At 41.5% G+C, this 56779-nt stretch overlaps 1 protein-coding gene and 1 pseudogene across 1 annotated transcript; one reads left to right on the top strand and one right to left on the bottom strand.

Annotated features, from left to right (window-relative positions):
* The first annotated feature begins 4520 nt into the window (after positions 1–4520).
* Positions 4521–5439, top strand: LOC120107181 (small heat shock protein, chloroplastic-like). Its single transcript, XM_039120352.1, has 2 exons — positions 4521–4935; positions 5019–5439. The coding sequence occupies exons 1-2, from the start codon at positions 4674–4676 to the stop codon at positions 5435–5437; spliced, it is 681 nt and encodes a 226-aa protein (XP_038976280.1). The 5' UTR covers positions 4521–4673; the 3' UTR covers positions 5438–5439.
* Positions 5440–26778: 21339 nt separating this feature from the next.
* LOC103721895 lies at positions 26779–49194 on the bottom strand (annotated as a pseudogene).
* Between the last annotated feature and the right edge of the window lie 7585 nt (positions 49195–56779).

Below are 56779 nucleotides of genomic sequence, written 5' to 3'. Positions count from 1 at the left end.
TGAGATCGCATGAAAGCTATGATCTAGCCTCTCTGAATCAAAGAAACTTTTATTTTTTTTTCTCACTCCATTAAAGGTGTTAGGATCCAAACAAATGGCTGCGCCATATTGCAACGAAAATAAGGTTTTGCTGGCTAATTGAAACTTTCTAAATATTTGGGGTCTAAATATAATTGGCCCAAATTTGAAGAGATATCTATGTAATTTTTCTAGTATTTAAATTTGCAGAAACAAAATACATGAAATTATGTCCTTTGGATGTTTGAAGCAGGTTTATTTTGGTCAATACATTTTTGACACCATAACTACTAGTGTAAATCAAAATTACAAAGGATTTCATTGCAAGCCCATGTTTTGCCGATCGGCTGCTTTTGGAATGATGTTATTAATCACAATAATTATCACAATTTCAACTCCGGAAACATAGTATAATGTTAGAAATGTATACACCACATCTAGTGGGCTCATCAAAGGTGGGCCTTGGAAAGTTGCTAATGGATCTGCAAAGAGAATATCTCTTATGGACCTAATGCAAAAAAAAACCCTTAGGTCAAGGATTATTATATATAGATTAAAAGCCAAGGTAAAGATCAATTACCAAGGTATGGACCGGAGAATAAAAGATGCAGATCAAGCTTCAAAGTGCATGCCGAGTTTTATCCCAAATTACAGATCGAGAATTAAAATACAGATAAAGTGCCATAGATGCAGATCCATCATAAGTGCACAGACCTATATATATGGCCAGTCCCAAGGAAACATACAAAACGCAAATCAAAATGGTGGAAGTCTTCATCCTAAGATGAGATGTTTAGTGGAATAAAACTAAAGGAGAATAGCTAACTAGCTATTATTACTACTCAAAACGTGGGAGGAGTTGGAGTACTACCTAGAACATAGTAGCGGAGAAAATGATAATTTTATGTACAATGGATAATGTGGCACAAATTAAGTAACGAGCACAAGAGAGTTGAAGAATGATAGTTGTCCTAGCAGTTAAAGGAGGTACTAGTAAGTATCAGAAAGTAACAGAAATGAGGGGACACTCTCTTTTGGCGCTACAAAAACTAGATCTCATATCTTTATTTTTTATCTTAATAATACTTTATCCCCTATCAAGTTTTGTCTTTTTTTTTTTTTAATTCTTCAACATAATTTCTATCATCAGCCCACCTTCTAGGGTAGCATCTTAGTAATAAAAGTTCTTGATGTTTCAAGGCGGTAAAACCTACATTATTTCATAATCACTTACCAAACCTCTATCTTGTCCAATAGCTAATTGGGCATGCCCGTGCATTCATCTAGCCAACCTTATAGATGTCTTCCTTGTTCCCATTTTCAAGAGAAATAAGTCTTGGCATGCCCAGTGGGACACGGGTAACTACTCGGATGCTGCTTAAGAAAATGAATGATGTGCTGCTATTCGATTTTACTCAAGCATTGTTGCTGATGAACAGGAGACACCACAAGAGAGCTATTGAGACTGGGCTTTTTAGATAGTTCACTCTGCTTCGGGCCGGCTTTTGAGTTGAAACTCCACTCCTCGGCTTAAGAGCTTTAATAGCTCCTCTTCGGAGGTTTCTGGCTTTTTTCTAGGTTTTGAAGTGAGGAACCCTCGCGTTAGGCTTTCAAGTTTTCCTGTTCGAGAGCATAGCTAACAGGCTTCCCAAGGACAAGTAACTACTTTTAGTGGGCAAGCTAGTTCTAAACCATCAAGAGGTCATGGTCCTAAAAATTAGATACCCATGTGGTATCTTTTTAGAAGCAATCACCAGCTAAGTAGCTATGGTGTAGAGGCCATTTGTTGATTAACTAGAGAGAAGACTTCCTCAACTGCCATCGCAAAATAAGTGAAGTTGGTGAATGTGTTGGCAAATCAATATTAGCCATTATAAAGCCCTCAGTCTACCATTCAATTGTAAGTTTGACAGGTCAAAGCCTATATGCAGTTTCTAAACAAATTAATCTGAGCTTACAAGTATGGGGGTATAAGGATATTGGAGAGGCCAATCCTCTAGAAGTATATGAACTATGATAAAGGTGAGGTCGAGTTTTGAATTGGGGAGTCCTCAGAGTAGGGTCAAGATGATCAAGAGATTGACCCACCAACAAATGGAAATGAGCAGGGTCAAATCAAACAACTACCTATAGACCCCTCAGCTAATTAATGTCAGTCTAAACATGGAATCCAGGATGACTTTGAATACGGGAAGCCAAGGTCGATTGGACAAAGAAACCAGACCGCTCTTCGAGCATCGGTCAAACCTTGAATAATGTGGGAAATGGGGGAGCAAACTTTCACTCTATAGGTGGGATTTATGCCCCAGAATCCATGAATTGGACGGCAAGCACCACACAGAGTCTTGCCAAACCTTTGAGGCCAATCTCAGGCTAAGCATAAACTTATAACCTGCATTGGAATCTGCTGCATCAGTAAGCCCTAAATTTGCATGTCTAGCATCCCACTCAGAATTTGATTAACCCACTTGATTGAGATAAATTCCATGAAACTTGACTCAGCTGACTGAGCTAATAAGAGATTCGTTAGGTTTTGCCTATTAATCAATAACAAGGCCAATCTACAAGAATTCTTATCTAGAATGGTCTAATCAAATCTATGAGCTATCTAGGGGACACAGTCCTCGAATTTTCAAGATTTTCTGGAGACGATAACTTGTCTACCATGGACCACTTAGGTCAATTTTAAGTTCAATGTTGAGAAGCTGAGAATAATGACAATCTTAATCTCGAACTTGTCTACGGAACCAAACACGAGGTGTCAGTAACTAATTTGACCAGGTTGACTCAACAACATAGAGAATCTTGAAAAGTATATGGCCGAGTTTGCATGAGCTAGGAATAGTTGTTACGCGTCACTTAGGAGCCTAGTATGTCAAGATTATCTAGAATTGTTTGAATCTTAAGCTAAGAAAAAAATTTGTTGAACAAGAGCTTTCTGATTTTTCCAACTTACTATACAAGCTGCAAACTATGAAACTATCTTTAGAGAAGAGGAATAAAGGAAAATATCTAAAGCGATGTAAATGGGAGACTCCAATTATGAGATTTCAGCCATTGATACTGACCTTAATCAGTTGACATCCAATAAGGATGAATGCAAAGGGCTTGATATGGCCGAGTTATTGATTGGCAAACCATATATGCGTAAGATCTTGACTGAGCTGAGTGCACAAAGTCAGCCATCAAAAGAGGTTCAACTAGCTCGATACCCATTCAATATAACTGAAGGGAGCAGATCTTTGAACACTTGTTAAAGGATAGGTCAATTAAGCTTGTCGAAGAGCACAAGATAGCATTTTATAGTGATTGCAAATTTATCACTGAAACATGTTATACCCATTCAATATAATTGAAGGGAGCAGATCTTTGAACACTTGTTGAAGGATAGGTCAATTAAGCTTGTCGAAGAGCACAAGATAGCATTTTATAGTGATTGCAAATTTATCACCGAAACATGTTAACCTCTTTTTATTAAATTTAGAAAATCAAGCATGTTTATTCTCAATATCTTTTTTTTTTTTTTTTTTTTGCAGAGAGGGTGGGGGGGGGGGGGTTACAAATGCAAGATAAAGAGCGTGTATAGAGCTCCAATTTGTCTAACAAGATCAATTTAAAGAGTTAGGGAAGTTATTTCCCATTATGTAGTATTTTCCACTGAAAAACTCGCCTTTGAGTTAAACATTATGCAGATTAGCTTACTTGCACACATGCATAATTTAAAAAGACTAACTTTTATAAGATGATATGAGACAAGGGTAGGGCCGAGATAATAGATACATGGAGAGGAAATTGCATATCAGCCATAATATATGATTAGTTAGACCAAAGAACTTGCTCTGCAAGTTTGTAACATTGGCTCATCAGCTATGAAAGTTTCAAGCTTATAGTTCATTTGCCCATGGAATCATCCAATTATCCAGCCAAGTTCAAACAAATAATATCAGGGAACACCATGGAATGAAGCAATTCTCCTGCCAAGTTCGATTACGTGATATCATGGTACAAGAAGCAAAAATATACACTAAGATCAAAATGATCCATTATGATATGAAGCATACAACATATCTCTTTAGACTTATCTTTATGTGATACAAAAATTTATAAAAAAAATTACAAAATTCCTATAAAATTAAAATAAATTTTACTTATATCTAATAGTTGAAAATTTATGTTTACCTTTTCTTGCTTCTCAAAATATTAATCAAATCATTAACTTTAAATAAGAATGGGCATCATGCTCTATATTTAAAAATAATTTTGATTTTTTATATAAGATAAATAATTTTATTAATGTCGTTATTTTAGTAAGACATAAATATAAATTTTATAAACTATTAAATATAAATATATTTTAAAAAATTATAATTTACTTTAAAATTTAATATAAAACATCCATCCGCCTATCGCTTGTTTGTCTGGGTGTTTCTGGAACCTCCCAGCGCCCCCCACGAACGTTCTCCACTCTTCATCGTCTTTAACGTTCCAGAACTTTCTGTACTCCTGTAGGCTTCCTTCCCAAGAAACGGAGCGCATCAACCCCGCCCCCCTTCGCTCTGTATAAATACAAAACCCCTTCCCCCTCTTTTTTCCGCTCGAATCACGCAGGTCAACCTAAAGTTACTCCCAATTCTTTTCGCGATCTCTAAGTCTCCATGGCCGCAATGATCGCCATAAGGAGGGCTCCCGTCTCCAAGCTCCTGGAGAAGCTCCTCGTTTCCCCCGCTCGCCCCTCTGCTGCCGCCGGCTCCCGCCTTTTCAACACCAACACCAGGCTCCTCGACCTCGATGATAACCGCAGCCTCGACGTCGACCGCCGCCGTGACGACCTCTCGGGCGCCCCTCGCCGCCGCGGCGACTCTTCCTTCTTCCCGGCATCTTCCCAGGTAGTCGTCATCTCATTCCCCTTCATAACTCGTCGATTCCTTTCCTGATTATTTGATCTCTTTGCCCGATAATCGTTTCAAGATTCTGAATCGGGTCTGCTTGTGGGGTTTCAGATGTGCGGGATCCGTTCACTCCGGCGAGGAGTTTGAGCCAGGTGTTGAACTTGATGGACCAGATGCTGGACAACCCGTTCGCGGCGGCGACCCAGGGGGCGATCGGGGGATTCCGGCGAGGGTGGGAGGCGAGGGAGGACGGGGACGCGCTGCACCTGAGGATCGACATGCCGGGATTGGGAAAGGAGCACGTGAAGGTGTGGGCAGAGCAGAACACGTTGATCATAAAGGGAGAAGGGGAGAAGGAGACGGAGGAGGAGGAGAGCGGTCGAAGGTACAGCAGCCGGATCGACCTGCCGCCGGAGGCGTACCAGATCGACCAGATCCGGGCGGAGATGAAGAACGGAGTTCTTAAAGTGGTGGTTCCCAAGGTCAAGGCGGAGGAGCGTAAAGACGTTTTCCAAATCAACATCGAGTGAGAGATACTAAAAGAGTTCTCATTCTTCTTCTCTCCCTCTGTTGTTTCGGTAGATGCAGGGTGTATCTTTTTTTGTTCTCTTTCCTCAATGCTTTGTATCTTCTAACAGTGTAGAACTTTAATCCATATGCATGATAAAGTTAGTTTGTTGCAGTTATTTGTTCTTTTATATTGCAGCTTTGGAAGGCTTGAGCATGCTCTTGGACGGGCCTGACTAGCTAGTGGTTTTGGATGTGGTTTCATTTATCCTTTGATTTTCGTCCTGATTTGAACTGTTTGGACTTTGAACATGGGCGTGTTCAATTGGTTGGGTCTGATTTATAACACCCTTGGTTATATGCCGGCCGAGCAGATGTTTTTTTCGGCTCTGGCCGGAAATTCTAGCGGGTGTTCACGTGTTTTGTGATGTTTAGATTAGTTTGGTTTAAGATACATAAAAAAAGCATCTATAGATCCAACTTTTAGACTTTCGTTTTTTTTTTTTTTTCTTTTTTGTTTATGGTAAGTGTTGCTAGAAATTGGACCTGGGGGCGACCGTCGGCTGAAAAGGGGAGCTCCGGCGAGAGTTGGTGGGTGACGGTTCGTCGGTAAGTGGCGTCCTCCGGGAGACCTGTGACAAGCTGGTGGCTGAGGTTTCCAGCGCCGGCCCTCCGATGCTTAAGTCAGAAGGAGTGCTTAATGGAGAAGAAAGGAGATGTGTCTTTTTTAGGTTTCAGAGTCCAACCCCCACTAAGATAGGAAGGTTCCTCTTTTATAGTGGGGTACTGGATTACCTGTGATATGACGGAGCGAAGTTACCGTGTGATTGAGCGCGTCGTGCGAATTAATGCACGATCGTGTCTTGCCGTAGAAGATCAAGCCGGAGCTCAGGAATTGTTATGGCTGATAATCCAATTCAAAAAAATTATGCTTCGCGACTCCATATCCATAATCCAATCTTTTTTATTCAATTTCCCGATAGCCTGACAGGTTTGCCTTATTTTCTTTCTGGGGATCATACGTCTGCAAGGCATCAAGAGTCACCTTCTTCTTCCTTCCTGAGCCTGCATTCATCTGTGGTCGGTGGAGGGGTAGACAAGAGTGGTGCAGGTGCAAGGCAAGCTAAGGGTAAGTGGGGTCCAGCGGGGTCAGTCTGGACCGGGTCATAAAGTGGCACAGATAATAGCAATATAGGCGGAAAAAGATTGAAAAATGGATTCCTATTCGAAGAGTGCATAACCGCATGGATAAGCTCACGCCAACCCGTCAATTTTAATGTGAATCGTTCATCTTAAAAAATTTTCAGTTCTTCGGGCTATGTCAATTCCAATTATCCCAAGACTTTATTATTTGTTTGTTCTGTCTCCATTAGCTAAGAAGGCTTGCATAGGAAGGGGAAGGAAGAGATCTTCTTGCTTCAATCTCACTTTAATGCTGCCGAGCAGATTTGCTGTAGAGGGCTTGAGATCCGTAGATAGTTAGAGATATGCGCATTGATTGTTGAGTAAGTCGGAGGTCTGCAGGACCATGCGCATTAATTGTTGAGTAAGTCGGAGGTCTGCAGAGACCATGCGCATTAATTGTTGAGGGCGGCAGCAGGGCATGGTCCTTGGTCGTACTGTAGGTGGATGTGACCACAGTATACAGGTTGGGCGCCTTCAGGTCGGACGTCGGGCCGGGCGCCTTCAGGCTGGATGCCAGGATGGGCGCCTTCTAGTCGGCTTTGGGCCGGATGCCTGGACGGGCGCCTCCAGATCGGCTTCCAGTAGAGCGCCTGGTCAGGTGCCTAGTCGAGCGCCGGACCTCACTCTCACCAGACCTGACATTTGCTATGCCATACGCCTCCAGGTCGGATGTCGTTAGGTACATGCCGACCGTGTACCTTTATGTTTCGGAGCGGCTTATTTTCCCCCGGTAAGTTTAGCGAGTGTGGTGGTGGATGTTGTCCGAGGAAAAAAAATTGGGATATGATGAAATTTGCTAAATTTATCCTTCTAATTCCTATTTTTTTAATGATATGGTAATAATATCGTACACAATATATTATATATTTTATTATTATATTATTTATAATACATAATATAATAGAGTAATAAGATATTATGTTGGTAAGATTTTGCAGCCAACTCTCTCACCATCTTCATCAGTTGAAGCACGTTGGACGCCTTGGCGGTCCCTGTTTCAGAATCAAATCCAGAATGAGAAAAAGAAAAAAAATCCACATTGCATGAGAGTTAGTCGCTGTTAGTCTTCAAAAAAATCCTTACCTTGCTTATAGAGCGGATCTCTTTCCGCGCGAACAAGTATCTGTCTTCTTTCTCCATTGTCTCGAGCCCTGCTCCTTTCTTCTTCTTAGAGATTGATTACGCCCCACTTGATTGTAACAAGCCTCAAATCTGTTCGATCCACGGATGAAAATAGGTTGGGTTGACCTCGATTCTAATTTTATTTTTTATTTAAATTTTAATTTTAGATTTAGATTTAATTTAATAGTAGATTGGAACGGATCTATTGTTACAAGTTTTGACTCAATAAGTCATTCAGTTGGATCGGATTCATGTATAATTTGGATTCAACTGAAAAAATTTGAATTTGGTAGAGTTTGGATCATCCGTGGCTCAGAACTTGTTGGTATCCTGCGGGCTGCCATTCGGAGGTCCAAATAATTATATAGATTCGAGTCGAAATTATAAATTTAAAATTATCTAAATTTTAAATAAGTCAGATTGGATTGGATTTGAATTTAGTAAACTCAAATCTGACTCAGAAAATAGAACGGAACGGATTTAATTTTAGGATCCAATCTGGTCTCATGGGTCCTCCAAAATAGATCAAATCGGGTCTAAATAAATTGGGCCGGGTCATGGGTTAACCTGACCTATCTGCTATTGATGAGGGGCAAAATGGATTATCCTGCTCACTACAGTAGGATCCAATTTTAGCCAAATAAACCCCAGCATCAGTTGAGCTAGGCCTCGGCCCCACCAAGAGTCAATCCAAGCTCGAACCTTGTCAAGGCCTCAGCTGACAACTTGCGTCAATCTTCTCTGATGCTCATAGCAAGGCACCCCTTATGGGACAAAGTCGTGAAGGAAAAATTGCCGCATACGATGTTAAACATGTGTGTGCTCCCCCAAAGCGGACAATACCTTATCTCCGTTGAGCTGCCCCAGCGCTCTGTATAGACAATGCGCCCAGGTCGAGCTCTGGGTGCCCCTATATTCATCGATGCACCTTGACTGAGCTCGGGTGCCTTATCCAATTACGCGCCCCAACCTCCGAGCTCGGGGCTCTCTACCGAGCACATTTCGGAATTAGGGACGCCAGGCTATCCTCAGCACCTGTTAAGCCGATCTCGCCGAGTATATGATGCGACCCCTCAACGAGCTCGACCTTGCTTACGGTCGCATCTACGAGTGTGCCTACGCCCATCTACGTGGTTGTACATCGCAACATCTCCGCGCCATGCTTTACCTGCTAGCCAACGACAGTCAAGGACAACGCCATGCTATCCGGCCGCTCCCTGCTACGACTGTCAATGCCTTACCATTCACAAAAACAGACTGCACTGAGCGCCACAAGCAACCCCAGCTACACGCTATCTAGCTTAAAGCCATTCTCTCTCATGATGAGAGCGGGCCATATCTCCGCCACCTGGACACCTTATAGGGACTATAAATAGACCCATAAAGTAACGTAAGTGGGGGACTCTGAAAAATCCATTCTAAATCCACTTTAACTTAATCGTCGGAGGGCCCTCACCGGAGCCACCGTTGAGGCTTTGTGCAGGTACGATGGGCTGGGACATGTTGCATAGCTTCACCCACGGACTCTCTCTCGGACGCTCTCTTGTTAGCAGCTGCCACGTACGGGGCTGTCTGGATGTCCGCATCAAAATAAACACGAATCTCGGAAGAAAAACATCTAATGTGCATTGTTAAATGCAAACACCGTAAAAAGCACCTTCAATCATATTAGAGCTCATTTCTAGTAAGCAATAATATTGAAGAATAAGCACAAAGTTTCGAGGGAATAAATATTCAGTGGTTCAAAATAAAAATAAACTTTTTAGAGTAATAAAAATTGTCGAGTGATAAACAAAAAATCTCACTGATGTTCATTATTTTTTTATATATATTTTAAAAATAAATAAAAACGGCTCAAAAAATAAATACTAACTATTTTATAATAAATATAATCTCTTAGGATAAATACTTAGTCTATAGGCAATAAATATAAATACTGCAAAAATAAATGAAAACTTGGTTGTCTATCCTAGTAGATATATAGCAATAGTAGAAGATTAATACAAAATTTAAAGAAAGTAAATACTAAATGGTCCAAAATAAATATAAATCTCTATTGATGAGCAATAAATTGAAAATTGCATGGATGCTCTAGTCTTTCTATATTCTTCTTTAGAAATAAACAAAAACTCTTTAAAAATAAATATCAACTACTTCAGAATAAATATAAATTTTTTTTTACGATGATTAATACAAACATTGTAAACATAAATAGAAATAAAGAGTCGTGTTCTATCCCATCGTATTAACTATTTAATTTTTAAGAACACCAATAATTGACAGCTAACGGAAGAGTATTGGATCCTAGTGTTCGAGTCAAATGGAAGGTAGGTAGGTCAATCGGATTTGAGGCTCCCTATACTCGAGTCAGGGGCGGCCCAATACATTGGGGCCTAAGGCGAACTCATTAAAAGAGGCCTTTTTTATTATTATTTAAATAATAATTTTTTTAATAAGTATAAAAAATATTTTAAAATTTTTATTTAAAAATAATTCGTCTAGCTTTTTGAGAAGCAAAATTACTAATTAAACTTTTATACTCAAGATCCATTAAAATACTATTTTCAATCGATAATATAGCTAATCCATTTAATCTTTCTTGTGACATAGTTGATCGCAAATAAGATTTTATCAATTTTAATTTTGAAAAACTTCTTTCAGCAGAAGCAACTGTTACAGGTATTGTTAATAATATTCTATATGCAATGCATGCATTTGGAAAAGAATCTGTTTTTTTATAAAACTTAAAATATCAATAGGGTACTAGTTTCTGTTTGTAAAAATTCTTTTAAAATTTTTAACTCTGAAAACAGATCAATACCATTAATATCAGAATATTCACCATGCTTTAAAAGTTTTCAAGATTAAGACAACACTTTTTCAATCATCTTCATTCAAAGATTTTAACTTTCTAAAATTAAACAAAAAGCCAAAAATATTTTCATATATGGTAAATTGTTCAAATCTATTTTGAATTGAAAAAATAGCTTTGATCTACTATATATAAAAAGTAATCAATTCTAAAAGATTCTTCAGCTGATCTTGTTATCTCATCATCATTATTTTCATTAAAATATTTTTTTCTACGGATCACACGTTTTTCACGAAATATAGGTTCTATTTCCATTTCATTTGCAATTTCTTTAGATGAATTCAAAGCATTCATGAATCCATTTTTCCTATAACTTTTTAAATAAGAAAGAAGACCTTTTAGTTGATCTATAGCAACATCAATATGCATGTCTTCAGATTGTAAAATCTTACTAACTGAGTTAACAGCAAACAATATATCGTACCAAATATTCATGCCTAATAAAAATTCAAAATTTTCAATCTCATATGTAGCTAAACATGTGGCTTCACTCTTTGTTTTAGGATCTTCACTAGTTTCCGCTAATTGAACTAAGGCATCTCTTATTTTAGGAGCTTGGTTTTTAATTGCTTTGACACTTTCAATACGACTTTCCCAACGTGTTTGTGACAAGGGTTTAAGAGTTAATGTGGATATATTATTTTGTAAAATTTTTCATCGTTTTGTAGAAGAAAAAATAAGGTATAAATTCGTTGTATCACTCCAAAAAAAGATATAGCCTTAGGACATGAGTTAGCAATATCACATAACACTAAATTTAAGTTATGACATCCACATGGTGTGTAAAACGCTCTAGATTTATATCTAATAATCTCCTTTGTACACTTGATGTTTTCCTTTCATATTAGATCCGTTGTCATACCCTTGTCCTCTTATATCATTAACCTCAAATTTATATTTTCTATTATATTTATAAGTTCATTAAAAAGACCCTTTCCAGATGTATCATCTACTTCTAAAAATTCTAAAAAATATTCTTCTACTTTTACTGGACTTGTTGAAGTATCTATACATCTTAAAACTAGGGTCATTTGTTCCTGATGGCTTGCATCAGGAGTGCAATCAAGTATTACAGAAAAGTATTTTGCTTCTTTAATCTTTTTAATTATTATAGCTTTAATTTCAGATGCTAATAATTGAATCAATTCATTTTGAATATTATGACCTAAATAATGATTGTGAATTTCATCATGTTGAATGCGTCGAATATGTTCTTGCATTACTGGATCAAATTCTGCAATCGTTTCTGTGGAGTGATTGATAATAATCCTATTTGATTTTGATGAGCTCAAAGCATTTGAGTATATCTTATGTTTACTAATGAATTCAATCTATTGTTTCAGTGAAAATCTTGCAAATTTATGGTTAAGTGTCTCTAGATTTGGTTCAAGACATTTTGGATAAGTTAAGAAGTGAATCTGAACCAAAGTCTGAGACTCGAGTCGACTCTGGATATTACGAGTCGACTCCAAGCGTATCAGAAGCACTGGCACAGGCTCGAGTCGACTCCGGAACATTATGAGTCGACTCCGACTGAGAACAGACAGACGAACAGAAAGACTCAACTCAAAACCTGTCAGCGAGCCGACTCCTGAAGAGCGCGAGTCGACTCCGGAGTAGTATGAGTCGACTCCAGGGAGTTACAGACAGAAAGACAGAGAAGTCATTTTGAACCCTGAGAGCCGAGCCGACTCCTGAGGAACGCGAGTCGACTCCGATGGTTGGCAGGTCGACTCCAAAGGAAGCGAGAGTCGACTCTCAGTGTTATACAAGACAAAAGTCAGAGAGCAACTTTCGGACACTGAGAGCCGAGTCGACTCCCGCAAAGTCCGAGTCGACTCCGAGACAACGCGACCCAAAAAGACAGAAGACAGTATTGTTGTCTCTGAGACGCGAGTCGACTCCAAGACAGTTCGAGTCGACTCCAAGGCAGCGCTACTCCAAAAAGACAGAAGACTGTTTTTCGGATACTGAGAGCCGAGTCGACTCCGAAACAGTCCAAGTCAACTCCAAGACTGCACGAGCCAAAAGACAGAAGAACAGGAGTTCGGGCTCTGAGCGCCGAGTCGACTCCCAGAATTTTCGAGTCGACTCGAGTGAGCAAAGTTGAAGAATACCTCTATGGATTTCTTGGAATGAGTCGACTCCAAAAGTGCAAGGTCAGCTCCAGAATTTGGGGAGTCGACTCTTGGTTAAGTCGAGTCGACTCCCAGTCGAGAAGCTCACTTTAATTCAAATTCGGAACAGTTGGTGAGTCGACTCCAGAAAAGCATGAGTCGACTCCTGCTGCAGCCGAGTCGACTCCAGATCGCGCGAGTCGACTCCGATCCCAACGGAAACATTGTCAGGATATGCAGAATGTGCAGCACGGCTAGTAGATTGTGTCTAACGGCTAGTTTCCGTGGGGAATGGCTTAAATAGCCACAGAGGACTGTAGCAAAGGAGGGAAGTGACATTCCTTTCAAAGAAAACACAAAAACTTCATCTGTCAAAGGGATCTAAATCATAAAAAAGGAAGAGGGCCATTAACTCCATTCAACCAACTCTTCCCAGCATTAAAGAAGTCTCCTTCAGCCTTCAAGTCTTCAAGACATTCAAGAGGAGACCCAGAGTTCAAGAAGCCCTCCTCTACATCATCATAAACTTGTTTGAGAGCTCTTAACTTTTCTCTTATTTATATCGCTGTATATCTGCTTTTTCGAAGCTCTATTTTTCTGTTTGTTTTTATTCAAACCGTTTGTTCCTTACTTGATTCAATCAGGGGATTGAATCAAGGGTGTAAAGGTTTATTGGTGAGCCTAGGTTGAAACCAACGGTGTAAGGGTTCGATTGTGATCCTGGAAAAAACCGACCGAGTTCGTTGTGACCTCGTAAAACAACAAGTTGGGTTGTGAGCTTGTAAAACAACCGGCTGTAATCCGAGGGGTTATAGTGAATTCCCAAGTAAGGCTTGGGGAGTGGACGTAGGAGCAAGGGTTAGCTCCGAACCACTATAAATTCATTGTGTTTGTGATTGCTCTGTTGTTCTTTATCTTCATTTCATTCACAGTACATAGCATCTAATTAATCAACTTGCAAAAGGTGTCTATCTGGGGTTGTCTATCTGGGCAACAAGTGGTATCAGAGCCGAACTCTTTTACCCAAAGAGTAAAAGATCAAAATGACAACCCCATTTGGATCTTCCCACATTGAGGGCCAGTCCACCCAAAGACCCCCATTCTTTAATGGATCCGACTACTCATATTGGAAGGCTAGGATGAGAATATTTATCCAAGCCCAAGACTATGAGATGTGGACCATTATACTAAATGGACCATACATCCCATCCATTATGTAGAGGGTGTCACTGTACCCAAACTTGAAAAGGATTGGGATGACAATGACATTAGGAAGGCACAACTCAATGCCAAAGCAATGAATGTGCTTTACTGTGCATTAGATAGAAATGAATTCAATAGAGTCTCTACTTGCAATTCTGCAAAAGAGATTTGGGATAGACTTGAAGTGACCCACGAGGGCACGAATCAAGTCAAAGAATCCAAAATAAATATATTAGTTCATAAGTATGAATTATTTAAGATGGATTCTAATGAAACAATCACTTGCATGTTCACTAGATTTACTGACATTGTCAATGGCCTAAAAAGCCTTGGCAAAAATTATACTAACAGTGAGCTTGTCAGGAAGATTCTTCGCTGTCTACCAAGGTCATGGGAAGCCAAGGTGACGGCAATCCAAGAAGCCAAGGACTTGAACAAGCTTCCACTTGAGGAGCTTCTTGGATCCCTAATGACGCACGAGCTCACAATGAAACAACACAGCGAAGAAGAGTCCTCCACAAGAAAAAGGTAATAGCAAATCTGTTTCTACTAACAAAGACTTATCTTGCAGCAGCAGTGAAGAGAAGACAATGAGGGAGATGATGATGAGGCTCTTCTCTGCGTAATTCAGAAATTCATCAACCGAAGAAGTCCTTTCATCAAAGGAGAGGCCCCTCAAGTTCCTATCACAAGGATAAAGGTAAGGAAAGGAAAAATGAGGGGATCGGATTATGATGTAAGAAGCCGGGCACTTCAGAGCTGAGTGTCCTTTGCTGAAGAAGGAGCAAGTACAAGAAAAGAAAGTCTCGTCTCCACCCTATCGGACTCCGATACATCATCATCATCATCGGATGAGGAACAAGAAGAAAAGGCCAATCTTGTTTTATGGCAAACGAAAATGAGGTAACATCCGAAACACATTTAGATTTTACTTTCGATGAATTATATGATGCTTTAATGAATTAATGGATGAATATAAGACAATAAACCTTAAGAATAAAGAGCTAAAACTAACCAATCAATCTCACCTCCATAAATACGAAATTAGTTAAGGATAAGATTTATCACTAAAGAAAATTAGAACTTAAGACAAGCAACCAAATCTTAATTCAAAAAACTAATACCTTAACTAAAGATAACGAAAACTGCCAAGAAATTTGAACTTAAAAAGATAAACAAACTATTGAGAAGTCTCACAAAAGACTAAATGACTAAAAACAGAAAAACAAAATTGACACTAGAACTTGAAAAGTACAAGCCTTTTGTAGAAAAATTTACATATAGCTCAGAAAAATTAAATGATACTTAATAGTCAACGAGCTGTGTTCAATAGAGCTGGTTTAGGGTATAAACCTAAAAATAAGCAAAAACTCCTTAGTAATTTCTTTGTTAAAGCAGGAGAAAGAAAACTAAGAAAATAACATGTTTTTGCTGTGGAACATTAGGACATAAAGCAAATGTGTGATTATAGAAAAGAAAAACTAAAAAAAAATTAAAAGGGTTTGGGTTCCAAAAGGAACCAACATTACTAACCATGAAGGACCCAAGAAAACTTGGGTACCTAAAATTGTATGATTTGCTTGTGTAGGAGTGTCTTGCAGCCAAGGTCGACAAAAATTGTTGGTACTTGGATAGTGGCTGCTCAAGACACATGACGGGTGACAAGGATCAATTCTTCACCCTTGAAGCTAAGAAGGGAGGTGCTGTGACTTTTGGAGACAATAACCAAGGTCACATCATTGGTATAGGTAAAGTACAAATTACCCCTTCAACCTTTATTGATAATGTTCGATATGTTGATGGTCTTAAGCATAATCTACTTAGCATTAGTCAATTGTGATAGAGGTTTTGATGTTTTGTTCAAACCATCACTATGCATCATAACCAACTCAAATGACAATAGTTTAGTTTTTAAAGGAATAAGACGTGGGAATGTGTATGTGTAGACCTTGAGGATCTTGCCAAACATAACCCATGTTTAGTTGTTAATGAAACTAAGGATAATGATGCTAGTTGGTTATGGCACCGTAAGTTAGGTCATGCAAGCATGGACACAATATCAAAACTAGTTAAAAGAGATTCCGTGATAGGTTTGCCAAAACTAAAGTTTGAAAAGAATAAAATATGTGAAGCTTGTCAATATGGCAAACAATCAAGGAACTCCTTTAAATCCATAAATTGTGTCTCTACCTCTAGACCTCTAGAACTACTACACATGGATCTATTCGGACCAACTAGAACCACAAGTCTAGGTGGAAATAAATATGGTCTAGTTATTGTAGATGATTATTCTAGATACACTTGGGTCATGTTCTTAGCTCATAAAGATCAAGCATTTTCAGTTTTTAAGAAATTTCATAAGGAAGTAACAAATGCTAGAGATACTTCAGTCATAGCTATTAGAAGTGACCATGGAACCGAATTTGAAAATCATTTATTTGATGAGTTTTGTAGTAAAAAGGGATAACTCATAATTTTTCTGCACCTAGGACACCACAACAAAATGGAGTTGTGGAAAGAAAAAATAGAACTCTAGAGGAAATGGCTAGAACCATGTTATGTGAAAGTAACCTCCCTAAGTACTTTTGGGGAGAAGCCATCAATACCTCATGTCATATATTAAATAGAGTTTTATTGAGACCCATTATAAAGAAAACACCTTATGAACTTTGGAAAAACAGAAAACCAAAAGTAAACTATTTTCATGTCTTTGGATGTAGGTGTTTTGTTCATAATAATGGAAAGATAATCTAGGAAAATTTGACTCTAAATCTGATGAGGGTATATTTTGGGGTACTCTACAACTAGTAAAGCCTATAGAGTTTTAATAAAAGAACCCTAGTTATAGAAGAATCATACATGTTTTTGATGATTCTAGTGATATCTCTTCTAGTAAGAGAGTTAATCTTGATGATGATGCTGAAATTCTTGAAGAAAAGATTGATGAGATGACATTACAAGATGATGAACAAAAATTAATTGGAAATGCATCATCAAGCCAAGAGGCTATTGTGGATCATGGGCTGACTAAGGCTTGGAGGTATGCTCACGGGCATCCTAAGGAATTAATTTTAGATGATCCATCTCAACCTGTTAGGACTAGAGCATCTCTTAGGAACTTAAATAATCATCTAGCTTTTGTCTCACATTTTGAGCCCAAACACATAGAAGAAGCTGAAAAAGATGTAAATTGGATAAATGCAATGCAAGAAGAATTAAACCAATTTACTAGAAACAAGGTATGGAATCTAGTTGAACGACCTTCTGAATATTCAATTATAGGTACCAAATGGATATATAAAAATAAACTTGATGAAAATGGAATTGTAATAAGGAATAAGGCTAGACTAGTAGCAAAGGGTATAATCAAGAAGAAGGTATAGATTTTGATGAAACCTTTGCTCCTGTAGCTAGACTTGAGGCAATTAGATTATTATTAGCATTTGCATGCTCTAAGGATTTCAAATTATTTCAAATGGATGTAAAAAGTGCATTTTTAAATGGGTATATTAATGAGGAGGTGTATGTAGAACAACCTCCTGGTTTTGAAAATCATCAATACCCTAATCATGTGTATAAACTGAACAAAGCACTTTATGGTTTGAAACAAGCACCTAGAGCATGGTATGAAAGACTTAGCAAATTTCTACTAGACATGAGTTCTCTAGGGAAATGTAGATAACACTGTTTTAAAAAGAAAAACAAAGATATGTTAGTAGTGCAGATTTATGTTGATGATATTATTTTCGGTGCTACTAACAATCGCCTCTGCGAAGAATTTGCTGACTTGATGCAGAGTGAGTTTGAAATGAGCATGATGGGAGAGCTGAACTATTTCCTCGGGCTTCAAATCAAACAATCTGAAGAAGGGATCTTCATCAATCAAGCTAAATACATCAAGGAGATGCTTAAGAAGTTTGATATGGAGGGAAACAAGTCAATCAGCACACCCATGAGCTCATCATGCAAATTAGACCAAGATGAATCAGGTAAATCTGTAGATCAAAAGATGTATAGAGGTATGATAGGATCTTTATTGTATCTCACTGCAAGTAGACCTGATATCATGTTTAGTGTATGCATGTGTGCTAGATATCAGTCTAATCCTAAGGAATCTCATCTAATTGCAGTCAAGAGAATCTTTAAATACCTAATAGGAACAAAAAATATAGGTTTATGGTATTCTAAAGAATCTAGCCTGAACTTAATAGGATACACAGATTCAGACTTTGCTGGTTGTAAACTTGATAGAAAAAGCACCAGCGGGTCATGTCAATTTTAGGAGAAAATTTAATCTCATGGTTTAGCAAGAAACAAAACTCGGTTGCATTATCTACTGCTGAAGCTGAATATGTTGCAGCCGGGAGTTGTTGTGCTCAAATCATGTGGATCAAACAACAATTGGAAGATTATGGCATTAAACAAGATAAAATTCCATTAATTGTGATAATACAAGTGCCATTAATCTAACTAAAAATCCAATTCAGCATTCAAGAACTAAACATATTGAGATAAGACATCACTTCATAAGAGATCATGTACTGAATGGTGATGTGACACTTCAATTTGTTTGCACTGATGATCAATTAGCTGATATCTTCACAAAACCCTTGAGTGAAGAGAGATTTAGTGTGCTTAGGAGAGGATTAGGAGTGATTGATCCATCCTAGTGATTCTCTTCTAGTTCATTGATTTTGATGATTAGATTGGTTAAATAGAGTTTCTCATCTATGATCATCAAATCAGATCATAACTTAGTGATTGTCCCTTTTGGTACGAAAATAGCATGATTTTTAGGTGCGTGCCAGAGTTCGAGTCGACTCGAGTAAGTTTCAGAGTCGGCTCATGACGGGGAGTCGACTCGCACATAGAGGAGTCGACTCGAGTCGATGGCAGCATAAGGGGAGTCGACTCGCACATAGACGGGAGTCGACTCGAGGTCGATGAAGCATAAGGGAGTCGACTCGCGCATATTTTGGAGTCGACTCGAGGTCGAGTCGACTCGCGACTTACAGGAGTCGACTCGGTCGGGATCCGAGTTTTTAACCCTAATCCAAGCGTTTAATCAACACTTCTATTCACCGCCTCCACTGTTCACAAACCCTAGAGCCGTCTCCTAGATCGTCTCCGACCGTCTTAGGGTTTTTCCGTCGACCTTCTTCCGTCCTTAGGTTTTACCCCATCCCTAGGTCAAGATGCCTCGAAATGGTTGTCCCAAGCCGGAAGAGGCCCCAACCGCGACCGGTGCCGAGCGACGGTCCAAGGCTCGGAACGATCCCGTGAGGCCACAACCTCCGGTTCGTTCCCCGCCGAGGCCGGTTCCCTCGCGACCGTGCGCCGGGAAGGCGGTCTCCACCGGGAGATACGTCAACTTCGACTATCTCTCCCGGGAGGGCTTCACATAGGAGATAGGTTGAGGGCCCAGGGTTTAGAGTTCTTTTGTTCTTAGATCTCCCCACATACCCAGGTCTAGTTAGGGAGTTCTATGGAAAGTGCATAGGGGCAATGGGGGATACAGGGAACCGTAGCGGGTGTCCCTTATTATTTTCGGAGGATTTCATAGCTCAAATCCATCTTCCCCAAGTAGGGGTATTCCTACACACCGAGGATAGGACTGAGGCCCTTACGGCCATTTTAGGGAGTCCACCCCAGTCCCCACTAGATGAGGTGTCCGCTAGTTCACTTCAGTTGAGATGCGGCTCCTCCTGAGTATTATCTCTAGGACCCTTTCCTAAGACCGGCCGCTTTGATTTTGTGTCTGAGAGGGACCTAGCCCTATGTTCTACATCTCCAAGACACCTATTAACTTCCCAAGATGATCTACAAGATACCTATGTGAGCCACTAGACAGACCTAGGCTCACCCTTCCTTATGGGATGATGTACACCTATCTTTAGGGAGTCGAGATCCCATTCCTGAGGGGGAACCCTCTCGCGCACTGCGATGGACAGATCGCATGGGTGAGGGAACCCTACACAGGATGGGTTTCATAAGGTAGAGGGAACTGGGTCAGGAAACCATCCTCCTCCACACTACCACTAGACTCCCCAGTCCTGATCCAGATTGACTTCCCACCTTTCCCTCCACCTCAGCACCATCCACCTCAGCCGGACCCTCCTCCTCAGCTCCACCCACTCAGCCGATGGAGGTCCGGATTTCTCCTGAGCAGCTCCGGGAGTTGCGGCAGGAGATTGTACGAGATCTTCGGGACGACCTACTGAGGGAGCTCGAGGTCCAGCCCTGCCCCTCTTCTGCATTGGTTCCCTCCTTATCAGCCGTGACCGAGATGACGGCTCATCTGAGGGAGGAGATCTTCAATGTCAGAAGCCTGATACAAGCCCAATTCTCCAACATGAGCGATGTCACAAGCAACACAGAAGATGCGAGATGACATCCGACACGATATGGGCACTAATCAGGGGGCCGAGCGCTTGGCGAATGTGTTGATCGCCAAGCTGGACACACTCCAGGAGACTCTGACTGAGCTTCCACGACGCACAGTAGGGCCACCTCGGCATCATCACCAGCTAGGGAACGTCACAGATGGGTCAGTCTCCTAATGGAACAATCAGACTGAGAGGAGCCACATCCTCGAGGAAGCCCTAGCTTATTTTGTATTTTGACATGTATTTACTGCTTTACTCTTTGTATTCACAAATGTACTACACATACATCAATACAATGAGTAGACAATTTTCTTCAATATGTGCAATTGATCTCTAATTGCTTGTGTGTTCTGCTTACTTCCTTTTTGATGATGACAAAAAGGGGGAGAAATATTTAATAGATATGTAAAGGAATCAATGAAAATCAATAAAAAGAAAACTTTTAAAACACACAATAATTTGTTCTTAGTGGATTCGATACCTCGAGGCTCATTATCTCTCTGTTGGGGCTCCTAATGGAGTAATCTCCAGAATCTATTCAAGGGATATTCGGAGATTAGTTGAATCATACTAAGAACAAATTGGCAGATTTTCCTCTAAAAACCAAAAATTTAAGTTCAAAAGCTTCAATGCACTAAAAGAAAATTCAGAGAATCAAAACAAAGTTGAATGCATATGTTGAGGGGGAGAATCTGAATTTTTAAGAAAGCAAAATCATTAAATATATATAAGCCAAACAATTGATTGCATGACATGAAGGCTTATATAATTCCAAATGAAAGGGGGAGCTTTAACTTCAAAATTTATTGTTTCACACCTTTCAAGTTTGGATAAATTAAATAACCAGACACTTGAATTCATTTTAAATTTTATTATAAATTTCCTTGTTTGTTGAGCAATTCACTTTACATATACTCAATGTTTTGTCATCATCAAAAAGGGGAGATTGTGGAGTGATTGATTATAACCCTATTTGATTTTGATGAGCTCAAAGCATTTGAGTATATCTTATGTTTACTAATGAATTCAATCTAGTGTTTCAGTGAAAATCTTGTAAATTTATGGTTAAGTGTCTCTAGATTTGGTTCAAGACATTTTGGATAAGTTAAGAAGTCAATTGAACCAAAGTCTGAGACTCGAGTCGACTCCGGGATATTACGAGTCGACTCCAAGCGTATCAGAAGCACTGGCACAGGCTCGAGTCGACTCCGGAACATTACGAGTCGACTCCGACTGAGAACAGACAGACGAACAGAAAGACTCAACTCAAAACCTGTCAGCGAGTCGACTCCTGAAGAGCGCGAGTCGACTCCGATGCTTGCCGAGTCGACTCCAGTAGTATGAGTCGACTCCAGGGAGTTACAGACAGAAAGACAGAGAAGTCATTTTGGACCCTGAGAGCCGAGTCGACTCCTGAGGAACGCGAGTCGACTCCGATGGTTGGCAGGTCGACTCCAAAGGAAGCGAGAGTCGACTCTCAGTTATACAAGGCAAAAGTCAGAGAGCAACTTTCGGACACTGAGAGCCGAGTCGACTCCCGCAAAGCCCGAGTCGACTCCGAGACAGCGCGACCCCAAAAAGACAGAAGACAGTATTGTTGTCTCTGAGACGCGAGTCGACTCCAAGACAGTTCGAGTCGACTCCAAGGCAGCGCTACTCCAAAAAGACAGAAGACTGTTTTCGGATACTGAGAGCCGAGTCGACTCCGAAACAGTCGAGTCGACTCCAAGACTGCACGAGCCAAAAGACAGAAATCGGGAGTTCGGGCTCTGAGCGCCGAGTCGACTCCCAGAATTTCGAGTCGACTCGAGTGAGCAAGTTGAAGAATACTCTATGGATTCTTGGAATGAGCCGACTCCAAAAGTGCAGGTCAGCTCCAGATTTGGGAGTCGACTCGGGTTAAGTCGAGTCGACTCCCAGTCGAGAAGCTCACTTTAATTCAAATCCGGAACAGTTGCCGAGCCGACTCCAGAAAAGCATGAGTCGACTCCTGCTGCAGCCGAGTCGACTCCAGATCGCGCGAGTCGACTCCGATCCCAACGGAACATTGTCAGGATGTGCAGAATGTGCAGAACGGCTAGTAATTGTGTCTAACGGCTAGTTTCCGTGGGAATGGCTTAAATAGCCACAGAGGACTGTAGCAAAGAGAGAAGTGACATTCCTTTCAAAGAAAACAAAAACTTCATCTGATTTCAAAAGGAAGAGGGCCATTAACTCCATTCAACCAACTCTTCCCAGCATTAAAGAAGTCTCCTTCAGCCTTCAAGTCTTCAAGACATTCAAGAGGAGACCCAGAGTTCAAGAAGCCCTCCTCTACATCATCAAACTTGTTTGAGGGCTCTTAACTTTTCTCTTATTTATATCGCTGTATATCTGCTTTTTAGAAGCTATTTTTCTGTTTGTTTTTTCAAACCGTTTTTCCTTACTTGATTCAATCAGGGGATTGAATCAAGGGTGTAAAGGTTTGTTGGTGAGCCTAGGTTGAAACCAACGTGTAAGGGTTCGATTGTGATCCCGGAAAAACAATCGGGTGGTTCTAGTCGGTGAGCCTGGAAAACCGACCGAGTTCGTTGTGACCTCGTAAAACAACAAGTTGGTTGTGAGCTTGTAAAACAACCGGCTGTAATCCGAGGGGTTATAGTGAATTCCCAAGTGAGGCTTGGGGAGTGGACGTAGGAGCAAGGGTTAGCTCCGAACCACTATAAATTCCTTGTGTTTGTGATTGCTTTGTTGTTCTTATCTTCATTTCATTCACAGCACATAGCATCTAATTAATCAACTTGCAAAAGGTGTTAATTAGTATTTCATAAATCAAATAATTGTAATAGTTATTTTAAAACCCAATTCACCCCCCCTCTTGGTTGTCTATCTGGGCAACAGTTTCAATAAAACTTAAAATTTCTGTTATTACTTTGAAATCTTTTCATTCTTTCCTCGAAATGCTAAATTATTTTTTGCAAGATTTTTTACGACAGCAATAATTCTCAATAGAACTTTTTTCCAATGATCCTTCTCTTGATTTATTTGTTCTTGAAGACTTTTATCAATTGTATTATTTTTTAGCAATCTCACTTCTAAATCAATCCACCTATTCATGCTAATGATATGTTCATTAGTTATTTCATGACTTTTAAGCTTGATACCTAGATTTTTCCAATCTCTACTTCCTTCATTGACTAATTGACTCATGCTAGGCTTTGAATTAAATAATTTACAACAAAAACAATATACTCTATCCAAATCTTTCGAATACACTAACCATCTTCTATCATATTTTTCACCATTAGGTAACTTACGAATGTAATATATCGTAGAGAAGTGTCTATTATTTTCATCCTTAGGAAAATAAAAATCATAATCTCTAATTGGACCTCTTTCCACCATTAGATCTCTAAATTTTGCATCAATATTTTTCCATTGACCAGGATCATAAAAATTTGTAGAAATAGAACTAGTTTCACAATCTTTTTCCTTGTTTATCTTATCTCCATCTGATTCTTCATTGTGCTCTTCATTAGATATCGTTTCACTAGTAATCTCATTTTTTACTCCATTTGGATGCCTGTTCTGTTGCTAATTCCTGAGTTGAATTTGATGTGGTTGTTGTTTGTAAACAATCAAAGCTATCTAGAGCCCTTTTTGAGATTGAATGAGTTATCGATTTTCCTTTTTTTTTTTAGGTTTTCATACCCACAGTCATATTTTCTATTAGACATTTAACTCTATAAATAATATTATCAAACTAAGCAATTAAAAAAACACCACAAATAAATCAAAATATAAAAAACTGATTGTGTCAAGAAAAACAAACTCGGGTCCGACAAGTAGTGCCGAACTTAATTGTGTCGAGAAGAGGCCGAACCGCCGAAGTCACAACCAACCTACATTTGGATCCAAAAAAAAATCAATTTAACTTGACTAAATAAAAATTAATTGGATCAAAAGATTAATTAGTAAAGTAAACTAGCTTAGGAGCTAACAGAGGAGGCGGTGGATTAGATTCTCACCGAGAATTGGGTCAGTGACAGTGATTCAGTAATTTCAGTGGGAAATTGGATGCTCACGGTCCAACGGACTGACAGAGGATGGTGGCTGGGCAGTGGGCAGTGACGCAGTGTCAGTGTGTCACAGAGACACAGACTCACAGTGGACGGTGGGCTTGGAGTGAGCTGAGCTGCCGACTGCCGAGTGCCGAGGAGCGGAGGAGGCCGGAGCGGCGGAGCCCGAATCGAGGATCCGAGGACGGCGAGAGAGCTGGAGTCTGGAGAGGACTCCTCTCAGAGGAGATCCGGCCGGCGGCTAGCCACTCGCCGGTCTTCCGCGGCTGAAGCCCGAAGGTGGAGGAATGAGAGTAGGAGCCGAGGACGCGACACGGGCGTCGGCCAGGAAGGAATCCAGCCAGCGGTCCAAGAGCTGGAGTCTGGAGAGGAGATCCGGCCGGCGGGTTCTGCCTTCTTCAAGAAGGCTTCTGGAGCCGGAGGAGGAGGACCGAGCCACCGAGGACGGTGGACTTAGACGGAGCCGACTACCGAGGAGGCGAGGAGCCGGAGGCCCGGAGCCCGGAGCCGAGGTCGGAGCCGAGGACGACGATCGTCGGAGTCGACGAGGACAGATGGAGCGGTGCGCGACTGCAGCGTGCGAGTCGCCGAAAACTGGAGAACGGGGATGGGATTGGGAGAACTGAGAAGGGGGAGAGAAGTCCGAAGGAGGAGAATACCCGTAACCCGTTGCAGCCCGTACGGTGCTCTGGTACCGTCGCCTCGCCCACGCCCACGCCCAGCTACACTGCACAGGTCACTCTAGCCATCGCCCATCGAGACCGGAGACGGATGGGAAAGGAAAGCAAGCCGCAGAAGCTACGGTCCGCTGGTCATGGGTGGGTTCAAGGATTCCAGACTTCCATCCCGGCTTAAAAAAAAAAAAAAAAAAAAAACTATGCTGTGTCCAGGGTCGGGGCCCTTCCATGGGTCGGGGGCCTAGGCGACCGCCTCAGTCGCCTAAGCCCGAGCCGGCCCTACCGAGTGTAGTGTAGCTGATCTCTTAATATTATAACAATATTATACTAACATATTATACTATACTATACTGCATTGTCTACATAATATAATTATATTAGTTATGTATTAGTCTCTAAGGTATAATCCTGTTAATTGATATCGGGGTGTTGAACAAATATTGGTATACTATTCTGACACAAAACTGATTTGGCAACTTAAGGGATAAAGGATAAACGCTCTTATCCAATTCCAAACATAACCTAGACTCCTCACCAAGTATTCCTAGCTAAAAGATATTTGTTCTTCTCAACTTATTTTTGCAATGTTTATTGGAGAGCATGAATTATACTTGACGGACTGAACGGATTCGCACCTGGCTGAGAGAGACATTTGACATCAGTCCATATAAGATAAATATGCAAGGGAAAAGTGTTGGTATATACGTTTTGAGTCCAAGTTGATGACTCAAAATTGTGTAATATAGCCATCAAAATCCAAGTTCACCTGAAAACTTATACCATTAGATTGATACATGTCAGCTTGGGTCAAAATTTCATCATTTTAACTAATTCAGAGGTAAATACTAGTCAGCGTCCCATGGTTTTCTTATGTGTAGATTGTTGAAACTGATGACCAGTTTTGAGTCGATCAGAGGAGCTTGCTATGGCACCTTAGAGGTCAGTTCCAGGCAGGGGACCTGCCTTTTGTAGTTTCAATTCAAGCTCAGATCACTAGGGATCAACCTCCAGAATTTTTCAAGACTACAAGGAGTCTAGACGACGACGACGAAAAAAAAAAAAAAAAAAAAAAAAAAAAAAAAAAACAAGGAAGTATCAGCTAAAGAATCAAATCAAAACATGGACCCAAAGCGTTGCTTAATCTTGTCAGCACGGTACATCAATGCTACTAACCCAGTCTCTACCAGAGAGAGAGAGAGAGAGAGAGAGAGAGAGAAGAGAGAGAGAGAGAGAAAAAGAGAACAATGTAGAGCATCATCAATGGACACCTCTAGTTAATGGCATTCTCTAAGTCAGAGATGAGAATGCTTGACCGTATATTATTTCTCTACTTCAATCTTCAAATTGTCCTGAATTCGTTAGATTAATAAAGATCATACTTGCTGATGAAAGAACAATGGATTACAGATCAGCATTGGTTTATTTTTCAGTGCAGTCAAGGTTACAAATTTCAATTTGAGTATGCTTCCCTGATTATTGCCTGTGAGTTATCCTTACATGGAGCAAGCGGCATCTGCATATGAAACCATACATAAAAACTGCATGCCCGTTCTTGTCTATGAGTACATTCATTAAGAAAAGCCTTATTTACTACAGAGCAAATATTTTGATGTGGGATTTCCCTATGAAAAGGAAATATACCTATCCATCGACTGAAATATACTTTCCCTCTCATGAGGTATGAAGGAGGTTAAATCAAGTATACTACAGAAGACCACAACTAGACCATTTTAGTGCATGGTACTCACTCTGAGTACCCAGACGACAGCTGCTCCATAACAAGTAGGCTTTCAATCATGGGCTTAACCTTCTCTGTTATCTTTACAATTACCAAGAACAAGACCCTATATAGAATAACCATACCGAATAACACAGCAAGATCAATCCACTTGGAGTAGCCCCATTTCAACTTGCCAGAAGCCCCTCAGAATCTCTTCGCCAAGTAATGGTGGGAGGCCCCCTGCTTGGTTGTTGGGGAAAGTCAGACCCAAGAACTCGTTCTTGTAGAAGCCTTGGTTGGCATACTTATGGAAGGCGATGTAGTACATTGGATACCTCCACACAGGCTTGGGGAGGTCGTCGGGCAACCGGAAGAAGCCACCGTTCAGTATCATCACTCCCTGGATTCCAGCCCCGGTTATGATGCCCATCAGGAAGTCCGGGACGATGCTTGCAACGATCATCATCAAGCCCTCCACCAGCATCATGCACATGAAGAGCACCAGAGCGAAGTAGGCAAAGTGATCTATTCTCCTCTGAAGGCCAACAAGGTAGTAGGCCATGGCCCCTGGTGCAACGGAGATGAGAGCCAGGTACGGAATGGCAGAAAGAGTGTTGGCGATCACGAATGCGGTGACGCCATAATGCCCATTCAGTCTTTCTCGTCCAAAGACCTAGAGAATGAAATGGCCATTAACAGTGAAACAAATCTTAATAAACTTAACACTGGTGATTTGTATTTATAGCTGACCTTTTAATAAAAAGAGAGTTTTCATGCAGCATCAAAGTGATCAAAGATTATATTTTTTCGCTTGAAAGGACCTAAAGATCCATGTGATGTTATGATAATGCGAAAGTAAATAATAGTAAAAGCAGCAGTAATAATCTATAATTGTTGCTAAGATTACAAAAACAAAAGAAAGAAAAGTTTAGTACCAAAATTAAGAAAAAACTCTTGTCTCTTGTTAGGCATGCACCTGGACCTAAATGATATTGCTCCAATTAGATAAAAAGAACAAAAGTTTAGCACTAAAGTTGACAAAAAAAAACTCGTCTCTTGTTAGGCATGCGCTTGGACCCAAATGATACTGTAATAATAAAGAATCAGGCCGTAAGGCAATCTGCACCAATGATTGGTATCAGTAAAGTTAACAAAAAAAAAACTCTTGTTTCTTGTTAGGCATGCGCTTGGACCCAAATGATACTGTAATAATAAAGAATCAGACCATAAGGTAATCTGCACCAATGATTGGTATTTATGGCTAATCTAGTTCTTTTATCATGATGCTATATGACTATTAACGAAAGCATGTGTTGCAAGTGTCCATAAAAGAAGGATAATTGATCAGAACTTTTGACATGCAATATGTGCTTGGCGAAACTTATAGGGCCAGTTTTGATATTCGTACAAGATTGGACTGAAAATCTTGTTGGAATCAGAGCTGTTTGGCCTATCTAGCTTGAATTTTTTGAGAGCCTATCAAAATCTAGTCCAAATCCTAGCCTTTAGCTTACATGAAGGAAAAACAAAAACTTATAGAGATTTTTTTTCTTCTTCCCATTGGATATGGGGCTAGATGGGATTTGGTTGATACGGGCCATGCTTAAATGAATGGTCCAGTCCACAAATCTTGTAAAAATTTAAGCCCAATTCTGTAAGAAACATGCCTATAGAGTCTTTTAGTTTGCAAGTACCTATGGATCGTTAACAATTCAGATGCATAACTATATCTCGAGAGAAAATGACTAACCTTCATGTCCTCCACAAAAGATGGAAATCCCCTATTGCCATGAAAGTCAGGAATGCAGCTATGAACATGAGCATAGAACCTCTGGCCTGAAAATTTCAAAACCAGCATTACATGATGATACGTATAAAAAAGCATTAAAATGGCCTTTGAGTTCATAAGGGAATACACCAACACACCTGAATTGAACCATAAGTATGGCCGACATCATGGTATATGGTGCCTCCACAGAGGCAGAGCGCAATATAAATGGCAAATCGCAACCAGTAGTAGCCCAAATCTCTATACATGTTCATAAAGGACCTTCTAGTGAGGACCAGGGACTGAGTTAAGAAGCTAGCTTGACTTCCTTTCTTCACCAGAGCTCCTCCCTTCCAGAAAAGGTAATACAAGTAAAATTAGAACATGAGATAAAACTATATATAAGGGATTGCGCTAAGTGATGTTCTTTGAATAACATCACGAACGAACGGACAAGTACTAATCCAAGATCATGATTACCCTTCCACGTATCTCTGCAATTTGTTGAGCTACTTGTTGTGAAATAGTGGAGGACTTATAAGATTTCACAAGGGTCTCAATTACTTCAGCAGTGGTTATTTGCTGGACTTCAGGGCCTTCTTCGATATCCTGTTGGAAGGAATCATAGAAACATCGTCGAAATTTTACTAGGGCTTCAACTATGGATGATTAGCAAGTAAAAAGCTGTTGGAAGTGATGCTGCATACCTTCTCAAAGTCTTTGTTGATTGTCCTAAGGTAATGATCTGAAGGATTTCGATGAGGTGGACAGGGGAAGCCATTCAAAGCAAAGAACTGAAGAAAAGAGAGTGCAACAAAAATGATGAAGTCACTCGAATTTCAATCTATACTATATTAAAAAGATCATTAGGAGTACTTTGGTTCTGTCAAATTTGTCCATGCAAGTAATAGTATTGGTTTCACGAACAAAATTTTATTATCTAACAATCATGAGTATTGATAGTTTTGGAAATAAAAATGCGAATAATAATTTATTTTATCTAAATCTCATTTCTGATGGTATCTTTGTAATGTTGGATCCCGTTTAATTAAACGCTGATCCCGTTTAATTAGAACTCACATCTTGAAAAGTGTCACTTGTAAATCCTGATAATCAGGAGGGTATTGAGGTAATTGCACGACAGTGAAAGGTTGCCTTAATGGGGGGTGACTCTTCACGGGTGTAACTAACCACGGCGTTTGATCCCTGGAGAGGGCTATAAATAGCCAGTTAGACCCTTTCTCTAAAACACGCATTAGGAGCTCTCTCTCCAGCTAATCTCTGTCCAAATCAAAGCAAATCTCGTTTGATCGCGGCTGCAGATCAGATTACACGCATCTCAAAGTTCAATTCAAGATGGATTTAGCGAGTCAAAATATGGTTTATGATTCATTAACATTAATCATTCCATCAATGGTATCAGATTCATTAACATTAATCATTCCATCAATGGTATGAGAGCGGATCGAGTCTAAAGTAAATCATACCTATTTGATCTGTTAATTTAATCTGCTGGAGAACCCGATGTTATTTAAACATCGAAAAGATTTTTGGCTTCCCGATGTGGGACTAAAAGCCTCTTTCGGGATGAAAGTTTTTGCCCATATTACTTAGAGCAATGAAATATCTTTGTCTGGGCAATATGGGACTAAAACCCTTCACCCTTTCCACACCTCCTTCCACCCCTGTTTAAGAACAGAAGAAGGGAGAGGAGGCAACCATGGCCGCCGCCGCCCACGGCCGCCATGGCCGCCGCCTCCCCGACTGCCGCTGCGACCCGCCCTGGCGAGCCGGCCGCGGCTGCAAACCGCCGTGGCCACCATGGCTGAAGCAGGTGGAAGGGGAAAGGAGGACTCGGCCGCCGTGGCCTGCAGCCCGCCGCTAAGCGGCCCCGGCCGCTGCTAACGGTGCCGCAGCAACGCCTGCGGCCGACGGCCCTATGGCCTGCGACCGTGGGCTGCGGCCGCACCCTGCGGCCGAACCCCCGCGACCGACCCCGGCCTCCAGCCCCGCCCTGCGGCTGCCCCCGCGGCCTGTGGCCGTGCCTACGGCCGGCTGCGGCGGTTGCGCCGCCATTGTTTAGGAGAGAAGGGGCCACTGGTTTTGGCCCCCTTCTCCTCCTTTCGCTTGGGAAGAAGATGAATAGAAATGGGTTTTCGGATTTTCTAAACCCGCAACCCGAATCCGGTTAATAATAATAAAAAAAAGGTGAAGGGATTAATAGGTTTCGAGTTATTGGGTCTCGGCCCGCAACCCGAAACCCGAATTCTTTTGACTAAACTGTGCATTTTGCAGTTAAACCCCTGACAATATGTTATTCTGAAAAAGGGGCATAAGAAATTCATATATGGTCCCCAGCCGAAAGTTGAATTATCAAAAGGGTCCTAAAATATATTATGTGGTCCCTTTGCTAAAGTTTCATTACAGAATAGTACTTTGACAATTATGTATTATTCTATGTAATAAATTTATTGCATAAATGATCAATTTATATGCTTTCTTATGATGATACATGATTGTTTATATTATTCATATTTTCATGATAAAAGGGTGATGTATGCATGAGACGAGCCAAAGCATCTTATGTAGGAAAAGACATAAAAATGATTAAATTTTTTACATATTTGTGGTGACAAGCCAAAGCATTCCATAAATTTTAGAATGCTTTAATTTAATTTAATTAATAAAGAGTTTTTTATCACCATCTCATGAAATTGAATAGTTGCATCATATATAATGAACCGGCCCCAAAGGGAAGTCATTATACAAAGTTAATGATGGGATGAAATAATGTTATTAGTATGATATTTATGATGAAATCTTGTTGCCCAAAGGCCTTGAATTCTTCATTAATATTAAACAATATCCAGTAAAATTTTATCCATTGAATAACGGTGTCTAAGAAAAGCTTATCAAAAAGGCATACATGCCTAAGAAAGGCTGGTACTTAAGCGAGCCTAGTTCTCCACCACTGATCTGAAACTGATCTGGCTGTTATTCTTTGGATTTTTCCAACTAGATATATAAAGTTCATTAAATATCATACTTAATGCATTAGTTTTGTCGTAAAGGGGTAAATCATGTAAAGTTAATTTTGATTTACTCACTAAATTGCTAATATGGGTTAGTGATTTAGATAAGATTTTAGTGTACTTATAGCATGTATATTGATAGTAAGCTTATGTTTTGCAGCTTTGTTTCTGACAGTTTTTTCACAATTCACATCATGCATTCCAATACTTAATGGTTCAAATTTATCGGAATGGAAAGAAAGACTGACATTTATTTTAGGATGCATGGATATTGATTTGGCACTTCGTGAGGATATGCCACCCGTCCCCACGGAGGAAACTACGCCAGAGGAGAAAAAGTTGTATGAGAGGTGGGAGCGATCAAACCGCTTAAGTCTTTTACTCATATAAAATCATATCTCTAGAAAGATAAGGGGCTTAATTCCTGATTGCAAAACTGCAAAAGAATTTTTAATAGCAGTAGAAGAGCAATTTGTGAGTTCAAAGAAAGTCCTAGCCAGCACCTTAATATCAAGGTTTGCTTTCTTAAAGTATAATGATAGTGATGGCATACGCGAGCACATTATGGAATTACGTGACATCGCTGCCCAATTAAAATCATTGGAAGTAGACATGTCTGAGACTTTTCTTGTACACTTTGTTCTTAATTCTCTGCTTATGGAGTATGCACCATTTAAGATCTCATACAACACACATACAGAAAAAATGGACTATGAATCAACTTCTAGCCATTGTGTTGATGAGGAGCAGAGAATAAAACAAGAGAGGCAAGAGCGTGTTTATCTCACCTCTCATAAGGAAAAAGAACATAAAGAGGTCGGCGGTACCAGTCATCATATTCCTGTCAAGAAGAAGAAAATGAAAATGTCAGCTAAAATGACTGACAAAAAGCAAATAAAGTGCTTTTTCTGTAGGAAACAGGGACATTTGAAAAAGGACTGCACCAAGTACAAGAAATGGCTCGAAAAGAAAGGTACTTCTCTTTTCTTAGTGTGTTATGAATCAAATTTTATTGATGTACCTCATAACACATGGTGGATTGACTCTGGTGCTACTATCCATATATGTAAAACTTTGCAGGGATTGTTGAACAAAAGAATTCCAACGGAAAGTGAACGAAGCATCATAATGGAAAATAAGATGCGTTCACATGTGGAAGCTGTTGGAACGTTCAAATTGACCTTAAAGACTGGCCATATTTTGTATCTAGAAAATACCTTCTATGTACCTGGATTTTCAAGAAACTTGATATCTGTTTCTAAACTTACTTCCTTTGGATATACCGGTTCATTTGGATGGTCATTTGTAAACCTTTTCTTGAATAATATTATTGTTAGTAATTGCTTGTTAGAGGATGGTTTATTCAAATTAGACCTTGATACATCCTTTGAGCTATCCCTTTTATCCCTGCAAAATAAAGAACATTATGGATTAAAATGTAGCATGATGAACGAAAATTCCTCTATGTTATGGCACCGAAGATTAGGTCATATCTCCATAAAAAGAATCAAGAGATTAGTAAATGATGAAATTTTACCAACTCTTGACTATGGTGATTTTGAAACTTGTTTAGACTGCATCAAGAAAAAGCAGACTAACAAGTTTAAGAAAGGTGCCATAAGAAGTACAAATTTATTGGATCTCATACATACAGATATATGTGGGCCTTTTTCGACCCCATGTTTTACTGGTCATAAATATTTTAACACCTTTATTGATGATTACTCACGCTATGGATATATCTATTTGTTGTATGACAAGGCTAAGGAATTAAATGCTTTTAAGCTTTTCAAAACAGATATAGAGTTACAACTTGATAAAAAGATTAAAGTTGTGAGATCAGGTAGAGGTGGTGAATACTACGGTAGGTATACTGAAATTGACAATATTTAGGTCCATTTGCTCGATTTCTTCAAGAGCAAGGTATAGTTGCACAATACACTATGCATGGTACTCCTAATCAAAATGAAGTTGCGGAAAGAAGAAACCGAATATTAATGGAGATGGTAAGAAGTATGATTAGTTACTCAACTCTCCTAATTTCTCTGTGGGGTGATGTCTTAAAAACTGCTGCGTATATTCTAAATAGGGTTCCTACTAAAGCTGTCCCAAAAACACCCTATGAAGTTTGGACAGGTAGGAAATCTAGTTTAAGACATCTACACATTTGGGGGTGTCAAGCTGAGGCAAGGGTGTACAACCCATAAGAGAAAAAGTTGGACTTTAGAACCACTAGTTGTTATTTTATTGGTTATCCTGAAAAGTCCAAGGGATACAGATTTTATTGTCCTAATCATACTTTGAGGATTGTGGAGACAAGAAATGCTAGATTTCTTGAAAATGACCAAATCAATGGGAGTATAAAACCTCAAAAAATTAATTTTGAGGAAAAGCAAACTCTGTATGGTGTGCGAGATTCAAATAAGCAGCCAGTGATTCCTCCACCTATCATTAATAATGATTTAGAGGAGGATGAGTCTACTATTAATGTTCCACTTAAATCTGTGCCAATTATCACTGAAATATTGCTTCTCCACCTATAGAACCAGTGGATCAAGAAGCAACTTTAAGAAGGTCATCAAGGGTAAGGAGATCTCCAATTCCACCAGATTATATAGTATACCTTCAAGAAAGCGATTATGACATAGAGAATATAGATGATCCAATAAATTTCTCACAAGCCATAAATTCAGTAAATTCCTCCAAATGGCTAGATGCTATGAAAGATGAAATAGATCTATGGCTAAAAACAATGTTTGGAATCTAGTTGAACTACCTCCTGGGCTACTGCAGTACGCTGCAAATGGGTTTTTAAAACCAAAAGAGACTCCAAGGGCAAGGTAGAGCGACATAAGGCTAGACTTGTTGCCAAAGGATTTACTCAAAAGGAGGGTCTTGATTATCATGAGACCTTCTCTCCAGTTTCAAAGAAGGACTCTTTAAGGATAATTATGGCTTTGGTAGCTCATTTTGACTTAGAGCTGCACCAAATGGATGCGAGAACTGCATTTCTTAATGGAGATTTAGAGGAAGAAGTTTACATGAAACAACCTGAAGGTTTTGTTTCAGAAGGTCAGAGTCAAAAAGTTTGCAAGCTAAATAAGTCTATATATGGACTCAAGCAATCATCTCGACAGTGGTATCTTAAGTTCAATAACGTCATTTCTACATTTAGTTTTGTAGAAAACATTGTTGATAGATGTATTTATCCTAAGATCAGTGAGAGTCGATTTATTTTTCTAATTCTATATGTAGATGACATTTTGCTTGCTAGTAGTAATTTGGCATTGCTTAGAGAGACTAAGCAATTTCTCTCCAGTAATTTTGATATGAAGGATATGGATGAAGCCTCATATGTCATCGGTATTGAGGTTCATAGAGATAGATCTAAACAAAAAGTTTATCTATCTCAAAAAGCCTACATTAAGAAAATGTTGGAGAGATTTTGTATGAAAAATTTCAAACCAAGCCCAGTGCTGTTAGATGTATGCCCTAGAAGCCAATTTGGCTGACACATTGTTGATTCTAGGGACATAATTTTGTACTTGACTATTTATTATTGAATAAATAAAAGGCATCTTTTCATTCATATTGTTTATGTGTCTATGAATCGTCCAAGAAATTAATAAGATGATGATACATATTCTCAAGAGTTGAGAATTTGAGCCATGTATCATTGGTGATTAATTTCTAAATGCTCCTGATCAATGGATCATCACGAGGACGGTGATCGATCCGATCAGTGCACAGATCACTTTTCTTCTGGATGGACGAGACTTGAGTCCACAGTGTAGGGACACTGAAGTGATAGTGCAGGTGCTTGTTAGAGAACAAGGGTACTGAGCGTGACCAATACAAGAAGTCACTTGGATGTCTATCCACTCGTCAGTGACTTGCTTGATATTGCAGTAGTGTGACTGGTCCTTTGACCTGCGGTGCTTCGGCTGCTCACAGTGGGGTTATTGTAGTTTGACTGCACACATACATGGTCCCTAGCCATATGGGTCCATGCAGTGTAGATTGGCTGCAGTAAGTTCACTGTAGGAGTAGGGTATGCACCTATATGGAATCTATCGACCTTGATAGATAAGGAGAGATCCTATGTGATTTATAAGACTGAGTTCGTAAGACCTCGGCCGGGGCAGTATACACAGTGGAGAAAGAGTTTCTCACTATCGAACTCGAGTCGAATAAATCTTGACATATGACAGACGATGGGGTTTGACGAGTTGTCCATGACCTCCGTCCTGTAGGGATCCACGATAGTAGGACTGTATCACATGTTAACTGCACCTAGAGGTTCATCATTCCATTCTGCTGGGTAGCCACTACATGCTGCTAGGTGTCACTGGTGGATGGTGGGACTCATAGGGATTATCTTGATGATCGATAAACCCTAATGAGTTGAGTTGGAATCGTTCCAACCCATTGAAAGGAGTTTTCAATGATATAGTGATAGAGATCACAATATATCTCACTACCAGTCAGAATAGAACCTATGGGGTCACACACACTAGAAGTATTGACCGATCCGATGGTTGAAATCGTGATTAGGAATCACAAGAAATCAATTTGATTGATAAGAAGTTGAAGAAGAAACAAAGGGAATTAATTAATTAGACTTAAACACAAATCCTACTTCGGGAGGGATTCCTAGAGTCCTAATTGGATTAGGGCTGGGAATCCTAGTTGGAATAGGACTGGAATTCCTACTTGGAATAGGATTCCTACAATCCTAATGAGATTAGGAATTTTGAATTAAAATTGGATTCCTACTTGGAGTAGGATTCCTAGAAATCCTAATTGGATTAGGACTTCGGATTCAAATAGAGTCCTAATTGGATTAGGACTAAAATTAAATACATCCTAATTAGATTAGGATTCCTTAAGTCTAAATTAATTATTAATCTAATGAATCAACATGACTCCTAATTGGATTAGGATTGAAGAGTTCAATTGAGTCATGGTTCATTCAAATCCTAATTGGATTAGGACTAGCATAGATTGAACCCAATTTGGCTAATCCTAATTGGATTGGGATTAAACCATAAGAGAGGCACCCAATCCTCTTTGGAAGAGGATTAGGGCATCACAAGAAGGAGGGTTCACGCCCCTCCTCCTCTCCTTGTGTGCGGCATGAAGAGAAGGGCCGGCGCCCCCCTTCCCTCTTAGGCAATATGTCTAGGGCTCCTAGATTGTAGGAGCCCTAGATGGCTTTATAAGGAGGCATGAGGCCGGCGCCCTAGCCAAGAGCTCTCTTCCTCCTCTTGCTGCCGCCACCAGCCCCCTCCTCTCTTGGTTCAGCCGCAAGCAAAGGGAGAGCAAAGTCCAAGCGTTGGCGTCATCCTCTTCCTCCAATCCTTCTTCCAACGCAGGGAAAAGAAAGAAGGCTGCAGAAGCTGTGTTCTTCTTCCTTGAGTCCCTTCTTCTTCTTCCTCCTCTCAAGTACTTTCAAGAGTTGAAAGAAAGAGAGGAGATCAGCCATCAAAGGAAGTCTCTGCAAGGGAGCTAGCACCCCGGGGAGACGAGAAAGCTTTGATCGGTCCTCTGCTTCGTGTGGATACCCGTAGAGGCCGGACGTTTGAACGGCTTCAAGCGAACCCTCTTCCTAAAACCACGAATTCAGATTCGCGGTGATCATCTACCCGCGCAAGGTGAAGATTTGATCTTCCTATTAGTTTTAAAAGGATTTAATTCTTACCTAATTACGAAAGGTCTCGAAACAACGTTCATGAGATGAACGTCGAACTCGTGCATGCCGATTCCGCTGCCATCTGAAAAATTTTTGAAATATCAGCGGCATGGGTGGGTTCCCAATAGTGGTATCAGAGCCTAGGCTTCGTAGATTAAGGTAAGAATTAAATATTTAAAGGCTTATTAGATCTAAAAATTGATTGATCATGCATGCTGAAAAATTCTGCATGCAGATTTTTTCAGGGGTGCTGAATTTTTACATGCTGATTTTTATGTGATAAAAAGATGATTCTAATTGCATTGTTAATGGGATTACAAAGTTTAGAATCATGATTAGCATGATCAGCGACCTATGTCATGATATAATCAGTTAAGTTTCAGATCTGAAAATTATAATTGTAGCATACGGTGATGATCATAGGATTCAACCCCTTTTGGTATCAAATGTAATGACCTGCGATGTGATCTGCGATGTCATGTAATTTTTCAGATGCTTGCATGCATCTTATTTGATGTTTTGAGAGGCCTGCGTGCCCCCTAAAAGGAGATGTAAATTATTTTTATTTTTATTTTACATCTGGTTGTATTTCTGTGATGTAATGTACATCAACGATCAAGTCGAAGACGATGCATGAGATGAACAGGGGTCTAAGCGGTTGATGGCGATGGGATCAAGAGTTGATCAAGGATCGAATCAAGGAAGCTTGGATCCAATTCAAGAGTTGAAGACCACTTGATCGATTGATGTGCATGTGCTTGTAATACGACCTAATTAGAATCCATGATCATTACCTAGTTAAAGTTTAGCTTTAATTTGATGCCGCGATTATAACTGCCTGCAATGCACCGTTTGCATGTGATGTGAATGAGAGTCGGGTAGATAGGTCTACATGTGATGTAGCAAACCCAATTGAGACCTAAATTAAAACCTCCTCAATCAAGTCGAGAGTGAACCGACATGAGCAAGTCATATTAGATTAATTGATCTAATTGGTGTCTAGGAAAGCATGAAAGGTGGTTACTTAATTAGGACCTTACTCTCTGAGTAAGGGGAGCCTCCCACCTGCTTACCTGGCCAATTGTTCGATTACCTCTTATGAAAGGCTCAAGTTGCAAACACTAAGACCTGATTAACCAATATTAAGTCAATAGGTCTTCCACTGTAGTAGAGCTGCTAAGGCCTTTCTGATGTTGACTTGTCTCGGCTGGATACAGTGGTCAAGTTGCATTGGGGGGCTGGACCTCTCTATAGACATGAGATGTTGTAGGGTAAAGGTGGGGTTGGGCACCAATAACTGTTAGGTGAGGACCCAATGACGACTTTATTCCTACGGTTATACGGTGGGTCTGACTTAACTAAGAAATGGGACCAATAACTGTTAGGTGAGGTCTTCATGGCTTAGAGACCAAGTTGCACTGCAACATGCTTGAGAAGCATTGTACAAGAGTTGTACACTCATCCATCTATGTGTCACCAATAACTGTTAGGTGAGGTGGCATGTGAATTGGTAGGACCGCAGTACCCACTAGAAATCCTAGTCGTGTGGGATTTCCGTTTTCCTACCAGGGGAGTGTAAGGAATTCGAGAAAATAGTGGGAGTCATATTTGTTCTAAAAGACCTTAGGACAGATTAGGATCAAGTACAAGAGTCTAACTAGAATCTTTACTCTCTGCAGATACAATGTCGGCTTCAAACCCTTTGACCTGTATTCTTGAGACCAACCGACTGACCGGAACCAATTACAAGGACTGGCTTAGAAATCTCAAAATAGTTTTGGACTGTGAGAAGATAGGCTATATACTCGATTCAGATATCCCCACATTATCAGCACGTCCCACTGATGTTCAGCATGAGATGCATAAAAAGTGGTTGGACGATGACATTAGAGTAAAATGCTATATGATGGCATCTATGTCTAATGAACTCCAATGCCAGCATGAAAATATAAAGACTGCTAGGGACATACTGGCACACCTACAGGAGTTGTATGGTGAGCAGAGTCGCACAGCTCGTTTTGAAGTGTCCAAGAGGCTTTTCAAAGCGAAGATGCGCGAAGGGCAGTCTGTCCATGATCACGGTCTGACCATGATCAAGGACCTAGAGGAGCTTGAGAAGCTCGGTATGGACATGCACAAGGAATTGCAAGTGGATTTGATCCTACAGTCACTTCCTGATTCATTTGGTCAGTTTATAGTAAACTACCACATGAATAAGATTGAATGCACTAAGACTGAACTAATCAACATGTTGGTAACTGCTGAGGGAGCCTTGAAAGGTTCAAGGGGCAATGTCCTCGCTGCTGAGTTGACTTCTGGTTCCAAGAGAAAGTCTACTTGGAAGAAAAAGAAGCCTACAAAGAAGCAGAAGAAAGACAAGAAGCCAAAGAAGGAAGTTCAAAAGAAAAAGGCTAACGACAAAGGAAAATGTTTCCACTGCAATGTCGAAGGCCACTGGAAGAGAAACTGTCCTTCATACCTCGAGAGCCTAAAGAACAAGAAAGGTGACACACCTTCAGAAGGTATAGACTTGCTCATTATTGAAACTAATCTAACGGTTTCTTCTACTTCTAGTTGGGTTATAGATTCTGGTTCTAGTGCTCATTTGTGCACTACCATGCAGGGTCTAAAGGAAAGTAGAAGGCTGGCGGAAGGTGCGGTAACCCTTCGGGTTGGCAACGGGGCAAAAGTTGCTGCTGTGGCTGTGGGCACCTACCATCTGCGACTACCGTCTGGATTTAGTTTAATACTTAGAGACTGTTATTATGTACCTGTTGCTAGCAGAAATTTGATTTCTGTTTCATGTCTAGCACAGGAAGGTCATGTTTTTACATTTGACAAAGACTGCTGTTCTATTTATTTAAGAAATAAAATAGTCGCACGTGGTTTTATGATTGACAGTCTCTACCATTTACATATGGATGTATCTGTGAATGTTACCGAGCAAGATGTGAGTGCCAAAGGATCCAAAAGATCCAGAGATGAGATAAACCAAAGATATTTGTGGCACCTCAGACTTGGCCATATTGGAGAAGATAGAATGAACAAAATGGATAAAGATGGGCTCTTAGGCTCATTGACTTCCGAGTCATATCCAGTTTGCGAGTCCTGTCTTCAAGGAAAGATGGCTAGACTACCCTTTGTAGGACATGGGGAGAGGACCACTGAAATACTTACCCTAGTACATACAGATGTATGTGGCCCATTCGATGTGCTAGCCAGGGGACGTTATTCTTACTTCATTACCTTTACCGATGATTATTCACGGTATGGGTATGTGTATCTTATGAGACACAAGTCTGAATCCTTTGAAAAGTTCAAAGAGTTCAAGAATGAAGTAGAAAAACAAACTGGAAAACCTCTTAAGGCTCTTCGATCAGATCGGGGAGGAGAATACCTTAGTGGAGAATTCCGGGACTATCTCAAAGAAAACGGCATAGTCTCACAATGGACACCTCCGGGTACACCTCAACTCAACGGGGTGTCAGAGAGGAGAAATCGGACCCTATTGGATATGGTCAGGTCCATGATGAGCTTCACTGATTTACCTATGTTCCTTTGGGGAGATGCCTTACTCACAGCGATTTATTTATTGAATAGAGTTCCCTCTAAATCCGTTCCTACCACACCGTATGAGATATGGCATGGTAAGAAACCAAGTCTGGGTCATCTCAAGATTTGGGGATGTCCGACCCACGTTAAGCGACTACAGGCGGACAAGTTAGAGGCTAGGACCATAAGTGCTCGTTTTATAGGATATCCTAAAGAGTCATTAGGATACAATTTTTACGTCTCAGAGGATCACAATGTGTTTGTGAGCCGTCATGCCATCTTCTTGGAAAATCAGTTTATCCTTGATAGAGGCAGTGGGAGGAAAATTGAGCTTGAAGAGAAAGTCTCTGAAAAGCAACGAGTCATGGATCCTATAGAACCCATTCATACAGAGCCAGTACACGATGTCCCTCGACCACCTCGTAGATCTAGTAGGGTCTCCCATCCTCCCGATAGATACTTAGGTATATTTGAAGAGGATACTGAGGAAATGTTCATAGTGGGAGATAGGGATCACATACAGGATCCCAAAACCTACAACGAGGCGATATCTGATATCGATTCCGAGAAATGGCTGGAAGCTATGAAGTCAGAGATAGACTCCATGCATTCCAACCAAGTCTGGACCTTAGTAGATCCACCAGAAGGTATTGTACCTATTGGATGCAAATGGATCTACAAAAGAAAGATAGGTTCGGATGGAGAGGTAGAGACCTATAAGGCAAGGCTTGTGGCGAAAGGGTATAGTCAGCGCGAAGGCATTGACTATCAGGAGACCTTTTCACCTGTAGCCATGCTAAAATCCATCCGAACATTGCTTGCCATTGCAGCATTTCATGATTATGAAATCTGGCAGATGGATGTGAAAACTGCTTTCCTGAATGGATATCTTGATATCTATATGGAACAGCCTTTGGGTTTCACTTCTAGTGATAGAGATCACAAGGTCTGCAAGCTGCAAAGGTCCATCTATGGACTAAAGCAAGCCTCTCGGAGTTGGAACACTCGTTTCGATGATACAATCAAAACGTTTGATTTCATCAAAAACGAGGAGGAACCATGTGTTTATAAAAAGGTTAGTGGGAGTGCTGTCGCTTTTCTCGTACTGTACGTAGATGACATTCTCCTGATTGGGAATGATATTCCCATGCTAACCTCGGTCAAGGTCTGGTTGTCAAAAGAATTCTCCATGAAAGACCTTGGGGAAGCATCCTATATTTTGGGAATAAAGGTCTATAGAGATAGATCTAAAAGGATGCTTGGCCTGTCACAGAAAATGTACATAGAGGAGGTGCTGAAGAGGTTCAGCATGGAAAACTCCAAGAGGGGTCTCTTACCCCTAAGGCATGGAATTCATCTCTCCAAGAAGATGTGCCCCAACACACCTGAGGAGATTCAACGCATGAGCAAGATTCCTTATGCATCGGCAATAGGAAGCCTCATGTATGCCATGCTATGTACACGACCTGATATAGCTCTTGCTGTGAGTGTCACAAGCAGATATCAGTCGAATCCAGGTGAAGAACACTGGACAGCTGTGAAGAATATTCTTAAGTACTTGAGAAGAACTAAAGATTTATTCTTGGTTTTTGGAGGATCATCAGAGTTAAAGGTAGAAGGGTACACAGATTCAGACTTCATGACTGATGTCGATGACAGGAAGTCAACATCTGGATACGTGTTCTTGTGCAATGGTGGTACGGTGAATTGGAAGAGTTCTAAACAACCGATCATTGCTGATTCGACTATGGAAGCCGAATACATCGCCGCCTCTGAAGCTGCTAAGGAAGGCTTCTGGTTCAAGAAATTCATTGCAGAGCTGGATGTGATGACATCAGATGCCATAACACTCTACTGCGATAACAATGGCGCCATAGCCCTTGCTAAGGAGCCAAGGTCTCATCAGAAGTCTAAGCATATAGAGCGGCGCTTTCACCTCATACGCGACTATGTGGAGAAGAAATATGTAGAGGTGCAGAGAGTAGACTCCGCGGATAACGTGGCAGACCCTTTCACTAAGCAGCTGAGTCAGCAAAAGACTGAAGCCCACCTTGAGAAGATGGGCCTAAGATATATGACCAATTGGCTTTAGTGCAAGTGGGAGATTGTTAGATGTATGCCCTAGAAGCCAATTTGGCTGACACATTGTTGATTCTAGGGACATAATTTTGTACTTGACTATTTATTATTGAATAAATAAAAGGCATCTTTTCATTCATATTGTTTATGTGTCCATGAATCGTCCAAGAAATTAATAAGATGATGATACATATTCTCAAGAGTTGAGAATTTGAGCCATGTATCATTGGTGATTAATTTCTAAATGCTCCTGATCAATGGATCATCACGAGGACGGTGATCGATCCGATCAGTGCACAGATCACTTTTCTTCTGGATGGACGAGACTTGAGTCCACAGTGTAGGGACACTGAAGTGATAGTGCAGGTGCTTGTTAGAGAACAAGGGTACTGAGCGTGACCAATACAAGAAGTCACTTGGATGTCTATCCACTCGTCAGTGACTTGCTTGATGTTGCAGTAGTGTGACTGGTCCTTTGACCTGCGGTGCTTCGGCTGCTCACAGTGGGGTTATTGTAGTTTGACTGCACACATACATGGTCCCTAGCCATATGGGTCCATGCAGTGTAGATTGGCTGCAGTAAGTTCACTGTAGGAGTAGGGTATGCACCTATATGGAATCTATCGACCTTGATAGATAAGGAGAGATCCTATGTGATTTATAAGACTGAGTTCGTAAGACCTCGGCCGGGACAGTATACACAGTGGAGAAAGAGTTTCTCACTATCGAACTCGAGTCGAATAAATCTTGACATATGACAGACGATGGGGTTTGACGAGTTGTCCATGACCTCCGTCCTGTAGGGATCCACGATAGTAGGACTGTATCACATGTTAACTGCACCTAGAGGTTCATCATTCCATTCTGCTGGGTAGCCACTACATGCTGCTAGGTGTCACTGGTGGATGGTGGGACTCATAGGAATTATCTTGATGATCGATAAACCCTAATGAGTTGAGTTGGAATCGTTCCAACCCATTGAAAGGAGTTTTCAATGATATAGTGATAGAGATCACAATATATCTCACTACCAGTCAGAATAGAACCTATGGGGTCACACACACTAGAAGTATTGACCGATCCGATGGTTGAAATCGTGATTAGGAATCACAAGAAATCAATTTGATTGATAAGAAGTTGAAGAAGAAACAAAGGGAATTAATTAATTAGACTTAAACACAAATCCTACTTCGGGAGGGATTCCTAGAGTCCTAATTGGATTAGGGCTGGGAATCCTAGTTGGAATAGGACTGGAATTTCTACTTGGAATAGGATTCCTACAATCCTAATGAGATTAGGAATTTTGAATTAAAATTGGATTCCTACTTGGAGTAGGATTTCTAGAAATCCTAATTGGATTAGGACTTCGGATTCAAATAGAGTCCTAATTGGATTAGGACTAAAATTAAATACATCCTAATTAGATTAGGATTCCTTAAGTCTAAATTAATTATTAATCTAATGAATCAACATGACTCCTAATTGGATTAGGATTGAAGAGTTCAATTGAGTCATGGTTCATTCAAATCCTAATTGGATTAGGACTAGCATAGATTGAACCCAATTTGGCTAATCCTAATTGGATTGGGATTAAACCATAAGAGAGGCACCCAATCCTCTTTGGAAGAGGATTAGGGCATCACAAGAAGGAGGGTTCACGCCCCTCCTCCTCTCCTTGTGTGCGGCATGAAGAGAAGGGCCGGCGCCCCCCTTCCCTCTTAGGCAATATGTCTAGGGCTCCTAGATTGTAGGAGCCCTAGATGGCTTTATAAGGAGGCATGAGGCCGGTGCCCTAGCCAAGAGCTCTCTTCCTCCTCTTGCTGCCGCCACCAGCCCCCTCCTCTCTTGGTTCAGCCGCAAGCAAAGGGAGAGCAAAGTCCAAGCGTTGGCGTCATCCTCTTCCTCCAATCCTTCTTCCAACGCAGGGAAAAGAAAGAAGGCTGCAGAAGCTGTGTTCTTCTTCCTTGAGTCCCTTCTTCTTCTTCCTCCTCTCAAGCACTTTCAAGAGTTGAAAGAAAGAGAGGAGATCAGCCATCAAAGGAAGTCTCTGCAAGGGAGCTAGCACCCCGGGGAGACGAGAAAGCTTTGATCGGTCCTCTGCTTCGTGTGGATACCCGTAGAGGCCGGACGTTTGAACGGCTTCAAGCGAACCCTCTTCCTAAAATCACGAATTCAGATTCGCGGTGATCATCTACCCGCGCAAGGTGAAGATTTGATCTTCCTATTAGTTTTAAAAGGATTTAATTCTTACCTAATTACGAAAGGTCTCGAAACAACGTTCATGAGATGAACGTCGAACTCGTGCATGCCGATTCCGCTGCCATCTGAAAAATTTTTGAAATATCAGCGGCATGGGCGGGTTCCCAACAAGTGCCTATTACTAAAGGTGAAAAGTTTAGCCAATCACAATCTCTGAGGAATGAAATTGAAAGGGAGCATATGAAAGCATTTCCATATGCTTCACTAATTGGGACTTTAATGTATGCTCAAGTCTGTACCAGACCTGATATAGCATATGTTGTGGGATTACTGGAGAGATTTCAAGCTAATCCAGGAATGGAACATTAGAGAGCTGCAAAGAAAGTATTGAGATATCTTCAAGGAACTCAAGATCATATGCTCACATACAACAAATTCGATCTCTTGGAGATCATTGGATACTCAGACTCTGACTTTGCGGGATGTCCAGATAGTAGAAAATCAACATCAGGTTATATTTTTCTACTAGCTGGTGTTGCAGTCTCGTGAAAAAGTTCGAAGCAAAAGATGACAGTTGCTTCAACAATGGATGCTGAGTTATTAGCATGCTATGATGCAGTTACACAGGCTATTTGGTTGAGAAACTTTATCACGGGCCTACAGATCGTGGACACTATTTCAAGATCCATAAAGTTATATTGTGATAATTTAGTAGCAGTTTCCTCAATAAAGAATAATAAGATATCTAATGAAAATAAGCACATGGAGGTGAAATATCTTGTTATAAAGGAAAAATGTGATAACCATAAAATTTCAGTTCAATACATCAATACTGTGCTTATGTTGGCAGATCCTTTGACCAAAGCAATAGCCCCGGAATTGCATAAGGAGCATGTAGGTCAAATGGGCCTTTTCTGTATAAATTAATTGATGTATTATTGCGCACATTGCAGATGGTTGTAAATCACATTTATTGTATTTTCTGCTTTAATGAATTCATATGGTTTATGCATACTATGGTAGCAAAAATTGTGACCAAAGAATGGATTTCATGAGAAGTTCATTCATAAGGGTTTGGTTATGATGGTTTAGTAATATAGTGATTATGAAAGGTTATACGTCAATCAAATAGGTGTTATTTCCGCCATGGTTCGTATTATTATTCTCAAAGTAGTCAAACATAAAGTTTGCCCAAATTGATATCAGAATAGAAAGAACACGCGTATAAAGATTATAAAATTCAAGTGCTAAGGATATTTCACTTGTCAATATGGTCCAAGTGGGAGAATGTTGGGATCCCCTCAAGTTGTGGCCCATATTGACAAATGACGTCAATATGGTCCAAGTGGAAGAATGTTGGATCCCGTTTAATTAAATCCTGATCCCGTTTAGTTAGAACCCACATCTTGACAAGTGTCACTTGTAAATCTTGATAATCACAAGGGCATTGAGGTAATTGCACGGTAGTAAAAGGTTGCCTTGATGGGGGGTGACTCTTCACGGGTGTAACTAACCACGGCGTTTGGTCCCTGGAGAGGGCTATAAATAGCCTGTTAGACCCCTTCTCTAAAACATCCATTAGGAGCTCTCTCTCCAGAAGATCTTTCGCTAATCTCTGTCCAAATCAAAGCAAATCTCATTTGATCACGGCTGCAGATCAGATTACACGCATCTCAGAGTTCAATTCAAGATGGATTTAGCGAGTCAAGGTATGGTTTATGATTCATTAACATTAATCATTCCATCATGTAATGCTCCAAATTCATTTTTTTTTCTATCCTAACTTATTTACAACAAAATTATTTCTTCCCTATCTATATCTCCCTCTGACAACCTTTTACGATCTAACTTCATTCCATTTTAAATTTAATTCATTTAATTTATTTAATATTATTTATTTTTTGTTACTAAATGCGTACCACTCATACCTATATGCTAGTTTACCTAAAAACGAAATTTCTCTCTTTATTGTAGTCTAACTTTGACATTTACATGAGAAAATATATCACAATTGATTCCATGCCATTGTTATAATAGCTACTCACAAACTTCTATGTTCTCTTTAATTTTACGAAAAACCTGTACAAAGTATGTGTTTGATTATCATGCTGTTTTTCTTATGCTCAAGCAAAGCCTAATCAACGCCATATACGTAATTCTTTATGTGGTATATGAAATATATAATGGTGAAGCAAACCATGTTATATATATTGGGATCATATACAAGCAAGTCAAACATATGACATGTTAATTCCTGATAAGGAGAATATCCTGTATCCATGTTACATACTTGCATATGAATATATGTGTATATGCAGAAACCCAAACATATGTACATACATACATATATATATACATGCTTCATCTATCTATCTATCTATCTATCTATTTGTTTTATATATATATATATATATATATATATATATATATATATATATATATATATATATATATATATATATTTTGTCACATGTAATTGGTAGGTAAGTATATACTTATGAAAGATTATATGCTTTGTTTTATATTGTACACAGCTCTATGTTGCCATAGACTGGTATAGAAAAGGGATAACAGCCTTTAATTCTTGTTGCTACGATGCTGTGATTCATCGAATCATGGGCTACTTGCGTTATTTTGTTTCTAGTTTACGGATATATGAATACTAACGTGACTAGACTCTAGTAGTTGTTGGTTAACGTTGGATAAAGGTCATTTGATATTGTGAAAGGCACAAGGTATTTTTTGAAGTTCACAAGGAAAAAAAGCAGCAGCCTAATAGTATAACCTGCTTATAATAAAAGATGACCCATTAGTCCACCCGCCATGGAAAAATAAAAAACATGCAACGCGCTCCGTGACTTTGAAAAAGGTTGTCATTTTCCACCTGAAAGAGAACAGGGTGGCCATTTCTCTCACGTAACCTCATTTTTCTTTCCTTGTTGAGCCGGTTTGGAAGGTCAAGAATCAAGATTCATGGCATGACTCGGACACCTACCTCGCTTGTCGTTGAAGCTAGGCCAAAGTAAACCGTCTTGCCGTAAGCCAGAAGGCAAAGGCCATGAAAGAGCTCAAAAAACTTCGCTGCTCGGCTGGTGGATGGCGGCGACGACGGTCATCCCCTCCCGGCGGGCTAGCCTGGCTATCCTGTTCATGACGTGGTACGACGCAGCGCTGTCGAGCCCGCTGGTCGGCTCATCGAGGAAGAGGAGCTTAGGCCTGGTCAGAATCTCCAAGCAGATGCTGACCCTCCTCTTTTGGCCACCACTGATGCCCTTGGAAGCCCATCCCCCTATCCTTGTATCCATGGCACCTCCCAAGCCCATCTCTCGGATAGTCTCCTCCGCCCTCTCTCTCTTCTCGGCCCTCGACATGGATTCCGGCAGCTGGAGCTGTGCCGAGAAGTACACAGCCTCTCTGACGGTGAGCGTCGTCATTAGTACATCGTCTTGCGTCACATAAGCCTGAGGGAAGATTTACTAACGAGATTTAGTAAACCAAAGAAAGGAAGAAGAGAAAAAAAGAACAGAATTGACGAAAACGCTTTCATACCGATGTCCCGAATGCAAGTTTCTGCTTTTGGCCGTTTATTAAGATTTCTCCCCTTTGGCCTACGTTTGATCCTAATCTTCCTGCATATCCATAAATTTTTAACATAATATCAGAACACAGCGAAAACTTCATGCGATAAATATACAGAGATAACGAGGCTTCATATTTATGTTACCTGCAAGCGTGTCAAGAAGTGTAGACTTGCCACAACCAGATGGTCCCATGATGGCCAAGACCTCACCAGGCCTTGCATAACCATTAAGCCCACGAAGGATTGGGACACGCCCGCCATTGCCATCGGATGCCGAGACACAGAGATCTTCCCAGGTGAGGAAGACACCAGGATTTGTGTGGTTGCTCTCGAGGCCTTCATGGCCAACCATGCCCCAGCTTGGTACCTTCTCTTTGAACGACGTCTTAAACACATCCACCTCCGGCAAGCTCTCGATGCCTCCCGGAGCATCGACGCCGGTCCTCAAGCCATGCATCTCTATGTCGTCTTCCTCGGCGACCCGAGGGCGGAGAGGCCTTGTTGGACTTGGGTTTGGAATCCATCTGGGCACAGAGGAGGGAGAAGCCATTGCAGTTTCGAGCTAAAGGAGAACGCAATAAATAGCCGTGGAGGCCCTGGAAATATGCATAATTATTACCTGGCCGTGGACGAATTTTTCGAAGTCCGCCAACTAGGACAGGTGGTTTGATCACGGAAACGCATGGTTTGAAGTAAGCATTCGCCTTGCGATTGGACTATTGATTTATTTATCTATTTTCATTAAATGGCTATTAGACTGGTTGGATGCGGAAGGGTGATACAAAGATACAAGATGCCACGAGAGCATACAAAACCAAACCGCGAACCAAACGAGTCCCTAGTGATGTTATTAGAGCATACCACCACCATTCCCACCTCACAACTCTCAAAAGATATAAGATGTTTTTTTTTCTTTTTTTTTTGGTATATCGGCGCCTCACACACAACGAATATGGATGCAGCTTATAAAGTCAGAGAAAAAAAAAATACATAGAAGATGAGACCGGGACGTGGTTAACCCAAACAAAATCTCTAGAATGATATAAGATATAAGTTGCTTTGCGGCATAATTTTTGCACCTCAATGTATCGTGTATGGCGTTAATAGTATTTTGTCATATTCTAGAAATGAATGAGAGCTATCCATCTCCAAGATGGATGATGTGACAACAATCCATGATGATATGAGACTGCGGTACAAAATTCATGTCGAACTCCTCTTAAAATGTTAGAAAACTTATTTAATGAATAAATATATAGAGAAAAGTCTATTAATCTCTTTTCTTTCCTCTCTCTCTCTCTCTCTCTCTCTCTCTCTCTTCAACTTCTTTCTCATCTTTCATATGTCAGCATACATCCGATGATAATAAAATTTACCGTACGTCTAGTCATAACTCATTAGTTTAACTCTTCATCAACACCTCTCTTCTTCATCACCCTTCTTCTCTTCCAATCGAACCTCGTGACCTCAAATCTACTCAAACTCAAGATCTTAATTATCTTACTATTGATGGCCCCACCCCAACATCGACATTCTTATCTTATCAAAGATGATACCATGAGAAGTAGATTGAGCTCATCGCCACATACACTAAGAAAGTAGATAAAGTACTCAAACCAACAGCTAAGGTATTAAGGAGGCTCATATATGTATGACTATGTATTACCTTGATTTGAGGTGTGTATAAATAAAGTATAAGGTATGCATCAACAAATAAATATGTATCTATGAATATTAGATATTTATCATCATACCAAGAAATATTAGTTGGACATGTACTATATATTAGAAAAGTAACAATGTATAAACTGTATATATAACCTCAATTTTAGGTGTGTCCTAATAAAATATAAGATATGTATTAACAATATGGTATGTATCATTGAATTACTAGATTGTTGTTGGGTCGTCCATCGACCAACAATGATACCGAGGTCTTTTTTTCTTTGATAGAGCCCTAAGTATTATGCTTTTCCTTCCATCCGCTGCCCTAAATATTGATGAGAAAGCGAGGAGAGAGATCCCATTGCATCTCCTCCGCTGAGCAGGATCAGAATAGATTGTTCGAGTTAAATCTTGCTATAATCATCGCTTCCAAATGGGAAAGTGGGAGATTAGAAGGTATTTAATTTCACATAAATCATCTGGATAGGGTGGCAACGACAATGATGCCAGAAAAGGAGAAGGTGGAGTATTCAGATGGTGGGGTAAAAAATGAGATAAAGATCTGAGGGGAGAGTAGCGATGGTGAGGGAGGAGAGAAAGGTGATGACCATTGGTGCCCTTTTTCTTGCGCTAGCTCTCTCTTTGCTTGTTTTATTTTTTTTTTCCATCTCTCTCTCTCTCTTTGTTCAGTTTATGTTATAAGAATTTGCTAAATGATTTTTTCTTTATCTTGTATATGCTTTGGGATCTATGAGATGGGGTATGTGGATGCGCTCACACGTAATGCTGGCTAAATATTATTATTGTACCGCATCTTGATGACAAGTTGGCCAACCTTCAACGGCGGATGGTTCAAAGATTTATCATTTTTTTTGGAACGCATTCACACAAAACCTGATATATCTTATTGTGTCTTAGAGGTTTCTTTAGAATGAGAGCTGAACTGAGACTTAACCAACCAAAATTCCACATTTGACAACCATGCTACGGTTGCTATTAAACAGTCTTTTATGAGGCCGGTCCCGGGTATTTATTGACGAAGAATGATGTTTTTTAAGAAGATAAGGAACGAACATTCCACTATGAGTTTGTAAAAGTTTGTAGAAGCCTTACATTATAACCTAAGTACGGCACGATTTTTCTAAGCATAAGCTTCCTAGACTATGTTAACATCGTTACCTAAAGCCAAACATTAAAAAATAAATAAAGTCAAACAAGATGGAATCTGTAACTAAAGAAAGACCACATATATACACTAGATGGCACCTAATTAGGTACTATATGTCGAAATTCTCACGGTAAGGTGAGCGTGAAAGGTCATCTCGTATTCTTGTTCTACACGAAGTGGTATATACGAGTTAGGTAAGATTAAATCAAGGTCTGAAGTAACGGTTGTTGTTGGGGGAAAAATGGACTGCCTTAAAATACATGGATGCATCGCCGGCACGTCATGACGAGTGCAACGGCAGCAACCTTCAGAGGCGCCCGACCCCAAGGCGCCCGACCTCAAAGGCGCCGGACCTCAAGGCATCCGACCTCAGAGCTCACAGCCTTGCAGCCTTGATCTCGTCTAAGCTGAGCCCGACCGACCTTCAGTCCGAGGAAGACCCGATCAAAGGGTGAAGCAGACCTCTCCACTCCATTAGGTACCAAGCTCCCCCCCTCCTCATCCTGGATCAAATCCCGCGATCTCCGCCTGAGCAACTGTTAGTAATTAAATGCGCATGATTTCTACGGACCTCCAACTTACTTAAAATCTCAGGCTATCCACGGCAACTCGTTGACTCACTCCATCTCGTTCAGTCGCCCACGGTAACTCATTAATGCGCCACTCCATCTCGTTCAGTCGTCCACGGCAACTCATTAATGCACATGGTCTCATACGATCATGATGGTAGCCCATTAATTCTCCCAGTCACATCTCAGGTAACCCTGGAACTCCTCATATAAAAGGGGAACCTCTTCCTCTTAGTGGGGGGGGGGGATTCTGGCCTTTGACTTCTATTTACACAGTTTCTATCTCCTTCTCCAAATTAAGCTCCCCTCTGACTTAAGCATCGGAGGGCCGTCGCCGGAAACCCCGGCCACCGGCTTCTTGCAGGATCCCCGGAGGACGCCGCTCCGCCGACGCGCCGCCCGCTGGAGCTCCGCCTTCTCAGCCAGTGGTCGCCTCCGGGTCCAATTTTCAGCAATAGTTGCCGCTAGAGGAAGGGCCCGAGTTGTGACCATGAAGCTAAGAAGCAAAGGAGCCTCTAACGCCTCTCGGCGTCCCGCACTAAGTCCTGGACACTCGGTCCAGAACTCACCACTAAGACCTCCGGCGGATCTGGCCCTCCAAGTCCAGACAGAACAGTTCAACCTCCTGGTGCAGCAAGTTCAAGCCTTGACAGCAGCAGTCCAAGGCCTGCAACGTGTGGAGGCCCCTCTTATGCCGCCTCGACAGGTTCAGGTCTAGTCAGTGCTCCCTTCCGACGGACCGGTGCCCCAAGGCCGAAATCTTCATGGCTCCTCGAGGGCCAACAATGAAGAGCGGTGTTGCTACCAAGATTCGACCCGAGTGTCTCCCCGGAGAGAGCCGCTAGGGAAGAACCAGGATAAAAGGCCACAGTTTTCGGAGGTCGAATCAGCTTCGGGACAACCGGCGCCGGAGCAGACCACCGTGGCAATCCCCCAGGGTGAAAAGCTCGACAGGAAGGTCGAGAAGCTCGAGCGCCAGATTGAGGCGCTTCACAGCCAGAAGGTAAGGCGCGAGAGTGACTTTGAGTTCATTACCAAGTCGCCTTTCTTCCACCAGATTGAGGATGAACCGATCCCACCAAGGTTCAAAATACCCTAAGTGGAGCCCTACAATGGGACTACCGACCCTCTCGACCACTTGAAAAGCTACCGAGCCCTCATGGTACTACAAGGGTCCTCGGAGGCCGTGCTCTGCAAGGCCTTCCCAGCGACTTTCAGAGGAATGGCTCAGCTTTGGTTCTTCGGACTGAAGCTGAGCAAAGTATTCTCTTTCGAGCAACTCGGCAGGCAGTTCGCCATCAACTTTGCTGCCAGCCGACGCCAGCAGCGAACGTCGGACTACCTCCTTGACATCAAGCAAAATGAGGGAGAGTCCCTTAAAGACTACCTCGATCGCTTCGCCGCCGTAACCTGGGAGATCCGCGAGCTTGATCAGTCGATTGCCATGTCAGCGCTAAAGACTGGAGCTCGATCCTACAGGTTCTTCTTCTCTGTTGAGAAGAATTTCTCCGCCGACTTCACCAAGATGTTGGCCTGAGCTCGAAAGTATGCGAAGGCCGAGGAGGCTATCGCCTCCAAGCGGGGCGCGGCCGAGCAGACCTCAAAGAAGCAGAAAAGGCGTCGTGAGGAGCGCGGCCACCCGAGGAGCTAGTTTCCCCGCCGAGAGAAGAACCTACCTCGGCTGAGGAGTCCACCTCGACAACGAGCGCAGCTTCGACCGAGATCCCCACCTCGACCGAGATCTCCACCTCAGCCACGAATGCCCCTGGGGAGGTACGAGAACTACACTCCCCTCAACGCACCCCGGGCAGAAATTCTCATGGAGATAGAGGGCCGAGACTACCTCCGACCTTCGCCCCCAATGCGAGAGTTAGGAACCCGGCGCCCCTCTGAAAAGTATTGTCGCTTCCACCAAGGCCACGGCCACGACATAGAGGAGTGCTTCTATCTCCGAGATGAGATCGAGGCGCTCATCCGCCGTGGGGTGCTCGACCGGTTCGTGCAGAACCAGTATATGGAAAGGAGGCCGGTAGAGAATGTTGTGCCCCCCGAGAATCCAAATGACAACAGGCCCATTGCTGGCACCATCAACACCATCGGAAGAGGCCCGGCCGAAGGGAGCTTGACTGGAGAACTGACTGGGAGAAGGACCCCTCCAAAGCGTCCACGCATCTCTGAAGCTATCTCATTCTCGGACGAGGACTTAAAAGGAGTTGAGACTCCTCATGACGACGCTGTGGTCATCTCCATGGTCATAAATAAATTTGATGTAAAGCATTTTCTGGTTGATAATGGAAGCTCAGTAAATGTTTTGTATTATGATGCCTTCCAAAAAATGGGGATGATAGAAGACCAACTCCGAAAAATGAATGCTCCGCTGGTTGGATTCACTGGAGACTCAGTCCCGATTGAAGGTGCGATTCGCTTACTTGTCACGGTCGGGCTCGCCCCTTGAGAGAGCACCATAAGGACGGACTTTCTTGTGGTCTGCCTGCCTTCAGTTTATAATGTCATCCTTGGGCAACCAGGGCTCAATGCTCTCTGGGCCATAGTTTCAACATGCCACCTGCTCGTGCGGTTCCCTACTAAACAAGAAGTAGGCGAAGTTCGTGGGGACCATATGGCGGCCAAGCAATGCTACATGGCCACCCTCAAAGCAAAACAGCCGGCCAAAGAGCCAGGCCGAGCAGGACCATCAACCGAGGCGTCAACACAAGCCTCGGACCAGGCACTGCCCATTGAAACCCTGGAAGTGCGGGACGAGCCTTAGAGAGAACGAGTGGAACCTGGTGAGCTCCTCATCCAAATTCCCTTGAGAAGGGACTGCCCAGAGCTAACCGTGCAGATTGGCTCCGGCCTGAGCTCTCACGAGCGGGATCGCCTGATCGAGTTCCTTCAGTCCAACTCGGACGTCTTCGCCTGGACGCTCGTGGATATACCGGGGATAGATTCCGAGGTCATGGTTCACCGACTCCAGGTGAAGCCAACTTGCAAGCCCATAAGGCAGAAGAAGCGGAGCTCTGCGCTGGAACGACAGCGAGCAGCTGCCGAGGAGGTCGACAAACTCCTCGACGTCGGTTTCCTACCCAGAGTGGCTCGCCATTGTAGTCCTCGTGAAGAAAGCTAATAAAAAATGGCGCATGTGCATGGACTATACCGACTTGAACAAGGCTTGCCCAAAGGACAGTTTTTCTCTTTCCAGGATCGACCATCTCGTCGACTCCACCTCGGGATACCAGCTGCTGACCTTTATGGATGCCTTCTCGGGGTACAATCAAATTCGAATGGCGCCCGAGGATGAGGAAAAGATGGCCTTCATCACCGACAAGGGCCTCTACTGCTACAAAGTGATGCCATTCAGGCTGAAGAATACCGGAGTGACGTACCAGAGGCTGGTCAGCCAGGTCTTTAAAGATCAAATAAGCCGAAACATGGAAGTCTATGTAGACGACATGTTGGTGAAAAGCCGGACGGTGGAGCATCATATAACTGATCTTGATGAAGCATGTTCCACCCTCCGGAAGTACCAAATGAAGCTCAACCCCACCAAGTGCGCCTTCGGAGTCACCTCGGGCAAGTTCCTCGGTTTCATGGTAACCCAGCGCGGGATCGAAGAGAATCCCGAGAAGATCCGAGCACTGCGGGAAATGATGCCACTAAAAACAGTCAAGGAGGTACAACGGCTCACTGGGCGAGTCACGGCCCTAGAAAGATTTGTTTTCAGGTCGGCCGAGCGGTGCCTCCCATTCTTCAAGATCCTCAAACGGCCAAAGAACTTTCTATGGTCGGAGGAATGTCAGCAAGCCTTCAAAGAGCTCAGACGCCTTCTTGCCTCCCCTCCATTACTCATAAAGCCCCAGCAATACGAGCTCCTCTATTTATACCTGGCCATCTCCTCGGTGGCCATAAGCTCGGTGCTGGTCCGAGAAGAAGACAAGCTTCAAAGACCTGTATATTATACCAGCCGGGTCCTGAGGGATGCCGACACCCGATATTCCAAGTTGGAGAAGACAATCTATGCACTGGTTATCTCGGCCCGAAGGCTCCGACCCTACTTCCAGGCCCACACTGTGGCCATATTGACCGACCAGCCTATGAAACAAATTCTGCAACGGTCGGACCGTGCGGGGAGGATCGCTAAATGGGCGGTCGAACTCGAAAAATTTGACCTTGAATATCGTTCGAGGTCGGCAGTCAAGGCTCAAGTGCTCGCTGACTTCATAGTGGAATGCACTCTGCCGGATGACCCCGAGCCCAAGCTCGCACCAACAGAGGAGACCCCAAGGCAACCATGGGTTCTGCATGTAGACGGCTCTTCGACCTCGGGGGGTAGCGGAGCAGGCCTCATCCTCACTAGCCCGGACGGGGTAGTCGCAGAGCAGGCTCTGTGCTTCGGGTTCTCCACCTCGAACAATGAGGCAGAGTATGAGGCACTCATCGCCGGACTGAAGCTGGCAAAGGAGCTGAAAGTCGAGGACCTAAAGGTCTTCAGTGACTCCCAACTGGTCGTGAGTCAGATTTTGGAAGATTTCGAAGCGAGAAAGCCATCAATGCAGAAGTATCTCCAAAAGATGAGAGACATCACCTTCACATTGGGCTCCTTCGACATTCAGCACATTCTCAGAGCGGAAAACACGAGGATGGATGAATTATCAAAGCTGGCGACTTTCCGCATGAGAGAGCTTCCAAAGACCACAACACTCGAGTATCTCCAAGTGCCC

Source organism: Phoenix dactylifera, unplaced genomic scaffold (assembly GCF_009389715.1).
Source record: "Phoenix dactylifera cultivar Barhee BC4 unplaced genomic scaffold, palm_55x_up_171113_PBpolish2nd_filt_p 000787F, whole genome shotgun sequence".
Lineage (NCBI taxonomy): Eukaryota > Viridiplantae > Streptophyta > Magnoliopsida > Arecales > Arecaceae > Phoenix > Phoenix dactylifera.
Note: the sequence above shows the minus strand (reverse complement) of the source record. Positions and strands in the feature narration are given on the sequence as shown.

Coding starts and splice junctions, on each gene's coding strand:
- LOC120107181 (XM_039120352.1), top strand. CDS start 4,674: ATGGCCGCAATGATCGCCATAAGGAGGGCTCCCGTCTCCAAGCTCCTG. Junction 4,936..5,018: donor CTCATTCCCCTTCATAACTC/GTCGATTCCTTT, acceptor GTGGGGTTTCAG/ATGTGCGGGATCCGTTCACT.